At 42.7% G+C, this 72,089-nt stretch overlaps 2 protein-coding genes and 1 long non-coding RNA gene across 3 annotated transcripts; 2 read left to right on the top strand and 1 right to left on the bottom strand.

Annotated features, from left to right (window-relative positions):
* Positions 1–20,081: 20,081 nt before the first annotated feature.
* On the bottom strand, positions 20,082–21,001 carry LOC123646917. Its single transcript, XR_006738102.1, has 2 exons — positions 20,812–21,001; positions 20,082–20,370 (listed from the first exon to the last, which is right to left on the bottom strand). It is a non-coding gene; the product is annotated as an uncharacterized LOC123646917 (long non-coding RNA).
* A 120-nt stretch (positions 21,002–21,121) lies between these two features.
* Positions 21,122–29,681, top strand: PURB (purine rich element binding protein B). The gene has a single exon (XM_045564097.1). It carries the CDS (start codon positions 21,135–21,137, stop codon positions 22,074–22,076), a length of 942 nt encoding a protein of 313 aa, XP_045420053.1. The 5' UTR covers positions 21,122–21,134; the 3' UTR covers positions 22,077–29,681.
* Positions 29,682–46,547: 16,866 nt separating this feature from the next.
* Positions 46,548–57,408, top strand: LOC123647620 (histone H2A.V). The gene is made up of 5 exons (XM_045565223.1): positions 46,548–46,753; positions 50,580–50,657; positions 53,490–53,603; positions 56,214–56,343; positions 57,077–57,408. Exons 1-5 carry the CDS (start codon positions 46,751–46,753, stop codon positions 57,136–57,138), a joined length of 387 nt encoding a protein of 128 aa, XP_045421179.1. The 5' UTR covers positions 46,548–46,750; the 3' UTR covers positions 57,139–57,408.
* Positions 57,409–72,089: the final 14,681 nt, after the last annotated feature.

Below are 72,089 nucleotides of genomic sequence, written 5' to 3'. Positions count from 1 at the left end.
TCTCAGATGTGTAGGGATGAGGCTCCAGTTCTTTCCACCCAACCAAATGCCCCTCCCCAGGGCCTGAGACCCTGGGAACTCCTGAGACCTCCCATCAGGAGGGTCTGTTCTTATTTAGATATTGTTTAGACCCTGCCTCTAACTTAATTCACATGGGTGAGTTAAATTTTTTTCAATGAAGTCTTTAAGATTGTGTTTGTTTACCTATTGCCAGAAACACAAGAAGCACTAAAATTCCTAATAGGAATATAGATGATTAACAAAAAAATTTTATAATTTTTCAAAAAATCTATTACATTAATCATTAAGGTGTTTGCATTGCCTGATTTTTAAAAAGTCAAACGACTCATACAGATATACCCAAATGCATTTTCTGGTAAAAATCCCTATTTGGAACAGTGTGTGGCTGTGGTAGCCACAAGGCAGCACTGAACCTGCAGGGCAGAAATGGGATTAGAGAAGGTACAGACTTCACCATCATGTGAGGCTGCTCTTCTGTGACTCAAAGGAAAAGAACTTGTCTGAACTACATAACCTGCCATAAAAGCCTGGTCTATAGGTTACTTCTCCCAAACCAAGTCACTGTGTCAACACGAGCTACACACATGCACGCATGTGCACACACAGTATGTTTCCTGGGGACCCCCAAATGAGTGCTCGCGTGTCTGGGCTGAAACGTGGGCCAGAAACGACATCAACAGCACCGAGACCACAGGCTGTAGCATTTCTGAAGCAGAAATGTTTTCACTCAGCCTAAATCCATAAGCCTTCAAAACGTGGAGTATTAATTCACTCTGTTATCTTTATCAAATAATTAGAAATGGTACCAGAAAAGATGAGTGGGCAACATGCCGGGCGTTCATATACTATGATTTGAGTGAATTATAATTAGGGATCTAAAACTGAAATTAAAGTAAAAGGAAATTAGAGTTCTGTTTTATTTTCTGTCTTCTAAAGTACCGAAGTCATGCGTGCTCACTAGAAGAAACAATGTATGAAAAGAAAAAAGCTGACAGAGGCCACGAAAGGGCCTCCACTCAGGACAGCCGGAGTGTGTGGGTCGCTAAGGAACATGCCGAGGAGGAAGCGAGTGTGCCCGCTGCAGCCACGTGGCTCTGCCTGGCTCTCCTCTAGTGATGCTCAACCTTGGAACCTGCCCCTGTGGTAGGAAAAAGCCAGGCCCCATGCAGAGGTCCCCAGACGTGTCAGGCTAATAGTCCCGGCTGGGGTCGTACCAACAGCCAGGCATCAGCTGCTCAACTGCCGGTGAGTGAGACGTCAGATGGCTCCACCCCCAGCCTTGAGCCACCTTGGCTGACACCAAGTGGAACCAACGACCAGTCCCCACTGGGCCTTGCCAAATTGCAGATTTGTGAGCAAAATCAATGTGGTATTGCTTTTAGCCACTACATTTCGGGGCAGACCGGGGGTCCTGGAGTACAGGACAGTGACATCGAAGCTGAGTATGAAGGACACCTGAGGAGGAGGGAGGGCAAGGGTTTGGGGAGACCACACCAGGTGCAGGGCCTGGGGCAGGGGCATGACCAGGGAGCAGAGAGAGTTTGGGAAGCAGAGCCAGGTGGGCAGAGTGTGTAGAGGCCCTCAGGGAGCAGGAACCAGGGCCTGGGACAGTTGAAAAGCTTGTCTGTAATGTCACTGTTTGTACCTCAGAATGCACTTGGCCCGAGAAACAAGATTACGAACATGAACTGATTTACCAGCCTGCCCACAGCCCCACGAGGCAGCTGGGTGCAGCAGGCGTGGGATTCCACCAGCTACCTTGCTCTGACCCCCTGTCTACCTCCATCATGTACAGCTGCGGTCCCCAAGCCCTGGGCCACAGACTGGTACTGGTCCCTGTTAGGAAGCAAGCCCCACAGCAGGAAGTGAGCAGGTGAGTGAGTGAAGCTTCATCTGTATTTATAGCCGCTCCCCTACACTGGCATCACCACGTAAGCTCCACCTCCTGTCAGATCAGTGGCGGCATTAGACTCTCACAGGAGCGGGAACCCCACTGTAAACTGCGCATGCGAGGGAGCTAGGTTGCGGCTCCTTATGAGAATCTAATGCCTGATGATCTGAGGTGGAGCTGAGGTGGTGATGGTAGCACTGGGGGGCGGCTGCAAATACAGATTATCATTAGCAGAGAGGTTTGACTGCACAGTAAATGTAATGCACTTGAATCATCCCCACATCATCCCCATACTGTCCCCCAAGTCCATGGAAAAATTGTCTTCCACGAAACCAGTTCCTAGTGCCAAAAGGTTGGGGACCGCTGGTGTACAGGTATTACTGACCCAGAATCCAGCCAACATAGGTGCTCTATGACTGGCTGATTTTTGAGTGGTTCCAAATCTGAGTGTTCCCACGTTGTCTGAGCAGGTAACAGCTTGCGTCTGTGTCCCACAGTGTACCATCGGGAGCAGGCTCTCTAGTGGGCCGCGTGTTGGAAGCAAGGCTGCGTACAGAGAGCCACACGATGAGCGCCGGTGGTGGGCAGGAGTCAGTGACCACACAGGAGGAAAGGGGCCTCAACTGGACAGCTGACCCGAAGGCAGGGCCTGGCCGGGTGGGGGTGGGCAGGAAAGATCCGGGTGGATCCAGGACCTACCCGGCCTCAGCCTCACCATCCTGCCCTTAGAGACATGCCCGTCCTGGGGCCTCCACTGCCCGCCTTCCTGAAAGCAGATTCGTTTCTCCCTCGAGTCTGTGTCCAAGTCCCCAGTGGCTGAGGGGAGGATGCCAGGGTCCTTGTACTTCATGGCACTTCTGTTTGCTGAATCTGGTAAGCACGTGTCAAAGGCCACGTGACAGATGAGGAGTGGAGACTGAGGCTGCTAGAAACGGGATTGCAGTTGCCCTCCCCCAGTATCCCACACCGTCTAGAGCTGAGAAAGTAAAAGAAATGAAATGCTGGGGGTCGAGAAGGCGGCAGGGACAGCGACCTTCGGGGCAACCCTGACTTGTAGGCCTGTACCTTGACAGTGCCAGAAATGGCACAGGCCCTGGCTCGCTTAATTTCGTTTTGTAATTGAGATTTTAGTTTTAAAATTTAAAAAAGTGATGTTCCTATCGCTCTGTTGACAGTGCACTTGGAGAAGAGCCAGCCAGGCCTGAGCAGAGTGCAAAAGCTGCTCCCTGGGGTGGGCCCCAAGCCCTGGCTGTTAGAAGCGCTTGTCCCTCGCACCCGGCCACCCAGGAAGAGTCACGCTGTCTCTGGGTAGCTGAGCTGGCACACCTCCGAGACCAGCAGAGTCATCCCCAAAAAGTTCCCATTATTGGGAAGAAGGCATTTCCCGGTCAGTGGGGAGACTGCGGGGCCGGGTCACAAGTCAGGACAGGAAGGCATGCGCCGCAGTGGGGACGGGGTCCCTCCCTGGCAAGGACCCATCCAGCACAGTCCCTGCCAGTCCTCATCCGGCCCTGCCGCCCACAGGCCCAGGACCACCAGCCAGGAGCCATGAGAGCTTGTGGCAACACACAGACAGCTGTGACAGTCATCCCAGACTGAGGTGCCCCACGGGCCTGGGCCTCTGCCCCACTCTGCCCCCTTGGAGAGGCCACCTGGCCCCTGGCCTCGTGGCTTCCCTGTGGGACTGAGCCCAGCACTGAGCCCTGGTTGTATGAGCTGCAGTCTGGCTCCCCTTCCACCCTGACCCCTGACCCTTGACCCCTGACCCTCCCTGTGCTCCTGCCAGTGTCTTTCTCCCAAGGGTCAGGGCTGACATCTGGCAGTCAAGCTGCACAGATTTCTAGGATCTAAAAATTTGGACAACGAAACTGCTACCATCTAAATGACTCCCCAGGGCCTCCCGCAATACATTTTTTAACTTTTTAGTTGGAGTATAACAGATACAGTGACTTACGCAAAGCGAGCACACCATTGGGTTTGTCTCCTCACACACTGTAGACCATTTTTGTATGTCTTCTTCAGAGAAGTACCTATTCAGGTCTTTGCCATTTGTAAATTTTTTTATTGTGGAGTTTCACTAATAGCTTTTTATATAGTCTGGATATTAATCCATTATCAGATATGATTTGCAAATATTTTGTCCCATTCTGTCAGCTGTCTTTTCACTCCTGTTAGTATCCTTTGGTGGATAACAGTTTTTAATTTTGATGAAAGTCCAATTTATCTGTTTCCTGTAGTTGCGGGTCTCGAGTCTGACCCTGTTGGTCTGCTCTGCTTGCCCCACGCCCGGGACAGAGCCTGAGGCCCAGCTTGCTCTCTCAGCGGCCACACGCTGGGGCCGTGGACATCGGCCCTTCCAAGCCTCCTTCTCTAGAGCTGTTGTCAAGACGGTTTCTCCGATCTTGTCCTTTGTGAAGGATTTCTTTATTAGTAGTATTTACACAGGAGTTGTATTGGAAAACATTTATGAGAATTTTAAATAAAAGGAAAACGTCACCCACAATTCTACCACACCTGCAAAAAAATTATTCACTTTCAGTGCTGCCTTCGAGCCCTTGTCTACGTCCATAGGTGAACGTTGACAAGCATTGGGGGGGTGTAGCTGAACCACAGAGGGGCTCTGCCCCCCACACAGGTCTTTGCCAGAGTCTCTTGTGGTTCATTCGAATCCTGATTTATTTTTTCTCTTACTAGCTGTTACTGCTGGTTTTAGTTCATCTGCACATTTTATAATAGCGTCTTATTCAAGTCTTGACTAGAGACGCTAAGTGGGGCTAAAGAGGTGGCAGGAGTGCGGACATGGGCCTGCACCCTGCTGCCGGCCACCACGGGGTGGCTCGGGTGGACCGTGGGGCCCAGATCACGCAAGAGGAGGTTCAAGCTCTATCTGGGGGGATGAGATGAGTCTCGGGGGAGGCGGGCGGGCAGGGAAGGATGCTCCCCTGGCACAGCATGTGCAGGGACGGGGCCCTCAGGAGCCCACACAGCCTGAACATCCCTAATTCAAAATCTGAAATCTGAAATGCTCCAAAATCTGAAACTTTCTGAGCATCGACATGACACTATCGATTGTCCACACGGGTGTCTGACGATAGTGACACTTCTGCTTTCTGATGTTTCAATGTACACAAACTTTGTTTCACGTGCAAAATTATTAAAAATATTGTATAAAATTATCTTCAGTCCTTCAAAAATGGAGAAATAAACAATTATCTTCAGGCTATGTGTATAAGGTATATAAGAAACATAAATGAATTTTGTGTTTAAACTTAAGTCTCATTCCCAAGATATCTCATTATGTATATGCAAATATTCCAAAATCTGAAAAAATCCAAAATCCAAAACACTTCTGGTCCCAGGCATTTTGAATAAGGGATATTCAGCCTATAGTACATATTCTTTATCCTGCATGCATTTCAATTTTCTCCCCAAGTCTTCCCAAAAAGCTATTAGTTGCTGATCTCTTAAAATCCATGTTTAGAGAGAAATGACTCAACTACAGTGTGGGGAAACGGAGTCAGAGGTCAACAAAGCTCGGGACCAGATGTGGGGGAACCTGTGGAAGGTGGGCCTCCCAATGCACCTCTGACCGAGTGGTCAGCCCTGCAGACCAACTGCTCATGTGTGTGTTGCTTACAACAAACAAGAACCTGGAAACAACCTGAATTTCCAACCGCAGAGTGTGTAAATCTATCCTATCAGCTCGTTTAGATTGGTAACAGCTAAGACAACATTAAACATGGCAACCTGTTTGTGCAATGATGTAAAGTAGGAGAGAAATGAGAAAACTATTTTTTCATTATCCAATATATAACTACAGATAATTACAATATGGAAACAGACGTACTCGTTAGTGGAAAATAGAAGGGAACCAGAGAAACCGAAAATGGGGAAAACAGGTGCACTAGGGCAATAGGATTAGGTGTGAAAATTTTTTTATTTTAAATTTCCTTTAATATTTTAGTAAGTCTTTTTTTTTTTTTTTTTTTGAGACAGAGTCTCACTTTGTTGCCTGGGCTAGAGTGAGTGCTGTGGCATCTGCCTAGCTCACAGCAACCTCAAACTCCTGGACTTAAGCAATCCTCCTGCCTCAGCCTCCCTAGTAGCTGGGACTACAGGCATGTGCCACCATGCCCGGCTAATTTTTTCTATATATATTTTTAGTTGTCCAGATAATATATTTCTATTTTTAGTAGAGACAGGGTCTCACTCAGGCTGGTCTCGAACTCCTGACCTCGAGCGATCCACCTGCCTCGGCCTCCCAGAGGGCTAGGATTACAGGCGTGAGCCACCATGCCCGGCCTTAGTAAGTCTTTAATAAAATTGTGCTTAAGAATATTTCCACCTCCTGAACAAAAACTTGAGTTAAACAAAGAAGCAATTCAACCAGAGGAAGACAAAGAGGGTGACAGATCTCATTGCTTATCTGACCCAGCAGGCCCGGAAATACTACTCTGCTAATTTATCAAAAAGAGAGAAAGTATAATCCCTGCCCAAGAGGAGTTTCCCATTTTGTACTCTGAAGACAGAGGAGCAGACATGCTCTGGAAATAAGAGGGATATTCAAGGCTTCGGTCAATGGGCTTTACCCCTTGGTGTCGGGCTCCGTTTCTGATCAGCCACGGCCCTGGGCTTGGGAGCAGATGGCATGGCCAGGCCCCCGACGGTGAGGACAGCCGAGGGCCCGGCAGGACTCCAGGAGACTGGTCTCAGCCACATGGATTCTGAGACGGAGGCAGGATGCCCAGCTAGACCTGCTCTGCACCACAAAGCCAGTGGAGGAATCCAATAGCCACAGAAAGACGAGGGCCGGTGATATGGAAATGGCCCCATTGAAAAAGCTGTTACAGTTCACAGAGAGCCCATCAAGTGCTCAAGGGCAAGCATGAAGGGGCCAGAAGGAAGCCTAAGGGGGTGACGGGACCGAAGCTAGCCATGGGAGGTGATTGGAACAAGTGTACAAGGTGGCACTGGGGTGCAGGTCCAGCTCCACCAGGAACCAAAGTGGTGAAAACCAGGTCCTTGTCAGCCGGGAAGGACCTCACTGTCAAGGTGGTACCTCCCGGGAGGGGCAGGAGTGTGGAGGGTGAGGTGGGCATCCCGGACGGGCAGAGGAGTGACTTCCACTGCGCTCTGCATGCTCCTGCTCTTCTAGGTCTTTCCCACTGAGAAAGTATTCACATACGGCTCGTTTAACTGAGATGACAATCACACCTCAGGGTCCGCAAGATGAACAGGAGACACACCGAGGGACGAGGGACGCACAAGGGACCTTTGCTGAGCAGCAGGTGGGAGCTGCTAGGCTGTAAACTACACCGAAGTGCTGCCAGGCCTCCAGGCCCACCTTCCTGCTCCATCCTTCGGGTGAGTGGTTCTCAGCTTCATGTAGTTGGTTCAGATGCTGGAAGTTTCCTCATGCCCATTCTTCTCCACTCCGCCTCCCCCTTGCTGGAACGGCCTGAATGCTGTCTTAATAAACAAATGTTTCCTTTATTTCTGATTCAAACTGAGCAGCCTCTCAGCAGCGGGGAGTGGTTCATGGTTCTCCACCCCAGCTGCACATTAGACTCAACTAGGGAGCTTTGCAACATAACAATGGCCAGGCCTCATCCCAGACTAATTAGATTAGGATGCCACAGGCTCGTTGGGTGATTCTGACATGAGAACACCGCACACTGTGGTGTACTGGCAAATAAACATAACTTGCTGTCATTAAGAATCCCCTGAAGAGTCTCACACAACTTCTATGGAAACAATCGGGAGGTTCCTCAAGAAACTAAGAGTAGAGCTAGCATATGATCCGGCAATCCCACTGCTGGTATTTATCCAAAAGAATTGAAATCGGAATCTTGAAGAGAGAAATGCACTCTGTGTCCATAGCAGTGCTATTCACAACAGCCAAGCTATGGAAACAACCTAAATGCCCACTGACGGATGAATGGATAAAGGAAATGTGATATGTACCTTCAATGAAATATTACTCAGTCTTAAAAAGAAAGAAAATTCTGCAATATGCAACAACATGGATGAACCTTGAGCACATTATACTAAGCAAAATAAACCTGTCTTAGAAGGACAAACACTGCTTGATACCACTCACATGAGGAACTAAAATAGTCAAACTCATACAAACAGTAGAATGGTGGTTGCCGGGGCTAAGGGGAAGGGGACTTGCTAATCAATGGGTATAAAGTCTCAGTTATGCAAGCTAAGTCCTAGAGATCTGCTGTACAACATTGTCCCTCTAGTTAACAATACAGTGTTATGCACTTTAAAATCTAAGAGGGTAGATATGTTAAATGTTCTTACCACAATTAAATAAAAATTGTTTTAGATTTTTGTAAATATCCTGGCTGGGCACGGCAGCTCAAGCCTATAATCCTAGCACTCTGGGAGGCTGAGGCAGGAGGATTGCTGGAGGTCAGGAGTTTGAGACCAGCCTGAGCAAGAGCGAGACCCCATCTCTACTAAAAAATAGAAAGAAATTATCTGGACAGCTAAAAATATATATAGAAAAAAGTTAGCTGGGCATAGTGGCGCATGCCTGTAATTCCAGCTACTCGGGAGGCTGAGGCAGAAGGATTGCTTAAGTCCAGGAGTTTGAGGTTGCTGTGAGCTAGGCTGATGCCACGGCACTCTAGCCCGGGCAATAGAGTGAGACACTGCCTCAAAAAAAAAAAAATTTTTTTTTGTAAATATCCTAAAGAAAGTAAAAGACAAGCTACAAATGGAAGAAGACATAGTCAACAAATGACTGCATTATGAACAGGTACAGACCTTCTAGCCTAATAGAAAAATGAGCAAAAGACATGAAAAGGCATTTCACCAAAGAGGAGACACATAGCAGTCATGAACACTTGAAGAGATGCTTGGCTTTCTCGGCAATCACGGAAATGTAAACCGAGGCACAAGAGATAGTACTTTTCATCTATGCCAAAATTAAGAATTGGACAATACCAAGAGCTGAAGAGGTTATGGATCAAGTGAAATAGGTATAATGACTTGGGAGAACCACTGGGCATTTCTGTATAAACTCAGACAGTCACATGCCTGACAACTCAGGAAACCACTCCCAGGTGCACACCTAAGACAAGTGCCACACATCTGCCCCAGGAGGCGAGTTCCAGTGAGTGAGAGCATCCACAACCCTGATGCTCATGGGCAGAAGATGAATATATGTTGGTGGTATTTGCCCATGATGCAATAGTATACAGTGGTAAACATTAATTACCTCCAGCTAAACACAAAACCTGGGTAAATCTATATACCATAATGTGGAGTGAACAAAAGCCCAGGAGACTTCTTATGTGATGGTTAATTTTATGCATCAACTTGGCTGGGCCATGGTACTCAGTTTTGGGTCAAATACCAGTCTTGTTGCTGTGAAGATATTTTTTAGATGAGATTAACGGTAGATTTTGAGTAAAGCAGATGACCCTTCTCCATGTGGGTGGGCCTCATCCAGTAAGCTGAAGGCCTTAAAAGACTGAGGTCCCTCAAGTTGGAATTCTGCCTCCACATGGCCTTCAGACTCGAGCTGCGATGTCAGCTCCGCCCTGCATCTCTAGCCTGTCAGCCTGCCCTGCAGATTTCAAACTTGCAGCCCCCATAATCATGGGAGACAATTCCTTAAATCTCTCACATAGATAGATAGATAGATAGATAGATAGATAGATAGATAGATGATAGATAGATACCCTATTGGCTCCATTGCTCTTGAGAGCCCTGACTAATACAACTTGTGATACCTTTTTTATAAATTTTTTAAAACTAAATAATTTTTTTTATAATTTAGGATTTTGGTCACCTCTGAGAGGCTGGGGTGAGGACAAAATACAGAAGGAACATATATAGCAGATTTAAATTATTGTCAATGTTCTAGTTCTTGGGTTGGCTGGTAGTTCAAGAAGTCTTATTAATATTAAAACATTATTAGTGAATAGATGGGTGAATGAATGCACTAATAATGAGTGCATCTTGAACCAAAGATTCTGGTCAATATAATTTTGTCTGTGCATAAAATGAAAACTTAATGTTACACATCAGTATGCATAGTAGGATCTTAGTTTTGTAATACAAATATATGTATATACACACATAAGTGCAAATTTGCATTTAAAATTTTGCATAAGAAAAACTCTGAAGGATAAGCACTAACATTTCATTTTCTTATTTTTTCTTTTCTGAAGTTTCCAAATTTTCTACAATAAAAGCATAGTTTTAAAAAAAGAACACATTTTTATAGGAGGAAAAACATAGTGACATCATCAGAATGCCCAGTTATAACTCAGTTGCAATTATCTAATATGTGCTCTGTTTTCATGCTTAATGAATGGAAAGTTGAAAATTCATACTTTTCAATTTAGTTTCCTTAAATATTTACTGAGTGTTTACTATAAAGGAGACACAAAGACTAGACATATTTCCTACCCTTAAGAAGTTTGCAGGTGTGTAGGAAAATAAGACTTCATAAATAGCAGCACCCCAGGGTAGAACATGGTAAGTGCTTAAGAGTATCCCAAAGGCCTGTGTCTCTGCCCAGGGAGAACTCACAGCTGCTCAGAGGTACTCAGAAAATCTTAACAGAGAGTCTACATGGGCAAGGGACCAGTTACAAGGATTACATGCTAAACTAGAGAGTGAAAATGAAAAGGATATAGTGGAACAAAGAGAATTAACAAAATTTATTTTGAACTGTCTTTAAAGCATCTCACCAAATTGAAGATTTTTTTTTTTACTTTTTATTTTGATGTAATTTCACACTTAGAGAAAAGCTGCAAGAACAGTAAAAAGAACACCTTTACACCTTTGTTAAAAGAAAAACTTTAGAAGCAATAAACGTAATAAAGTTTATTTGAGCAAAGAACAGTTCATGAATCAGGTAGCACGCAGGATCAGAAGAAGTTTAGGGAGCTTCACCCACCAATGTGGACAATGAGCTTTTATAGGCCGAACATGAAAACAGAGTAGAGAAATCACCTGATTAGCTAGAGCCAGGCATCTGCCTCATTTGGGCATGATGTGAGGAGTTAGCTACCTGTGATTGGCTGAAACTAGACTGTTTGTAATTGGCTGAAATCTGGCTATTTGTTCAAAAAAAAAAAAAAATTCCTAAATTAAGTTTCAGTTTTGTTATGTACTAAGTTAGACTGCATTCTGTTATGTAGGAATTCAAAGAATGGAGACAGCCTAAGGCTAATGGCCTCCTGCTTATTTAATTTAACATCCTCCACCCATTCTCCAGTTGTTAATATTTTTCCACATTTGCTTTGTCATTCTCCACGTATGTATGTCTTTCTCTGAATCGTGTGAGTGTAGATTTCAGCCATGACACCTTTTCTACTTCCAAATACTTCAGTGTGTATTTCTTAAAAACAAGAATATTCTTTTACATAACCAAAGTACAATGATCAAAATCAGAAAATTAATGTTAACACCGTGTTATTCTCTGATCTACAGACCTTATTTAGACTTCACCAATAATGTTCTTTATGGCAAAGAAAAGCCCAAAACACACACTGCCATTATGTCTCTTAATTCTCCTTTAATCTGAAACAGTTCTTCAGTTTTTGTCTTTCATGACATTGACATTTTTGTAGAGTTATTTCATAGCCTGTAGTTTTGTAGAATTTCCCTCAGTGTGAGTTTGTCTGCTGTTTCCTCATGATTAAACGCAGGTTTTGCACTTTGGGTAGCGATAACCACGCAAACGATGCTGTGTCCTTCTTGGTGATCAGTCCTGCTGCTGTCAACCCTGATCACTGGATTAAGGCAGTGACTTCCAGGTTTACCACTGTAGAGTTGCTATTTTTCCCTTTGTAATTAATAAGTACTTATAGGGAGATACTTGAAGACTATGTAATATCCACTTAGCAAACTTTCACGCACTGGTGCTGTATTTACCACTTGGCTTCTACTCTAAGGAAGAGTCTTTCTTGCTGTCATTCACTTCTGCATATCAACATGTAGACATGGATTCTTATTCTATTCAGCAGCTGATAATATGTTGCCATCATTATTTATCTGATGCTTAAATTGTCCCACATTTAGCCAGCAAGAGTGCCTCTTTGACATGACCATGACCCCTCATTTTTTGAGCACTTTTTTTTTCTTTTTCTCTCTCTTTTTTTTTTCTTTTTTCCTCTCCTCAAATTTTCACTTACTTTCTGACACAAGATATTCCCGGCTCAACTTAAGCTTTCTGTCCTCTTCCCTGGAAGCAGCCATTTCTCCAAGGAGCTCTGGTTCCTTTTCATAGAGAATGGTATTAATAAAGCAAGATCTGGGTGCTAGGTGTGCTCATCCCTCCCAGACATCATTGCTTCTAGGAAAAATATGTATATGAATACATATGGTCATGCCTGTGTGTCCATGTGTGTATTTCTGTATCTACCCACATATGTGTATGTATATGTATGTATAGTCCTATATCTGTGTGCACGTGTGTGAATATGTATATGTGTGTATTTTTATATCTGTATGTGGATGTATAAATGTGCGTATTTCCGTATCTTTCTGCATGTGTGTGAATATGCAAATGTGTGTGTTTCTATATCTGTGTGTGAATATGTATACATGTATTTCTTTATCTGTGCATGTATGTGTGTGTAATAAAACCATGAGCTCATACCAATATCTCTCATTCTAATCCAGTCCCACAGGGTTTGTTCTAATCTCCCCCCTTCAGTATTTGTAACTTCCTTAAGTTAAAGATTTTTTAAAGGCAGTGGACACAGTGCAGGCCGCCGTCATTAAAGACAGCATCGGAACCCTCCGCCTTCTGTCACGTGGCCTTGCTTTGTGCTCAGTCTATACTTGGGCTTCATCCAGCCTGCGTGAGACCCTTGCTCTAATCAGGCAGAAGGACAGACGGAGTAACCAGGCAGGAACCTGGTTCTGAGCCAGAAGGCCCTTCTGGAAGGTTCAGGGGAGGCAGAAATACAATCCCCAGGAAGTGAGGGATACTGGTGGGGCATGGGGGGACCGTGATTTTCAGGGTGAGACGAGAAGCCAGAACAGATGGGCTGTTGGACGGCTCCCTGGAAAGACCACAAGTGACCTATGGGGCACTTAGAAAGGTCAAACCTGTTCCCCACAGCAGCTGGGACAAGGGCCCCTGACTGGAGGCTTTGTTGGCACAACAGCTGGCTCTGGCCAGGGCTCCGGGCAGCTGGGAGTCTGGGAGGAGGCGCCTCATACTCAGCTGTCGGCTCAGAGAGCCCCCACGAGGGGCAGAGGCCGCCCCATAGGAGGCCATGTGTGTGTGTCCTTCCCCTGCTGTTTCAGGACTTAAATGAGTGGGTTCAAACACTAGTCACCCTGGTTATGACCTCCGCAGATCTGTTTATTCATCACCAGCTGATGCACTTTCCAGCCACGCTGTTACTAGGAGTCCTGTTCCCTTAAAGATTATTGCATTTGGGGTTTAAACTCTCTCATCCAGCACATACACATCTTCCCAAAGAATGACAAAAGTACATCTGGGTTTTGTTTGTATCTTCTCCCAACACAACGTTGGCTGAAACCAGTAAAGTCTTTACAGAACACAGAGCCAGCCAGGGGAGTTACGGAGGAAGCTCAGCCCCATTCCTGAATAGCAACAACAGCAGCACGGTTTCTCAGCCAGGATGTGCCAGACATGTCCCCCAAGTGGCCTGCACTCGCAGCCCCTCCCGGCTCAGGCCAGCTCTGTGAGGTACACGTGGCCGTCTGCATTTTACAGATGGGAAGCGGGTATGACCCACAGAAGTGAAGTAACTCGCCCCAAGAATGCTGGGCAACAGAGGTCTAGAATGTCCCAAGGCACCAGTTCTTGAACATATAAATCTTCCAGAGGCTTCTGAGGCCCCTAGGGGGCACGGGGTGCATGCAGGCTCAACAGGGCCTGGCAGCTGTGGGTAAAGCTGCCTCCTGGCCTCTGTAATTGCCCAGAGAGGGACCACAAATCACAGAGCATGGCTGAGCTGACTGATAAGCCCCAAGGCTGAGAAACTGTGCTCCCTGGAACCCAACATTAACTCAGGGAACTGACTTCTACCTTGCAGAAGACAAAAATCCCCAGAATCAAAAGCAGGTGTGGGCTTTCTGCCCAGAGCCAGGGTGAGGCAATCTCTTTAGATTGTGCAAGACACACACACTTGCTTTCAGCCATACGAATCCAAGAAGATGTGGTTAGAGGCTTCAAAGCAAGCCAGCGGGGTACTCGGCCCGAGTGTCAGGCTGCAACGCATTTGCAGCACGAGGTGCCTGGCCTGGAAATCTTGGTGCCAGCACCCACTGGGGTGGCATGCCCATGGCAACAGTGTCTCCTAACCTTCCTCTTGCCTTGCTCCCTCCAGTCTGGTTTCCTCAGATGGGAAAGGGGCGGGAAAGGCAGGGAAGACTGCAGCTCCCCAGCAGCTCAAAGCAGGAGGCTGTGGGAGCTCAAGTGCAAGTTTCCACGATGGATTTCGAGGCAGCCCCTTTTGACTGCACCCCAGGCTCCCGCCAGCCCCGTCTCGCTGACCCTGGGACCTTCAACCATCTCGTTCTCCTCCTCCTCCCGGCTCCACACACAGGGAGTGTCCTGCTCCCTGTTGGGGAGAGGTTTTCAGATTGTGATCAAGAAGCACCTCCAAACCCAAAGTGGGGACAGTCTACAAAATAACTGGCCTTCACTCTTAAAAAAGGTCACTGATGTGAAAGACAAAGAGAGATCCAGGGATGGCTCCAGATTAAAGAGAGAGGGGCACATGGCAGCTGAATACTACGAGACACGAGACTCTCCTTTGCTGTGGAGGATGCGCTTGGTTCTTCTACAATGTTTTCTTTAAAAAAAAAAAAGGGATGTATTCGGGACACTTGGCAAAATCTGAACAAAGCCCTCAGATTAGATAACAGTGTCGTGTCTGTGCCAGTTTCTTGATTTTGATCCCCGTGCTCTAGTTAGGCCAGAGGGTGTCCTTGTTTTGGGAAATAGATGCTGAAGTGTTTAAAGGTAAATGGGCATCATATTTGCAGTTTAATCTCGAATTGTTCAGGAGAAAAAAATATATAAATACTATATATATATCTGTAGAGAGAGACAGACAGAGACAGAGAGAGAAGTGTAGAGAGATAGAGACAGAGACAGAGTGTGATGGACCAAATGTTAGCATTTGGGGATCTGTATAAAGAGTACCATTTTTGCAACTGTTCTGTAGGTTTAAGTTTTTGTTTTGTTTTTTGTTTTGTTTTGTTTTGTTTTGAGACAGAGTCTCACTCTGTTGCCCAGGGCTAGAGTGCCGTGGCGTCAGCCTAGCTCACAGCAACCTCAAACTCTTGGGCTCAAGTGATCCTCCTGCCTCAGCCTCCCGAGTAGCTGGGATTACAGGCATGTGCCACCATGCCCAGCTAATTTTTTCTATATATTTTTAGTTGTCGGTTAATTTCTTTCTATTTTTTAGTAGAGACGGGGTCTTGTTCTTGCTCAGGCTGGTCTCGAACTCCTGACCTTGAGCCATCCTCCCGCCTCAGCCTCCCAGAGTTCTAGGATTACAGGTGTGAGCCACCTCACCCAACCTGTAAGTTTTGTTTTAAGTTAAAAAAAAAAAAATGGGAAAACAAAGGCATGCCCTTCCTGCAATGGAGAATTCCTCATTCTCCTGGCCTGGTACCCTTGAGTGCCCAGCTTGGCCCTGCCCAGGGCTGGCCATCTGAGCCTACTGTCCCCAGGACTCGGCACCCCCCACCCCAACCATCCCCCAGGCCTGGCAAGGCGGGCTTCCATCTGCTGCCTCCAGCCCGGCCTCCCAGCTGCCAGAAGGTGTGGATCTAGCCCACCCTGCTTCTGCCCCAGCCTTGGCGGGGGCCCTAGGGCTGCTCAGCCAGCTTCTAGTCCAGCCAGGCCTCACAAGGCTTTGCAGCCTCCTCCTTAGTGTGGCCTCACTCTTGGGCCCTTTCGACAGGAGCTGCTTCAACTTCCCTCCTCTCCACCGGAAGCTCCCGTGTCTCCTCTCCCTCATCTCAGAAGAAAAAGGATACCTTTTCACTTTCCACTGAGGGGCTTCTGCCATGATCCCTTGTCAACCTTTCTCCTCTCAGCCTCGGAGACAGCTCAGGTATCTCTGGGGCAAAACAGCCTCCACCCTGTCCCCCTTTGCCAGTTCCTGTATTTTGTCACCCTCTGCCATGTGGGGAAGCTCCATACTTCGTGCCCACACGTTCACTTGTGAGCACTTTGACATCTGGCTTCCATCCTCCTAGCCCCCAAAGTGGCCCAGTGTCAAAGACACAGGATTTAGAATCAGAAGACTTGAGTTCCAGGCTCTGCTCCATGTCCTAAGAGCTGTGTGATTCAGGGTGTGTTTCCAAGACCTGCAGGAAGCCCATGTGAAGCTCAGTGTGAACTGTCACCTGTGACCTCCCAGTCTTCTGACCCCTCGGCCTTTCTCTCTCCTTATCCTCTTTGTCCCTGATTTCCCCACACAACCCCCTCTGAACCTGACATCTGATCCACCTGTCTCCTGGGGACCCCCAAACCTGCACCTCGGTTACTTGTCCCTCTTCTGGACTCCACTTCTCTGGGTCCCACAGCCACCTGGACATCTCCTCTCGGGCACTCAGCCAGCTCACCAAATTGAACATGCCAACAGTTAGATCCATTCTCATTCATGCTCAATTTGCAAAAAAGCAGTCAAAGCAGGGGCTTAAGGCCACCAAGAAGTAATAAACTTCTGGGGAAAGAATTTGGCATTCCAAAAATGCATCCAAGCAGCTCGTCCTGTTGTGTGCTGTGTATTGTGAATTACACAGGGGAGGAGTACCTAGCATCTGCAGCAGTCTCGGTCCAGTGCTGGATACCTTCTTCATCCAAAGAGTAAAGGGTTCATCCCCCTGAGCAGCCTCATTCTACTAAGGTCAGCCCTGGTCTCTGGCCCAACATCTAGCCACATTAGTTTTGGTTTTTGATTTTGGGGATTTTTTGAGATAGGGCATGATCATAGCTCACTGTAACTTCAAACTCCTGGGTTCAAGCAGTCCTTCTGCCTCAGCCTCTTAAGTAGCTGAGACTACACGTGCATACCACCACACCCTGCTTATGTTTTTTAGGAATGGGGTCTTTCTATGTTGCCCAAGATGGTCTCGAACTCCTTGCCTCAAGCGACCCTCGTGCCTTAGCCTCCCAAAGTGCTGGGATTATAGCACTATGTCCTGCCCACACGTTCAGTTTTTAAATCCTGACCCAAAGTCCCCACATGCTCCTTCCTCTCCCACCAGCACTGCCACTAGCTACACCCAGTCCTTGCTGGCTCCAGTTTGCAACTCGGTCATTGCTTCCAGGATGAGGGCCTATCCTGGATCCCACCCCAATCCACCCATTCTGTCCTCTACCATGAGTCACTTCCTTAAGCACAGAGCTGGGGCATCACACTTCTGTTCACAGGGTCTGGTGGCTCCCCCTCAACGTTTAAATCTAGCTCAAGCTCCCTGCTTACAAGTCAAAGTCCTCCTTAATGGGACCCAGGCTAGCTACCTCACAGATCCATTGTTCACCACCCACTCCTCACACAGAATCTGGGCTCTAGCAAAACTGGACTTCTTGCCATCTGGGGACATATGATCCCTCTGCCCAAAATAACCTGCCCCTATCCCCACCTGTTAAGATCCATCCTTAAAGGATTATTCAATAAATAGTACTGGAACAATTGGTTCATCATTTGAAGGATATTTTAAATTCTTCATTTCATACTCTGTACCAAAATATATTCAAGATAAGCTATAGTTAAATATAAATATAAACATATAATCACACACATAAAAAAATCAAATCAAAAATGTGATTACTAAATATATGAAATGGGAAAAGATCCTAAGCTTAAAAGCAAAGAATGAAATGTCAAATGAAATAAGTAATAGATCCAATTCATTAAATAGAACTTGACTCATTGAAATCAAACTGATAAGAAATGAACAGAGGGATAAAGAGTCCTTTGCATGAACTGAATGTTGGAGTCCCCTGTGCAAGGAAGCTGCACAGAGGAGAAATCAGAAAGTTGTTTAGTTAGCAAGAAATTAGAGGATGAGTTGGGTGGACATTTTTTATGAAAGTCAGTTGATGCCTGAGATCGCATTCCTTCCCTAGGGATTTGAAATTCCACATCCTCTCCAAGGATGGAAATGTTCAAGGCCCACAATTTAGTGTCTTCCCCTGAACTGTCCTTCTCCTGGGAGCCTGATGTCAAATCCACCTTATCTGCTGGCAACTCCCAAACCTGATCTCCACTATTCACCCCTCTCTGGACTCAGGCAGAGTCCACATTTATTGAGCGCTCACTGTAATTTGGCATTATGGTAAACATTTTTAAGGATTATCGCCCAACAATCCTACAAGATATTTTTTTTTTAGTGCAGATGTCCCCAACATCCTCGTTAATTCCTGTCTTTTCAAAAAAAGCCTATTTTATTGAGGTATAATTTTCCTACAATAAATACATTTGAACAGGCTTTGGCAAATCTGTGAAACCACTACCACAAAGAAGATACAGAATATTTTCATCATCCCTAAAAGCTTCCTTGTGCTGCCCTTTCCAATCTATTCCTCCCTCTATGTCTGGGCCCAGGCAACTACTGGCTTGCTTTCTGACATATATACATATTTCCTTTTCTAGACTTTTGTGTAAATGGAGTGATACATTATATTCTGTATGTACATACTTTCACTTCCCTTGGGTAAATACCTAGAAATGGAACAGTTGGGCCTTATGATAGGTATGTGTTTATAAGAAACTGCAAAACTGTTTTCCAAAATGTTTACACCATTTTACCTTCCCATCAGCAATGTATGAGAGTTCCAGTTTCTCCACATCCTTCTCAGTCACCCAGGCTGGAGTGCAGTGGCACAGTCATAATTCACTGCAACCTCCAACTCTTGGGCTCAAGTGATCCTACTGCCTCAGCCTCCAGAGTGGCTGGGACTACAGGTACATGCCATCACACTCAGTTATATATATATTTTTTTACAGATGGGGTCTAGCTATGTTGCCCAGGTTGGTCTCCAACTCCTAGCCTCAAGCAATCCTCCTGCCTCAGCCTTCTATGCGTTGAAATTACAGGCATGAGCCACCACGCCCAGCTGATGTTAGTGTTTTTAATTTTAGCCATTCTAGTTGGTGTTTAGTGATATTTCATTGTGACTTTAGTTTACATTACCCTAATGAGGAATAATGCTGAGCATTGTTTCATGTGCTTATTGGCTATTGCATATCTTTCTCAGTAGAAATGTCTATTAAAATCTTTTGCTCGTTTTTTATATTGGGTTGTCTTATTGAGGTTTAAGTGTTCTTTATATATTCGGGATCAGAAGTCCTTTGTCAGATTAATTATCTATTAATAGCTACACTTAAGGATAAGGAAACTTTGGCTTGGGAAAATTAAATTAACTGATCAAAGTCACACAGATCCAAACCTGGACAGTGTGACAGCAGAGCCTGCTTTTTAACACTTTTCTGATACTGCTTCTTATTACACCTTGGCGCTCACAACAAAAAGGCCCCATGGGAATTATTCACATTTTATTGATAAGAAACTAGAGCTTGGCAGGGTCAATTTATTTAACCACTTTAATATAGCTGGGAATCGTGGGGACAGCAAGAGATTGGGATCTTCAGATCCGAATCTCACCTCATTCTAAACCATCTTCTACATTGTCCTCACAGTGATCTAAAATGTGAATCTGATCACATATGAGGCTCCAAACTCTGGGGCACTAATTCCCTGCATTACAGATGGCCTTCTTTGATCTATAGATAGATCCTATCCTATCCTACAGTGTCATCTAGGACCACTCCTCAAGCACACACACACTCAGCTTCTCTGAGCTCCCAGGATCAGGCCCTGGGAGTCTCTGCACTGCCTTCCCCTGTGCTGGAAACACTCTTCTCCAGTCACGGGGCCAACTGCAACCTGTCATTCAGACTCAATTCATGCCTCCTTCTGCTAGCCCCACAGGCCCATCAGAACGCGCTTCTGGAGGCTCTCTAGAATCCCTCTCACCTCAGTCACCTAGAGTGTATAGACTGGGGTTATGTCCCCAGCACACAGCCAAGGCAGATGGCGGGGTCCCAAGTGTGCTGAGCTAACACTGTTACAGCCCAACCAGGTTCGTTGCCCACTGCTCAAGAGGAAGCCAATACACTGAGACAGCAGGAGCTACAGCAGAGAAAGAGTTTAATATCGCAGGCACCATGCAAAGAGATTGGAAGACTTTCTCAAATCCATCTCCCTGAGAATTTGGAAGAAATGGTTTTTAAAGATAGTTTGACAGGCACAGGGCTAGGGAATTGGGTCTGCTGATTGGCTGGGGATGAACTCATAGGATCCTGAAGCAGAAATTGTCTTCTTGCACCAAGTCAGTTCCCAGGTAGCAAGACCAGTTGAGTTGGTTCCTTGGTATGGGCCACTGGTCTGGTTGGGTCAGTTGGTCCACTGGAATGCAGGCTCTGGAAGATATGCCAAAGACCAGCCTTAGGTTTCACAAGGGTTCTGTCATCTATGAGGGCAATGAAGAAAGCTAAGAAACTTTAAGACCATCATCTATGTGACTCTTGAGTAGTAAGCAATTATAGGGAAGCAAGCTAAGGGCACAATGGCTGGAGATACACACACACACACACACACACACACACACACATATATTTTTAACCATGCCTGTACCTTTGCGGAGTTCAGGCCCCTACCAATGTTCCCACCTTACAGCCTTTTATTAACTTTATAAAGTGCGGTTTCAATGCCCCAGAAACGGTGCAGAGGGATTGGAAGACACTGGAGTCTAAAATAAAACTGTCATGGAGAGGGACATGTAGACAGAGGTAGTGAAGACGTGAGTCACTCTAAGAATGGCAAGTCCCCAAGCCCGCCGCCTAGCAAAAGAACGACCTCACCCTCTCAAGCAGCCAGGCAGCACGGCCCCTGACGTCACCCCTCTGCGCCCTGCCGCTGAGGCGCTTCCGGCTGCGGGACCGTGATGGGCGGGGCGGAATGGCGTCACGGGAAGCCGCGCGCCGGAAGTGCCGTCCCGGGCTGCGCGGAAGATGCGGGGGCGGGGCGTGGAGGCGATGGGGGGCGGCGGCGGCCGGCGATGAGCGGCGGGAGCGCGTGAGCTAGCCGGGCGGGCGAGGCTGGGGGGCCCCGGAGCGCGAGCCGCAGGGCGGAGGGCGGGGGCGCGAGCGCGGCGGGCGGTGGCGGCGAGGCGGCAGCCGAGAAGATGGCGGACGGCGACAGCGGCAGTGAGCGCGGCGGCGGCGGGCCCGGCGGCTTCCAGCCCGCGTCCCGCGGCGGTGGCGAGCAGGAGACGCAGGAGCTGGCCTCGAAGCGGCTAGACATCCAGAACAAGCGCTTCTACCTGGACGTGAAGCAGAACGCCAAGGGCCGCTTCCTCAAGATCGCCGAGGTGGGCGCCGGCGGTTCCAAGAGCCGCCTCACGCTGTCCATGGCCGTGGCCGCCGAGTTCCGCGACTCGCTGGGCGACTTCATCGAGCACTACGCGCAGCTGGGCCCCAGCAGCCCCGAGCAGCTGGCGGCGGGCGCAGAGGAGGGCGGCGGGCCGCGGCGCGCGCTTAAAAGCGAGTTCCTGGTGCGCGAGAACCGCAAGTACTACCTGGACCTTAAGGAAAACCAGCGCGGCCGCTTCCTCCGCATCCGCCAGACGGTCAACCGCGGCGGCGGCGGCGGCGGCTTTGGCGCGGGTCCCGGGCCCGGCGGCCTGCAGAGCGGCCAGACCATAGCGTTACCCGCACAGGGCCTCATCGAGTTCCGTGACGCTCTGGCCAAGCTCATCGACGACTATGGAGGCGAGGACGACGAGCTGGCCGGCGGCCCGGGAGGCGGCGCCGGGGGCCCTGGGGGCGGCCTGTACGGGGAACTCCCGGAGGGCACCTCTATCACGGTAGACTCCAAGCGCTTCTTCTTCGACGTGGGCTGCAACAAATACGGGGTGTTCCTGCGAGTGAGCGAGGTGAAGCCGTCCTATCGCAATGCCATCACCGTGCCCTTCAAAGCCTGGGGCAAGTTCGGAGGCGCCTTTTGCCGGTATGCGGATGAGATGAAAGAAATCCAGGAGCGACAGAGGGATAAGCTTTATGAGCGTCGTGGTGGGGGCAGCGGCGGCGGCGAAGAGTCCGAGGGTGAAGAGGTGGACGAGGATTGAAATGGGCAGCTTCCCCCACAGGCCTCCCCCACCCCGTCATCAACCATACCCTTGGCTAGAGAGTTCCCCTTCCTGCTCATCCCCAGTGAGCTAGTGGAGAGGGAGCAAGGGAGGCCCCGAGGGAGAAAACAAACAAAAGATAATATAGTTAAGAGAAATAACCATAAGAGAACAGTCACGGACAATTAGAGAAAAGCAGTAAAGTTCTAAGGAACTGACAGCAACCTGCAAAGAGAGGACAACAGCATCTCCTCACCTGAGCAAAATAGTCTCGGCTTCTGTTGTTTCCCAACTGAGTTTCCAAATCCCATCAGGATAACCCTGGAGGGGATAGATCCTCTGCACATCTGGGCCAGGAAACACGTCTGAGTTACCCAGATCCATTGATAACTGTTGGATTTGTGTTTTACTTGGGTAATCTGGTCTAAAAGATCTCTCCAGGCCTCACTGTTGCAGTCTCTATCCCTTCACCTCCACTGAAATCCATATTTTGAGTCTAGGTCTTCATGGAATCCTTGAGAAGACAGAGGCCTTTGCAGTTACCGAGTTCTGAGGGTACAGGTTCATGGAAAGGAATACATTAACTTTAAATAATCATGGACGGGGCAAAAATAAAAATTCAAGAGGCCATTGGAGAATACAGAAACAAATTGGATCCGTTTTTTTTAAAAATGGTTTTGCTTGGAACCTGGACCAAGGCCCATATCTTTTATTTGCAGAATTGTTTTCCAGGATGCAAATGGATTCAGGTATCAATGCTTGAACTAGAATTCATTACTAAAATAGTTTTAAAGTTGGCAAACATTTTTCAAAAAAAAAGCAGTTTTATACTGGGGATTGCTGAGGTAGGCACAAGACAAAGTTGGGCATAAAGCACAAGGCAAACTGTTTGAGTGGATTGGTTGCTGCTCACTAAAGTTCTTCCCCTGATCTCTAAATAGGAGATCATTACCAAGAAATGGCTTAGGTATGAATAAGAGCCAAATCTCCACTGTGTGAGCCAGTGAATTATGGCTAATTCGGCTGTTACGGCCACTGGTTGGCTGGATTTTAAACCATAAAACTTGAAGATTACCTGCAAAAGGAACAGTGTGGCTACAAGCCTGAGCTTTAATGGAATATACGTCCTCACGGAAAAGTTGGAAATAACCAAAACTGAAGTCTTAATTTACCTTCAGTTAATCTGTGGATTTGTTAAAATACTAAAGATCCTCAGGTCCAGAATTCCAGCATCATTTATTCTTTTAAAATAAATTTTTAAGAACTTGATCCATTGTATCAGTACCTCACAATCAAAGTTGGCAAATGATGGATGAATGATTCAAGCAGTGCACCCGGTGGAAGCTGAAATCCATCTGTGAATGGAACTGAAGTAAACGTGAATATGCTGACTATATCCTGGAAGCGTTTTTATACCATCTTGAAATTTCAACAAACTGGCTTTTGCCAGTTTATCCAGCTGTCTTTCAAGAATAAAAGTTGGGGTTTTCAAGGATCGCCTCTTCTATATTTTAAATGGATTTTGAGTAGAAATGATTTTTACTAATCGAGTTAATCCCACCCCCATCAAAAGGTATTCCTAGAAATGTCATAGACCTAGGTAACTTTGAATTGAATGGGAGCTAACCTTCTTTCCAAAGTTTTCAGGTATTGTTTGTGTGACACCTTCTCAACCAGGAGGCAAGTAACCCCACCTCCACAATCTTAGCATTTTTTTTAACTGCATGCCTGCCCTTTATTTGAGCTGCCTTTTTAATTTATTGCATATCCTTTTTATTATCTTATTTTGGTATTCAATCTATACAATCTTTTTGTATTTATTGGGAAATGAGTAATATACAAAAAGGTTTTCATGTATTTGTGGCTGAGAGGGTGGGAAATAATTGTGTATATAAAATTAGGCTTTTTTTAAAAAATAGACTATGATGCAGAATATTGTTGATCTTAGATTTAAAAAAAAAACCGTGGAAGAGCCACAAACATTGGTGCCCTTTTCAGACTATTTCTCTACTCTCATCATCCACAGTAGAATTTTTAAACAGATTTTTTTAAGGCTTTTCTTTTAAATTTTTCTCCGTTGCAAAGAATGTTTCCTAAATTGTATGGGAGCAATAGTATTTTTGATGTTTTAATGACATCCGTATACTTGTACTGTATTTTGTACTACAAGGCAGCTGTTTTCAATAATGTCCTGCTGTATTTACCTATGTGTTTTGAGTGTTTATTTCTTTGCTGCGGAGAACAAATTCCTAAATAGTTTTAGTAAAGGAGCTGAAAAGCTAGCATTAGGTTTGCAGAAACTGTTTAAGTTTCAAACTCTGAGGCAGCAATGAAAATTAAGGTTGCAGCTATTAGTTGATTGCTGTAACTTTTTCATTTTCAAACCATGTACAATTCCTGTATAGACCAACTTGTTTTCTTGCTTCAGTGGTGGTTCTGTTGCTCAGCTGCAGTGAGCCAGTTAAATTTTGCAAAGGTGCAGTACCTCTCCTTTTCAAGGAGTTGGTTTATTCTTTTTTCTTTTGGTTTGGCTGAATTGCAGTAACTAGCCTTGCCTTTCTATTCTGTAGAAATGACAGGGTCTTCACAATCCTTCACCAGTGGCTACCAAGCTATAATTAGCTGAATAGAAAGAATGTGGAAGTGGTCTGAGGCATATAGAGTATATGCCAAGAACACTACCATATATGGCATCAGCTTTGGTTACCAGAGAAATTTTCTTAGTCATTAGACCATATAACAGTAATATATCATATGTAAATCTTTAGATGTCAATTTGAGAATCCTCCAAAAAAAGGAGCAAAGAATGCATAAGCTATGTGTTGGCAAAAGTAATTTATATTAAAATTTTGACCTGCCTATGTAAGATTAAGTGGTAAATGTCATAGTGGTGGGTTTTTAAGTCTTAACCAATCTCTAAGGTTTGTTCCTCCTGCAAGGGTGGTTCATGGCCTCTCTTCCCACTGCAGGAAGATGCAGAAGGATGTGGATTAATTGTAGCATTTCATTGATCCTCATTCCAATCACTAGGGACAATAGAAATCTGCAAAGCACAGAGATTCATTCATAAGTATTAGCTTGTTAAAGGAAGTGGTCTTTGTTAATTCCAGTCAGATAATAGAATTGTACAGACTATGGGAAACAACCAATTTTTTGTTTTGTTTCTCAGCTCCTTCTATGAACGATTTAGAGCTTTTTTTTAAGTTTGGCAAACATCCCAGCTAATCAAAATAGTCGTATTTCTGAGAAGTAGGGAACTAAAACTCCTTTTCAAATAATTGGTGGAAGGTTTGTTTCCCAAACTACCATAGTTACAGAGATGAGAAGTCAAATTTTAGGAAGAGAATGAAAAGAAAAAAAATTCTGTGAAGAGATCCTACTACTCTTTCTGGTTTCTATTGTCCCTATCTATCATTTCAGCAAGTGGAATGGTAGTTTCTATTGTCCCTATCTATCATTTCAGCAAGTGGAATGGTAGTTTCTATTGTCCCTATCTATCATTTCAGCAAGTGGAATGGTAGTTCTAGTCAGCAAATTTTTCAGTGCATATGCTGCACAAAACAATATGTAAATTTTTATGGCACCAAAAATCAAAGTGAAAACCAAACCAAAAACCCAGACACCCTATGTAACTATTGGAGGCATGTAGGTGGTATAAATGACAGTAGCTGTGACACACACGGCTACTTGTCACGTCACTTTCCATAATTATTTACTGCGAAATGATTGAGAGGCTTTTGGTGCAGGCAGCCATTAACCTCCTGCTTCCTTTGTTACCTCTGGATCACTTTGCAGTAAATTGCAGGTCTTTTAAGAGATTCAAGCTTCAGTTTTCTCAAAACAAAACAATTATCCTGTCTTATCTGAAAATAGCAGGGTTGTGGGCAAAAGAGGCTGGTTATAATAATGCCCTCATATTGAGTGGTCTATAAACGGCTGCACACTTCAGGCACTGTAGTTACTGAAGATGCTTTGTTAAATGTGACCTTCACTGGCTTTACAGGGGTGTAGAATGTAATCTACACAAGGTGACTTTGTTTGCATCTATCTTGCTCTTGAGGTGGATGAAATTAAGGAGAAGCTGGAGTGTGTAAGCCATGCACATAAGTATTCTTCACTGTAAATTTTGTTTTCATTTTTAACCCAGTTATGGTACTTTGTCCAATGCACAACTGATCTCTCAGTAGATATTCATTTGAAAATAGTGTGGCCTTGATCAGTGAGAAGGGAAAGGAGAGAAGTGACTTTTTTGCTTATGTAAAAATGACTCGTTTGCTGAGAGTTGTCATTCTGCAGTACTCCTAGTATAATGTTTGTGATCAGTGTCCTTTTTGATTTGGGAAAGTTAATGTTTTTGACCCTGAAGTTAATTCAATTGAGTTATGTTCTATTTTTAGGAAGTATCAGAATTACTCTGATGAATAACAAAGTTGACTGCTTTGATGTTCAATCTCAGGTTTTAGAATATAGTGGTGTAAATCCCACTATTATTAATTCTTAAAATAATTTTAATTTAGTACATCCTAAAAGTCACGTGCAAAAGGCCTGTTCAGAGAGCAGGGCCTCCATCTTTTTGCTCCTTTTCCACTTTGTACTTCACTTGAAAAAGTGTCAAGTGATTTTACATTGTATATTTCCATTTTAACCCGACCTATTTCTCAAAGATAAAGCACTTTTTGATCATGAAATACATAGAATCGTTGTGTGATGTGGATCATGGTTTCTCAGGCTCCCTTAGATAATCTGCTTATGAATATTGTTCTAACTCTGTAAGAAGAGTAGAAATCTTTGCTAATGTTAGAAAGTTTGTATTATTGATCCAGAATGCATTTTGCTAGTTTCCAATGGATGGGAGAGTAAACAATGCTGCATTCACAATTTAATATGTTACTTTCCCTTGAGCCTTAAGGTAACTTTCTTTTCTGTCAACAACAGCACTGAAGTTATAGTAAATGAATGAGATTATCAGTTTTCAGGGTTGGTTTTAGAGTACTGTAAATCAATTAGCTGTCTTCCTAAAGAGTTACAACTCCAATTCAATATACTGGATTAATGGGTATGTGGGTGGGGCTGGGGGGGTTGGAGATAGTTTGTAGAAAATAAAAAAGAAAAAAAGAACCATTTACCTTAAGAAAATATAGACAAAAAAAGAAAAAAAAGTGCATGTCATATGCCCCGTTTGAAATTCCAGATGTAAGGTGGAAGCGGCAAATTACAACTTCATTTTTTCCCTGTTTTTAACTTAGAAAAACAAAGTCATTAATTTTCAAATATTAGCCCCCAGAAGTTTCAAGAGATAGTTGGACTCTTGAATAGTGAGTTCTATTGATATATCTGACTTTGCTATTTAAAGTCATCTTTCCCAGCCCTCAGCCTTAGAACCTAGTTTCATTACTGATAGATTTAACAGACTGTTACTTGAACAAATGTGGTCCAATTGTCAGTACTGAAAGTTAGATTTGGAAAATGAAAAGATAATAAAATTGCATCATGAAGACTTATTACCATAGTAATTCCCAATTAATATCTGTACCCCTGATCCAAGTAAGGCCTTTATGAATGTATTTTATATTTCCTAAAGAAATAGGGAATATGTCATCAATGTAATCACCTCTATTCACAGTCTTTTACTTTCATTTGGAAATCTAACTCAAGCCTCTTAAATTAGACATTCCAGTTGGGATAGGTAGAGCCATGTTAAAACAGCAGCTACCATATTGGTAGTTTCACTGCTCAGTAGGACTTCTAATAGAGAACAGAGCTTTATTAGAAGCTAAAACTTTTATCATTTTTCTCCATAGATGATTCTAACAAACAGTTTGACAAGAGTATAAATGTACTTTTAAGTAACATGAGATTCTGAGTCTAGGAGCAAATTTTATTTCCCTTATATCTAATGTCCGTTGACATGGATAAAAGAGGACTAATTATACCTTTTTAGTATGATGAAATGTGGGCCCAGAATATTGGAGAGAAAGTGATAGACCTATTCAGTGTCCACTAGCATATTGCAGAAGGCACGAGTTTGTCTTTTTTTCCCTGTCAATAACTTTTCAATAGTTAACTCAAAATCAATTTAGACCATCTCTTATTTTTTAAAGGCAAAATATTTCATCCCCATTCTTAACCCTGTGTCGTAAGATTAAACTGGTTAGAAAAAAAATCTTTATATTTGGAAGTAGAATGGCAAGTGGTTTATTTCTTCGCTTTTGAAATTCCTTTTTTAGAGACATAACTGCAGGGACAGTCCCAAGAAAATTGAAGAACTGGATTATATCAGTAAACACATTTGTGTTGTAGGAATTTGGGAGTTTCATTTTGAACTGATAAACTAGGCATTAAGCCCTTTTCTCTCAGCCCACATATCACCCTATATATAAAAGCTCTCTGGATTCTTAAAAGTCAATAGATTGGGCAAACTGACTTTAAATCAGTATGGGACATACTTAAAAGAGTCCATGGTTTTGCACATTTTGGTAGCAGGCAAGTATATTTGACTTACATTCAATGAATTATCAATATTTGAACAGTAACTAAGATTGTCATTGTAATTGGACTTCTTTTTCTGAAGTTCTAGAATGATTATATTAGTAGGGATTTATTCTTCCTTTTGGGCCTTTGTGCAGATGCGTTTCCAAGATCATTTTTAAAAATCCATCTGTCTTCTGATAAATTTCCAGATAATACATTTTCCAGTCTATAGGAATCTTCACTGCCAATCATATCTACCAGTGGCTTCCTTAGACTAGATTCTTCACTCCAAAGCTGGGACGGATGTCCTGTCAGTAGAGAATCTACAGAAATAATTTGAATGAATGAAAACCAAATCTTGATAGCAGGAGACAGCTTCCTGATGTAGATGTACAATTAGAGTTTAGGTTAGAAATTACTTTAAAAAGAGTTTCTTGGGATGTCTTCAATCTCTGTAAATACCCACATGCTTATGCATTGTAAACCAAGTGTGTCAATGTATGAATTTGTAGAACTGATTCCTGCTTCAAGAGAAGCTGCACCTTTAATTTTATAAGGTCCCCCCTACCTGTAACCCTATAAATGTTTGTAAATAGAACACTAAAGTTTGTAGTGATAGGATCAATTTGGGAATATCTGCTGAGAGACCAAAAAGTTCATTTTTTTAAGTACCTTGGTTAAAGAGTAAAGATTATTCCTCTTGCTTATTTTTTAAAAGAAGAATGCACTTTAACAAACATAGAGCTGCATGGGCAATTCAAACAAATCCGTAAAGTGCAGTACCCATTCAGAAATCACACTTCCTGAAAACCGTTACAAAAGCAGAGTCCAGACGGGCTGTTGATCTCACTGCCTGTAGGTTGAAGCTCAGATTCTGATCAATTTTGAGACGAGCAGGGCTGCTTCAAAAGAGCAATGTGAATACAGCCAGAAGCTTCAGACAGGTCTGTAAAATGGCGGGTCCGGTATTTACCACTAACTAGCAAAACTGACAGAAAAACTCATAGAGAAAAAAGTTAAGAATCCTTCCTGCTGGTGTGCACTCCTTACAAATAGACTTTTGCAAATGGAGTTTTACAGTCTATATTTAAAAAATTGTATGTTTGTAACAAATAAAGTATGCGGAAAAGTGAATGACAATCTTGTGCTGGTGTCTCTGATTTAAGGAATTATATGGCAGTGGGGGAGGGAAATACCATCTGCTGGGGCTCACAAATGGCTATGGGATTGGAAGCAATGAATTGAAAATCATGGCACATTTCATCTGAACTATAGACAATTCTAGAACTTTTGGGTTCCCATAATCCTTTTCTGGTCAGCCATCTGTGGAGTAAATCAAAATTGCAGTTAGTTTTATGCTTTGATCCGTGACCCAGACAGACTACTTGTTTCCCCTAATTTTTTCCATCATTTATAATCGTTTGAAAGAAACTGCTGTCCCCCAGTGTTCCTTCATCATTTATCAGCATCATAACTGCTTAGGCCAATCTTCTCTTGCCCTAATTTTAAATGAAAAATAAAATTATTGTATCCATTGATCCTGTCCAGAGGTTTCCAAATTTTTGGCCTCAAGAACCCCTTCCCTTGTCTACAGCCGTACCACCCTGAACACACCTAATCTCGGAAGCTAAGCAGGGTCGGGCTTGGTTAGTACTTGGATGGGAGAACCCCTTTCCACTTAAACTTACTGATTACACTTGAATTTTTATCTTTCTGGGCTATATCTAAAGGTACCTATTATATTAGAAATTGGAGCATTTTCAAGACAATGCACACATTCCGTCTGCTATCAAAGCAATGACATCATCACATCATTTGACCTCTGGAAAACTCCACTGTAAACTTAGGATGAAAGTGAAAAAGGCAAATAATGATGTTTAAGAAAGCAGTTTTGACCTCTTGGACTTTCTGAAAGAGTCTCCGGAAGCCCTGGGGAATTTTGGATCACCCTCTGAGAACCACTCAATTAAACTGATACATAAATTACACCTTTCTGAAAATGAGGGGTGGGTTTATATATAGCTTAATCTTTTCACATTTTGTTTATATTACAAGCTCTTGCTATGAAATACTTTCCGCCTACACACACATACCTGAGATTATCCAATTCTACGGTCTCTGTCAGTGGCTCTCAGTGCTGGCTGCATAACTACCTGGAGAGCTTTGAATACTGACACCCAGACACCACAACCCCAGAGCAACTGTATCAGAAACTGTGACACAGAGGGGTTTTTTTGGTGGTGTTTTGCCCCCAGGTGATTGTAGTGTACAGTCAAGGATGAGAACCAGTGGCCTGTGGGATCTTAAGGTATAAAAAAAAGGGGAAAGGAATGAAGGCTTGAGAATCTCTGCCAGAGGAAAACAAAGTTCAATATAACAGAACATTCCTTGAATGTATGTACGGCTTTCACCTTGTAACCACTGTGCCTAAATTACCTGCACTACCACATAAACTTCTAAGATACTATAACTAATCTTAAGAAAAATATTGCCGGGCATGGTGGCTCACGCCTGTAATCCTAGCACTCTGGGAGGACAAGGCAAGAGGATTATTTGAGCTCAAGAGTTCAAGACCAGCCTGAGCAAGCGTGAGACCCCCATCTCTACTAAAATAAAAAAATCAGCCAGCATTGTGGCAGGCACCTGCAGTCCCAGCTACTCGGGAGGCTGAGGCAGAGGATTGCTTGAGCCCAGGAGTTTGAGGTTGCTGTGAGCTATGATGACACCACTGCACTCTACCCAGGGCGACAGAGCAAGACTATCTAAAAAAAAAAAAAAAAAAAAAAAGTTTGCTTATGAAATCCTTGAACATTGTGTTAGTAGTCCCCTCACTGAGAACATCTTGAGGTTTACTAGCAGAGGATCCCTTAACATGGATCAGAGTTACCCTGGAGGACTTGTTAAAACACGGATTACTGAGTTTCTGATTAGCAGGTCTGGGGGCAGGGGAAGGAGGATGGGTGCTGAGAAGTTGCATTTCTAACAAGTTCCCAGGTAACGCTGATCCTACTGGTTTGAGGACACTACTTTGAGACTCACTGCAGAAATCACAAAAGTTCTGGGGAAAATTAGCCTAGTTGTTGCCAACTGACAGAGGTCTCGGGAAGTATTTGCCCTGATGAATTGGTGCTTCCATCCCCTGCCATGGCTGGGTCTGGTTCCCTAGAAAGGCTACAAGTGGTTTGAATTTTTTAGATTCATGTGAAGTTTGTTACTACACAAGATTAAGAATAGATGCAGCCAGGCTATAGCCTAAAGAGCTATATTAGAGCCAATGCCTCAAGGAATAGGAATATCACTTTATAATTTTAGTATTTTTTAATTTTATTTTAAATTTTAGCTACTTTATTATTTTTTTGAGTTGGGGGCCTCACTATGTTGCCCAGGCTGGCCTTCAACTCCTGGGCTCAAGCAATCCTCCCACCTCAGGCTCCTGAGTAGCTGGGACTACAGGCTTGAGCCCCAACGCCAGGCTGGTTTTGGCATTTTTTAATGTTGTGAGCTAGGTTCTATCCTTGACTCTGTCCTAAACTAAGAGGCAATTCTGGGCAAGCATCTTTCAAACATAGAATTCTTTAAGGTCCTTAAAAGAGTGTCCTTGAGGAGAAACCACTGGGACTTGGAAAATGAGAGCCACCTGGTGGCCAGTACCAATTTTTTTTTTTTTTTTTAGGGACAGGGTCTCTCTCAGCCTGTCACCCAAGCTGGAGTGCAATGGCGCAATCGTAGTTCACTGCAGACTCAAACTCTTGAGCTCAAGTGATCCGCCTCAGCCTCCCGAGTAGCTGAGAATACAGATGTGCACCACCACACCGCTAAATTTTTAATTTTTTGTAGAGACAGGTCTCACTATATTGCTCAGGCTGGTCTTGAACTCCTGGCCTCAAGTGATCCTCCTGCCTCAGCCTCCCAAAGTGCTAGGATTACAGGTGTGAGCCACTATGCTTGGCCAGAAAATTTTTTATATAGTATCTTTTTAAATCTCAACAGTGTTCAGTGGCCATCATATTTATATATGTATTGATACATATTGAAAAAATGTATCAGCTCAATAGGCCAAATGATAAAGAATTTACGTCAGGCAAGTTGATGGCTAGTTCCGGAGGTATTTTCTGATATGCGTGTCTTATTAAGGTGTGCCACAGGGCCTATAATTCTTATGTAAATTAAATTGAAAAGTAATTTAATTAATTTAATTCTTCCTTCTTTTAGGGCCCATTCAATCAGGCACAGGTAAATACATCTTCTCTAGTGGTAAAATGAAAACTCTTGGGCCTCTGGAGTTTAGAGGAAAACGTCTTCATTTCCTGACCTACCATAAATGGAGCACTGGCCAGAGCGTTCCATAGATCTGTTCTGCTCTATAAAGGTGTGTATTTCCCTTTCAGGTAAACAACTTCCATTAAGAAATTAACAAGTCAGTAAATGAAGTGATTCTCTGCTAATAATTCATTGAGTGAAGGAGTAATGGGATCTAGTTGGCCTTAGCTTTTGTGTTATGAGACTACTGCTAAGTGTAGGATAAGAAAAATATTTGGCTTTATTGGTTTGTTATATGATCTTCAGTGAGTTGTTTCTCCTGTATAAAAAAGTTCCTGCCCCTACCTCCATCTAGCTGATTCTGACCTTGAAGCTTCGGTTTGGAATTCAGAAAGAGCCTTTATATTCCTTTATTTTTATTGTATCCTCTATAATGCATAGTTCAGAACATAAAGGCAGTTTCCTCACCTTCTGGTATAAATAATATAAAAAAAGAAAGCATGTTAGTTAGGTGCTCTGGCAGAATGGCAGAAAACAGACTTCTGGCGGAAGAAGAGCTATTGTCAGTGATGTGGAATGTTCTAGTCCAGCAGCTGCTGATTTTCTGGCAGTGAAAACCCAGCTGGTGACATCACTCAGGGAAGTGACTCATCAGGGCAGTGTGATCTCATTCATCTGCTCCTCATCTGACGCTACATCTTTTCTGGTGGGGATTGCAAGCTCTCTTTTGGATGCAACTGCTCAACTCTCTCAAACCTTTGTCAGCTCCAGGTTATCTCTTCTGTGGGCAAGACTTAGGATAGAAACAAGTGTGAGGGAATTCCTGGGGTTTTCATTGCAGTGTTTCTGTACTATACCTACCATTTAGCCTTCAAAGGCCACACTTTAAGGGAGGCAGCAAGCTGCGCTCATCACCTTCTAAGGGCCAGGCCTGACGTTATTGCTGGGCTGTGTTCTAGAGCAAAGCTGGAGGTAGCAGTCATTGTTCCGGTCATTAAGCCCAGCAGTGGGCAAGTACAGCCTTAGGATTAACACTATCCTTCCCAAGCTCCCACTGAGCCCAAACCTGGTCTTCTCAGGATTCAGTAGCCAGGAAATGCAATGTTCTGGTAATAACTTTTAAATAAGGAGCACATTTAACCTATGCTCATAACAAATCATTTGGTGCCCAGAAGGAGATACTCTTCCTTTGGTAAATCAATAAATATTAATATATTGCTGAGGAAGGCAATGTTCCAATTGCAACTCTCCAGGTGAATCTAGAAGAGCTGAACTGCTCTCCACTACTGGCAATATTTCAGTGCCCTATGCTAGAACCATTTGTGTCATTATAGACTTACTTATGGCTAAAAAGCAACAATAGTTAAGAATATGAATATTGTGCCATGGCAGTTTCTGGATCCTTTATTTAGATCCTGGGGATTCTGAATACACAAAGGTAAAAGCAAATCATAAAAGCATAAGAAATATATACATACAACTCACAGAAAAAGAGATACAAAAGGTCCGTAATTATATAGAAACATGTTCAGTCTCACTCGTCCTAAGATAAATACAAATGAAAACTACACTAAGATACTATTTCTCATTTATCAGATGAGGGAAAGAAAAAAGCCCTGCATAGCCCAACAAACTCCATTGGTGATTCGGTGGGGAAATACGCACTTTCATGTATTGCTGTGGGAATTCACACTCCCCTGTGAAGGAATTTGGCAATCTCTAGCAAAATGATCTAAGAAGTTACCCTTTGATCCAGCAATCCCACTTCCAGGACTCCATCCGAAAGATATACTGGCAAAAATGTGTAAAGAACACGGCAGCTGGGCCCTTGATTATCTTGTTCCCTGTAGTGAAGGCCTAAAAAGTGAATTATTTTGGCCAGACACTTATTTTTATTATGTGTTGAACTACTGAACATCTGTGTTAAACTATTATAAATACAGCAGGTCCTCAAACAATGTTGTTTTGTTCAAAGTCATTTTGTTACAACATTGATGAGAAAAAAATCGGTTGCTGCCAGGGGCCACTATCTGTGTGGAGTTTGCATGTTCTCTCCATGTCTGTGTGGGTTTTCTCTGGGTACTTGGTTCTCCTCCCATGTCCCAAAGATGAGCATGTTAGGTTCATTGGTGTGTCTACATGGTCCCAGTCTGAGTGAGTGTGTGGGGGGGGTGTGCCCTGTGATGGGATGGTGTCCTGTCCAGGGTTGACTCCGTGAGCTGTCAGGATAGGCTCTGGCCACCTGCAACCCTAAACTGGAATAAATGGGTTGGAAAATGAATGAATGAATGAATGAATACAATTACTGTAAATTAAAAATTAGTAAAGAATATGATAATTATGCAAACAGATGACAATAAACGATGAGGTTCAAAATAGCTCAGCAAGTCTGCCATATTTGTGATTGTTTTTGAACTTCATGGTGGTTGTTTTCTGATCTCTTCACTGACTACAAGTCAAACTTAAAGAGGATCAGCATATTGTTTATTTATTTAGAGACAGAGCCTCACTCTGTTACTCAGGCTAGAGTGCCATGACGTCAGCCTAGCTCACAGCAACCTCAAACTCCTGGGCTCAAGCGATTCTCCTGCCTCAGCCTCCTGAGTAGCTGGGACTACAGGCGTACACCACCATGCCCAGCTAATTTTTTTTTTTCTGTTTTTAGTTGTCCGGCTCATTTCTTTCTATTTTTAGTAGAGATGGGGGTCTCTCTTGCTCAGGCTAGTCTCAAACTCCTGCCCTCAAGTGATCCTCCCACCTCAGCCTCCCAGAGTGCTAGGATTGCAGGACTGAGCCACCATGCCCAGCCCAGAAGATTGTTTAAAAGGAGGAAATTATAGGCAGGTGGGTCTTTTTTTTTTTTTTTTTTTTAAGACAGGGTCTCACTCTGTTGCCCAGGCTGGAGTACAATGACCATCATAGCGCACTGCAGCTTCCAGCTCCTGGGCTCAAGAGATCCTCCTGCCTCAACCTCCTGAGTAGGTGGGACTATAAGCATTCACCACCATGTCCGGCTAATTTTTGTGGAGATGAGATCTTGCTATTGCCCGGGCTGGTCTTTAACTCCTGGGCTCAAGCAATCCTCCCTCTTCAGACTCCCAAACTGCTAGGATTACAGGTGAGAGCCACCACACCCAGCCTTTTTTTTTTTTTTTAAATAAAGAGATGCCCACAGATGTTGGCATTTTATACACAGTTCTACAACTTTTTTTTAGTCTAACTTTTAAAATAAATAACATATTTATGTTATTCCAAATTGAAATAATATAAAAAGGAGATTGAGAAGTTTTGATCCTGTCTGTATCCACCCCCTTCCTTACCATCAGTAGCATTTGCTTTGGACAGTTCCATTTCATCTGTTGTCCCAGTGTTCCATCCAGTTTAGCATTTGTCCCAGATTTTTCACTTTTTACAGGGTAAAATGATTTTTACTTTTATTAAAAAGCAGGAGGCTGGGCACGGTGGTTCACACCTGTAATCCCAGCACTTTGGGAGGCTGAGGTGGGAGGACTGCTTGAGGTCAGGAGTTCGAGACCAGCCTGAACAAGAGAAAGACCCCTGTCTCTACAAAAAATAGAAAAATTAGCTAGGAATGGTGGTGAGTGCCTGTAGTCCCAGCTACTCGGGAGGCCAAGCCAGGAGGATTGCTTAAGCCCAGGAGTTTGATGTTGCTGTGAGCTATGATGACACCACTGCACTCTAGCCCGGGCAATAGAGCAAGACTCTGTCTCAAAAAAATAAAAATAAAAATAAGCAGGGACTAGTTTACTAGACCTCCACTTTGTACTCCCAGCTTGTCATGGTCTAGTATTGTGTTCAATGAACAGAGTTCTCACTTGAACACCTGGTTAAATTTGAAAAAAGAAAAAAAAATTGAAAAACAACTAGCAATAACATCTCTGTGCTTGACCCTTTCCAAATTCAATATAAGACTTCCCTCTCAATTCAGCATGGAGTACACTTCCTGATAAAACAAGTGCACTTGGAATGGCTGGGAACAGCTTACTCCTTCTGTAGCAGTGGTGGTTGGAGAAGTACTTGAGGCTGCTGTCCAGGATCAGTAATAAGTCACAGGCTAGGGACATGTGAACCATGTACACAGAGAACTCTAAATGTTTCTGCTACAGTGATTGTATCACTTATTGTATGGTGGAAATCTATAACTATTTGTTATTTGATAATGCTTTTTTATTTTGCAATAAACCTATTCAGCAACAATAAACTGAAAAGTATATATCCAATAAAAACTGACTGAGTACTAAATTTCCATTTCTATGTGTAACTTGAACAAAATTTTTGTTGACATTTACGATCAGTGTCATATTGAGATCAACAACCACAGGAAAACCAGTAGACACAAATTTGTTATAGAAGTATCTGCATCTACTTCAAAAGTTAGTTATTACTTTAAATATAATTTGCCCAGAGACAATGATTTAATTCATACAGAAGGTGCATTTACAAATCACTCTGTGAAGCAAGACTTTTCACTTACATCAATTGACTATTTTTAATTAATGTCACTGTCACTCACTTTCAATTTCAAGTTTTCTTATGCCCATACAAAAAGTGATGCCTATTAATATGTAGACTAATAAAAGAATTTCCAGTTATGTGATGCCAGTGCCATCAGCTGATTCAAGTTGAAAAATCCACTTCATTACTTCTAGTAAGGTTCAAATTTCTTACTCAATTCTTTTAATGAATGTTGAAGGTGAAACAATCTGATATTTGAACTTACTGTGAAATTAGTCCAACAATTAAAATTTTTTTTGTGATAATACAAATTCAAACTTTGGTGGAGCATAGTATTGTAGTGTAAATATGTACTTAATAAATTAAGAAATATATACAAGATAAATGTGCCTGAGATTGGATGTAATACACACATAATTCATAATGGTGTCTAAGCAAGCTGTGATATTCTATCAACTGAAATAGAAGGTGTAGCTGTCAAATTTTAACAGGTTTTACAGTAACTAAACTACAAAACTGTTGTGATAAGGTAGATGTTGAATCTAAAAAGCACTTTAGCATGATAGGTTTTCTCTCTTTGCTGCCATCATCTTATTTGAGAAGTATTTGAACCTTTGGAAATCAACCTATCTGTATTGAAATTTTTTTCAATGAGGCCTCAAATTTTGGTAGCATTTTATTCAAAATCAGTTAGGAACCTTTCATCTGAGTAGTCAACAAATAGAATGATGAGAAACTTCAGCTTTTGAAGCTCTTAGTGAGTTACAAAGTGTTGAAAGCAATCCTTGCAAACAAGAAGACACTGGACTTGATCCCCACAAACAAAGGGAAAGACTAAACAAATTAAATAATACGATATTACTCTGAAATACCTTAGTTTGTGGAAAGAATCTTTTAATGGAACTTCTCTTTTTATTTTTATTTTATTTTTATTTTATTTTATTTTTTTTTTTTTGAGACAGAGTCTCACTCTGTTGCCTGAGCTAGAGTGCCATGGTGTCAGCCTAGCTCACAGAAACCTCAAACTCCTGGGCTCAAGTGATCCTCCCGCCTCAGCCTCCGAGTAGGTGGGACTACAGGAACACACCACCACACCCAGCTAATTTTTTAGAACTTCTCTTTTTAATTTGATAAATTTATTTTCTGTGCTGGAGTGCAATAAAATTGAGAGGGCTTACCATTTTGTAGCATCTAAATTTGGTGAAACAGTCAAATAATGACAAGTTATTTGACATTCTGTCTTATAAACATATTTGTCAAAGGCAAGTACTCTGAACTGAAAGCCATAAGATAGTGACTATGAAAAGATTTGGGCTGAAATGTTTATATACTTCAATTTGAAAAGAATCAGAATTGAGATTTGAGAATATTCTTCATGTAGCAGAACTTTCTCTATTAAGATGCAGCGCTGTAGAAAGAATATTTTCTCAATCAAGATTATAATCTTCAGAAGTAAGAGCATTTTTACAATAAAAAAGAAAGCAAAAATATTATAATCTGCAGAGAAGAGTCAATCAAAAGTGTTAACAATTGCATATGTGTTAATCACAGAATATAACTTTGAAGACTGTGGGCATTTCTATGAGAAACAATAAAAATAACAAGGCCACAAAAAGTTACATTTCTACAGAAAAAGTTTCATTTTCAGTCTGTTCATTGCTCAAGTAGATAGAATAGGTAATGCATACCCATTGTACAAATTCAAGACAACCCAGGGTTTTTTTGTTCGTTTGTTTTTTTGAGACAGAGTCTCGCTTTGTTGCCCGGGCTAGAGTGAGTGCCGTGGCATCAGCCTAGCTCACAGCAACCTCAAACTCCTGGGCTTAAGCGATCCTACTGCCTCAGCCTCCCGAGTAGCTGGGACTACAGGCATGAGCCACCATGCCTGGCTAATTTTTTCTATATATATTTTAGTTGGCCAGATAATTTCTTTCTATTTTTAGTAGAGACAGGGTCTCACTCTTGCTCAGGCTGCTCTCGAACTCTTGACCTCGAGCGATCCACCCGCCTCGGCCTCCCAGAGTGCCAGGATTACAGGCGTGAGCCACCGCGCCCAGCCAACCCAGGGTTTTTTAAGGAAACAATTTTCCTGTGAAAACATCTGTTGCCAATTCACTTTGAATTTACTTCAACATACTCAGTTGGGGTGAGGCAAAAATATGAATGTGAATATAAAATAAAGCAAAAGTGGTCATGACTTGATGATTATTGTAGCTGTGTGATAGGTACATCAGGTTCATTACATTATTTTACTTTCACATATGCTTAAAATTTTTCATAGCAAAAAGTTAAAAAAATCATATGCTGTGTCAGTCAAGTTTCATTCAGCTTCCAAAAAACACACCAGTTATTTGAACAGAGAGAGAGAACTAATATATAGTATTGTTAACTGGATATAAAGTTTTTAATTACTGAAGTGTAAAAAGAGAACTCCAAGGTGTCATGGAGGTAGCAACTAGCAGCTACCTTGAAAAAACAGAGGGAAAACCTTAGAAACCTAGAGGAGTGGCCTTCTAGAGCTGGAACTCAGACCTCTGAGGAGAGTGCAGTTTGCTGTTCATGAGGCATTGGAGACAATGAGGTTGTTTTTGCCAGTGTTGGAAAAACTTGAGTCAGCTGCTGCTACAGAGGGAACTGCTACTGCCAGAGTGAAGTACTGCTTGGGTGACACCCTGAGAAATAGAAAGCAGCCAGGAAAGAACAAGTCTCCTTCAATCTTGCTGTTTCCCTCTAGTGCCCCTTATTGGCAAAGCCTAGCAGGGAAGCAGAAGGCAAAGCAGAAATGTGGTTTGCAGAGTCCCAGCCCCAGCATCACAAAGCTAAGTACAGAAGGGTGGGTGGTGGGTCCTGCATCCTGATTGACCTCACTTAGGACCAGGCAAGTTCTGGTCAGGTAAGTAGCTGCCTTGCCACTGCCATGTGCCCTAACCCTCTCCAGCGACATCCACAAAATCATAATAATGCAATCATGCACCACATAACGATGATTTGGTCAACAATGACCCCACATGCACAACCACAGTCCCATGATATTATAATGGAACCCAAAAGTCCTATCACCTAATGACATCATAGCCATCCTAGCCATCTGGTAATATCGTAGTGCAATGCATTACTCACGTTTGTGGTGATGCTGGTATAAACAAACCTACTGCATATAAAAGTATAGCACATACAATGATGTACAGTATGTACATAATACTTGACATGATAAACGACTATGTTACTGGCTTACGTATTTATTATACTATACTTTTTATCCTTATTTCAGAGTATACTCCTACTTACAAAAAAGAACAGTTAGCTGTAAAACAGCCTCAGGAAAGTCCTTCAGGAGGTATTCCAGAGAAGGCATTGTTATGGGCGATGACAGCTCCGTGCATATGATTGCCCCTAAAGACCTTCCAGTGGGACAAGACATGGAGGTGGAAGACAGTGATATTGATGATTCTGACACTGTGTAAGCCCAGGCTCATGTGTGTGTTTGTGTCTTAGTTTTTAACATAGAAGTTTAAAAAGTAAAAAAAAAAAACTAAAAATAGAAAAAAGTTTATAGAATAAGGATATAAGAAAGAAAATATGTCTGTGTTTTAAGCTGTGTAGAGTAAAAAAAGTTTTAAAAAATTAAAAAGTTTATGAAGTACAAAAGTTATAGTAAGATCAGGCTAATTTATTAAAGAAAAAGTTTTAATACATTTTGTTAGCTTAAGTGTACAGTGTTCACAAAGTCTACAGTAGTGTTCAGTAACATCTTAGGCCTTCACATTCACTCACCACTCACTCACTGTCTCACCCAGAGCAACTCCCAGTCTTGCAAGCTCCATTCATGGTAAGTGCCCTACACAGGTATACCATTTTTAAGTCTTTTTTTTTTTTTTTTTTTTTGAGACAGAGTCTCACTTTGTTGCCTGGGCTAGAGTGAGTGCCGTGGCGTCAGCCTTGCTCACAGCAACCTCAAACTCCTGGGCTTAAGCGATCCTACTGCCTCAGCCTCCCGAGTAGCTGGGACTGCAGGCATGCGCCACCATGCCCGGCTAATTTTTTCTATATATATTTTTAGTTGGCCAGATAATTTCCTTCTATTTTTAGTAGAGACAGGGTCTCACTCAGGCTGGTCTCGAACTCCTGACCTCGAGCGATCCACCCGCCTCGGCCTCCCAGAGGGCTAGGATTATAGGCATGAGCCACCGCGCCCGGCCTTAAGTCTTTTATATTGTATTTTTACTGTATCTTTTCTATGTTTAGATACACAAATACTTACAATTGTATTACAACTGTCTACAGTATTCAGTATAATATCCTGCTGCAGAGGTTTGTACCCTAGGAGCAATAGAGTACACTATATATTCTAGATGTATAGTACGCTATACCATCTAGATTTGTGTAATACACTCTATGATGTCCATACAATGATGAAATTGCCTAATGACGTATTTCCCAGAACATATACCTGTCATTAAGCAACATGGCTAATTTAAAAAAGGAGAGTTTGGCTATTCTTTACAATGTAGAGTGGCCAAAAGAAATTTTCTGTCTCTTAAAGGCTTTATATTTTGAAGAGCACTGCAGCACTGAAATGGAGTTTAAAATTGAGCACAGAGATTAAAAACTCCTGGTATCTATGTATAGTAATCATTAGTGCTGACCTCTCAAAAGCTAAAACACTTTACTAATTGGCAACACTGGTTGCCTCTACAGAGGTAAAATGGACGGCTAGGGACAGGGATGGGAGGAGTCTTTTCACTCCTCTGTACCTTTGCACTTTGTACCTTTTAAAATTTTGTACATGTGATTTTGCCCACTCAAAAATTGACTAAAGTTTTGCAGAGAAAAGCCATTGTCTTAGTCAGGTTTCCTAGGAAACAATGGGGATTTGCTTTCAAGAGGTATACCCTGAAATGCTCTTAGGGATGTTATTATGAGAAAATGAAGGAAGCAGGATTAAGTAGAGGGAGAAGTTGAACTGCAATGCAGTTAGAGCAAATTGGTATTAATCACACAAGAAACTCTGGAGTTGGACTGGCCTTTCAGAGTTGTCCCAAATGAAGGCAAAAGAGCTGGGAACTGTATCCCACATTATCCACCAGACATTGGAAGTAGGCCGACAAGGGGTGTAACCTTGGGCAATACAGCTCCCTTTGGCCAAGTCTAATTCCTGCGGTGAGACTCATGGGTAATGGTCTATCAATACTCTCAGGAGCTAAAGGAGTAAGTGCCTCAGTCTTGATGCTCTGGACTGTGATCACAGTATATACTATACCAATCGTTCTCAAATTTCAGTGTGCACCAGATTTCCCTGCAGGCCTTGGCCCCACACCCAGTTTCTGATTCTGTAGGTCTGGGATGGGGGGTAAAAATGTGCATTTCTAACAAGTTCCAAGTAATGTTGATGACCACACTTTGAGAACCATTATACTACATATTACTGCTAAGTCCAGCAAAATTGAATAATCTGTCAATGTTTGATAGTTTATAATTTACAAATGCTAATACCTAAAATTCTCTAGTTAGACTAGTGTTCTTCATGAGCTCATTATATTGCCTTCTTTGTAACCCCAGTTCACTAGAAACCAGACTTTACTCACTAACACACTTGCTTTATAAAACTGTTAGTAAGTAGGCCAGGCACAGTGGCTCACACCTGTAATCTCAGCACTCTGGAAGGCCGAGGCAGGAGGATCACTTGAGCCCAGGAGTTCAAGATCAGCCTGAGCAACATAGCAAGACCTGTCTCTATAAAGAATAGAAAAATTAGCTGGGCATAGTGGCACATACCTGTAGTCCCAGCTACTTGGGAGGCTGAGGCAGGAGGATCACTTGAGCTCAGAAGTCTGAGGTTGCAGTGAGCTATGATGAGGCCACTGCACTCCAGCTTGGGCAACAGAGTGAGACCTTGTCTCAAAAAAAAAAATTGTTAATAGGCAGAGTTTCTCTGTTCACAGATGCCAGAAATCTTCCATCCATTTTTCTCTACTCTGTGTGCTTCAATACAGTTCTCTCATCTCTAAACCGAGTATACAAATCAGTAAAGGGATTACTATCGTCTGTGATGAGAACCAGTTTTTTTCAACCTAACTCCATTTCCATCAAAATCTGAATGAAAGGCTTAGGGGTAGAGAGTGCTAGGTGAGGAAATGATTTTCCTGTTAAGGAAAGAGGTTAATATTTATTGGATATTTCTTATGTGGTAGGTACTTTCTCATACATTATTGAATTAACCCTCACTCAAAGCCTATGAAATATGTACTGCTTATTTTCAATGTTACAAATGACAAAACAGCTTGGTAACATTAAATACCTTGCTCAGATCATACAACTAATAAGGAATGTGGATTCAAACTCAGGTCTTTTCACAGACCATTCTGCCTATCTAAGTGGCTTAAAAAATGTGTTAGTATTTTTTTCATTTACCAACTGACATTTCAGGGTACTAGGTACCATATACCAAGAACAGAATAATGACCTGAAAAAGAGTTCTGTACGCTGAGGGAGAACACTACAATACAGCACAATTTTGATGATAGCAGTACATATACACTGGGTGCTGTATGTATAGAGAGGGCACTTAATCCAAATCAGGATGTCAAGGGAAGGTGTTCTGAAAAGTGTGATGTCTATTTTGGCTCTTGAAGGACAATTAAAAGTTGTTTAGGGAGAAGTTGAGAAGGAAGATTGTTTCAAACAACCAAAAGCAAGATGGAGTTTAGGGTATAGTAGAGGGGAAGTGACAAAACATGAAATAAGCAAGGGCAAAAAAAATTGCAGGGCTTTCTATGCCATGCTAAAGATTTCAATTTTGTCCTAAATTTGATAAAGTTCAAGGAAAATAAGATTTTTATTTTAAGAAAGAGCAGAAGGTGGAATGAAAGAAGAATGGACAGGACATTAGTTAACTGGCTTTTGCAGTAATCCAGAAGAGAAATGACAAGCTCTAAACTGAAGTAAGGCAATGGACATGGACAAAAAAGCCAGATTTAAGATATTCAGGAAGTAGATGTGGTAAGAAGGATCTGGTCAAATACTAGCTTTCTTTCAGTCCCTTCATAGCGACAAGTCTTTGTCACGTCAGAGACCTACATACATGCTCTTTCTTATGTAACACCACCCACCTCATCTAAACTACTATTCTGAGGTGAGCAAGTATATGCAAACCTGCCCCCAAAGGCTAAGAAGAGAGGCCTAAGAAAGAGGCTGACAAATGCAATTTATCAGAAAGAAATGTTTAATAGGGACTTACAAAGAGAAGCAATATCTCAGGCACCAGCGAGATAGAGGATCCCCGCTCCCACCCTCCAGAAAGTATCCTTTATATAGCAAGCTTTTAGGGTAAAGATGGGTAAGCTGGTCACGCCTCAGACTTTCTTGCCAACTTGTGACCACTGGGGAGGTTAGATAAGCATCTCTATGAGGGGTTATCTATGCTACAGTCATTGTTTAAAGACCTTGCTGCAGAACACCTTGGTATGCAGGAGTCAAACATTGGTCATCACTCTTTTGTTCACATGTAGGTGTAAAAGAAAAAAAGAAAAAAAAAGGCATCACTCTTGCCATGCAACATGCTGTTTTCCTACAAACTATTTAATACATTCCCACTGTCTCTCTCAAAGCACCCTTTTCTTTTCCTTCAGCACACTTGCGCTTCTTAATTATTCACATACAGTGTTTCACATACAGTATTTGTATGTTTACTTCTTTAACATCTGATTCCTGCTGTAGAGGACCCTGAAGGCAGGGAACATGTCTGTCTTGCTAACCATCAAATCCCCAGTACCTAGCACAGTGCCTGTAAACACTAGGCACTCAACTCATTTGTTGAAGGAGTATCTCACAAGCTCATGCCTTGGTAGACTGGTAATGTCATTCCCTAAGGCCAGAAACACAGAAGAGGAGCAGGAAATTAACAATGGCTATTACTTACTCAACCAAGTCCAAACTCTTCTACCTAGCTTTCAGGAGTCCAAAAACCTGGGCACATTGTTCCATTCGTTCCAATTTCACTGGACCCTCCTTCCTTACACTAGTCTATGTCTTCATTCATATTTTTCCAAACTCTTATTTAGAAACCCACCCTCTTCCTCTTCTCATATTCAAGTTACCTTTCTTTAAAGACTCACTTCCACCAAGTTACTTCCTCTGATGGGGGCTGACTCTGAAGTTACAGTGCATGTCAGAAGAAAGATCAAACTTTGGGACAGGTATTGCCTACCTGGTGACAAATTTCTGAAATGCCGGCCTGGGAAAAATCCCACCACAAGAACGAAATCGCTACTAAAGCAGGAACTTGTCTTGTTCACTATTGACTCTCCAACACCTAGAACACTGCCTAGCATAGGCAGTGCATCACATTGCGAAAGGAAGAATTTAAAGCTGGAGTGAGGACAAACATGGGCCTGTATCCTGGTTATCTATCAGCTCTCTGATTTCTGGCAAACGACTACGTTTGCCTAAGCCCATTTCTGCAGCTGTGAAATGGAGCTGGTTCTCCCAGAGGGCTCATATTGTCCAGGATGAAATAGAGATGATGAAGATATGGCGATAGGCCTTTTTAAATCGTGGAAACATCGTGGACAGAAGAAAAACTATCGCTGGAGAGCCTACTATGTGCCAGATGCGTTCACATACATTCTTTAATTTTCACAACAGCTTCTGGGGGCAGGCAATTCCACTTTCGGGCTTTTTCTTCCTTTCTAGTTAGGAGTTACTCCAAAACTTTTTCCTAATGACGTAAGGAAAACAAGCCAACTAAGGAGGCCAACCCGGACCTTGCCCGCGTATGCGGTGAGGGGACGTCAGGGAAGTCAGTCCGCCAGGGGAGCGGCTGAACATGAGGACCGTCCAATCTTGAAACCCAGCGCCCGCGCGATGCGAAGTCCTGGCCAAGACGAAGAAATCTTAAGAGTCTTTGTCAAAATCCGCCAGGAGAACAATGTCCAACAGCCTTTTCATTCCCAAACAAGTCTCGAAACTGGGAGATCCAACACCGAGAATGGGCGGGAAAGCCACAGCCGCCTAAATCGCTCCACTTCATTGGTCAATGCTACTGTCCTTCCCGACAGCCCGCCTCCCTTGCTCGCGGGCAATGTTCTCATTGGCTCCCTTCCACCAGGCATCCGCTCTTACTGGTCCATAGTTCTGTTTGTCAGGCTCGGGAGCGTGAAGAGAGGCGGAGAGAGCTTTAGTGCTGGGGCTGAAGGCCCCGCCTCCGCGTGCCGTGTGCAAAAACAAACAGCCGTTAGGGAGGAGGTGCCGGAGGGGCGGGGTCTTTGTTAGAAGGAGGCGCGCGATTGGGCAGCTTCTGGGGTTCAAACCAGCAAGGCGAGCGGACATTAGCCGCGGCGGCGCGAGGCGGGCCTGGGGTATTGTCCGGCTCCGGCGGCGGCGGTCGGTGCTGCTAGAGCGGCAGCGGCGGCGCGGGGCGGCAGTGGGAGGGCGGGCGGCCGAGCGGAGGCTGAGTCGGCGCCGAGACCATGGTGAGGGCGGTCGGTCGGGCCGGGGGCGTGGGCCTTGGGGCAGGGCCTGGGGAGCCGCGCGCGGAGGCCCCGGCGTCTGCGCCGCTACCTGTGGAGTCGGGAGTTTGCGGGCGTCGGGGCCGCGTACGGCCGAGCCCCAGCTGCCCGCCGGGGGGCGCCAGGTCCGGGGCCGCGGAGCCGGCTATGGGCGTCCGGGTGAGAGCTGGGCCCGGCCGCGTCGGGCGCGAACTGTGTCCGGAGCAGGACAGGTCTGTCCCGACCCAACGCTAGAGACACCGCACTATCGGTCCGAGAGGAGGAGGACGCCAGGATCCAGCGGCCGGGTCTGGCTTGGAAATCTAGAAACAAGTGCTGGTTCTTATCGTGATCGCGATCGCTCTTTGGCACGAATGAGGTCAAACAGGATGCCGCTGTACAAGTTAGAAGTCTTTGGCGATGTTTGGTTACGTAATCTCCGTGGTAGTAAATTTGAGATTTTCTGCGAAAGGGGGCTTGTATTCGTGGTCTTTTGAGCTAGGAAGAATGGTTTTATAGACCAGAACCGCACAGTTTGCTCTAGGTGATTGCATAGGTTTGAAATAAACTCCCGTTATCTTTTGACTCCTTTGCAGTTTGCGTTTTTCGTTACACAACAGTACCTTCCTTTGCCCCTGCTATGGATTTTCAGTCTTACGTTATCCATCTTTTTATTCTAAATTTCACATTTAGGGAAGAAACATACGGCTTTTAAAGAATAGAACTTAAGCCCCATTAAAAGTTGAGGGAAAGGAGAAGGTGCTAAACTGTATATTGCATCAAAGATTGTAAAGATAGTAATACTTTTATTATGGAATAACATAATATTATGTCAGTATTTATTTCTACTTTAAGCATCCTGTCGAAAGACAGGTAACTTCAACCAGATCTGTCTGCTTAAAACCTAACCCCAGGTTGTCATTCCTCATAGGGCGGATAGTGTTAGATGATTTGTCTTGTATTTGATATGACAAGTATGGGATTGAATAGACATAACACCTAACAGTAAATAGATTGGCCAATCGAGAGGACAGAAAGTTTGGTTATTGTAAAATTCTCAAATCTTAGAACTGTAGTAGACCTTATGGATAATTGCATTCAAGCTCTAATTTATAGTTTATTATTATTGTACAGTGCTTTATAGTAAAGTACTTTAACAAACCGAATTACAGATTACATCTTAATCTGTAAATTGATTCGCCCAGGATGATGATTTTCATGTGATTTTTGCTAGTTTTTAAGATGTTTCTCAATCTCTAGTTATATATATTTGTGTGCACTTAACCAGTACCTAAAAATACATAAGCATTAACATAAGCTAAAAACATAGGAGGCATTGAGTTGTCACTATTGATAGATTTTAAACTTGAGGGAAAGTGAGCCTGTGTCTATTAAAGTAATATGAAAGTACCTTGGTATCTAGTTTCCAAGCTTTTCCAAGTGAAGTGTACTCTAGCTTCCTCTCCCTACCCTCTTCTTTTTCTCTCTCTCTCTCTATATATGTATGTATGTATGTATATAGTTTTTTAAACCAAGAGACTTAACCCAGGTTAATACTATTTCAATTCATAGAATAAAAATCTTAATATTGCTTATATTTTGTTTCTAAAAGTTTTTGTTAAGTATAAGAAATACATTTTATCTGGAGTCTCCAAATTTAGGAAATAGTCATTTAATGTAGTGAGGTTTTTAAAATCTGGTTATATGTCTACTTCCTTAAAAAGCAAATAGATAAAACAGCAAATGTGCCAGATTTGAAACAATAAGGATAAAATTGCTTAAGCTGAGTAGTTACTGTATAAATTGGGAAGCCTGGGGAATTTTGCATTTGGTGGCTTTTAGTTAATACTAGTTCTTATTTACTAATCCAGTCATAGGGAGATAGACATTAAACTCGTGTACCAGTTGAGAGGTGTTTAAATGTTTTATACCAGAACAAATAGAGATGAAGAAGTTTTCTTATTTGAGGAATAAGTGAGAGTATCTTGTTAATGGAGCTGACCTCAGAAATCCAAAAATTATATCTATCTTTATCTTGTGTAACAACATAGTCAGAAATTACTATATTTCTATAACATAGAAATTATATTTCTTAGTAGAGAAACTATATTTCTGACTGTGTTGTTATACATATGAAGGCATCCTGGTAGAAATCTAGAGAGTCTCATTCCTCCCTGGTAGACTGTCAGTCTGTCTTGCTGAATTATTTAACGTAAGGAAGAATATTAATTAATTCTTAGATTTTTCTTTCCTGCTTCTATACCTGCCAAAGCTTTACTGGTTTTTTTTTTTTTCCCATATGACTTTGCGAGATAAGCATTTAGTCCACTGAGACATGCAGTTAGGGGGACTATACAAATTTGATTTTAGTTTTCAGCATTTTTTAAGGAAAGCATTACAGGGGGAGTTGCCATTTCAAAGCTTTACCCTCTACTTTGAAAGTATAGACCCTCAAACAGCTAGCCAATCCTGTAAACTGATTTTTTTTAACAGCAAAGAAATAATAGGTTTAAATGGTAAAATCAAATGATACAAAAGAGAAAATTAGTTTTCTTAAGTCAGATCCTTAGTATTCCCTCTCTAGAGGCAAATAATTTCTCTAACTTGTCTCACCTCCTAGAAATATATGTGTACACAAATACTCTGTAAAACCCAATTTTTACTTAAAAGCTCATTGTACTTTCACATAGCTTGCCTTTTTTAGGTAGAAATAGGTTTTGTAGGTTCTATATCAGTACATATATGTACCTCATTTGTTGCAATGGCTGTGTAATACTCCATTTCATTTACATACTATGATTTATTTAACCATTCTATTAGCAGACATTAAGATTATTTAAGAAATAGTTATTTTCCTGCAGTTCAAAGTATTTGTTTAACTCCTTAAGAAGTTTGAAGGCCTTTTTTGTGTTTGGTAAAATATATATAACATAAAATTTACCATTTTAACAATTTTTAAGTGTACAGTTCAATGGCATTAAGTACATTCATATTGTACAACCATCACTGCTATCTGTCTCTAGAACTTTCATCTTCCCAAACTGAAATTCTAGTATTAAACAGTAACTCTCCATTTTCCTCTTCCCCAGCCCCTAGCAACCGCAATTCTGCTTTCTATCTATGAATTTTAACTATTCTAGGGACCTCATATAAGTGGTGTCATACAGTATCTGTCTTTTTATGACTGGCTTATTTCACTGTGTCAGAATTTCCTTTTTAAAACTGAATACTATGCCATCATGTGTATATACCTCATTTGTTTATCCATTTATCCATCAGTGGATACTTGAGTTGTTTTCGCCTTTTGGCTATTATGAGTAATGCCACTATAACATGGGTGTACAAATATCTGCTTAAGTCAGTTCAGTTTGGGGGTATATACCTAGAAGTGGAATTGCTGGATCATATGGCAATTCTGTTTAATTTTTTGAGGACTTTTTTTTTTGTAAAATGCTTTCTAAGAGGTAAGTTCTAAACGTTTCTGTGGAAGGCAATATATGTTATGTTGACATTTTTCAAAATTAATTTTGAAATATTTCAGGCATGCATAAAAGTTATATTGACTTACAAGATTCTTTAATCTGAACATTGAGAAATATGTTCAAATTTTCAGAAATCTCATTTTAAATAGGTATTTAAATTTTGACCTCTTTTTATGTAAATTATAAAAGGTGATATATCCCATGTATATTAACAAATGAGGAAGGAGATCACCTAGATATTTTTAACTATTTAAACTACAAGAAATTTTGTTTCTAAATATTTTTCAAGTAGCAGTTCAACTCTTCATTCAAAACTTTTTTTCATCTAGGCTGGAGGCAAAGCTGGAAAGGACAGTGGGAAGGCCAAGGCTAAGGCAGTGTCTCGCTCACAGAGAGCTGGGCTACAGGTAAATGAATCCATGCCGTCCTAGTTCATTGTTTTCTTTACTATTACAATTCATGACCTATAAATGTTTCATCAGTTACAAAAATGTATTACTAAGACCTTTAATGAAATTAATTTGGTCAAGGCTTAAATCTTAGTGATCTAAATGTGTATTCTCTTCCTCTAAACAAGAACAAGTTATAGAAAGGTCTTGGGCCAGGCACAGTAGCTCACACCTGTAATCCCAGTGCTTTGGGAGGATCACTTAAGGCCGAGAGTTTGAGACCAGCCTGGGCAATGACCGAGATTGTATCTCTACAAAAAAATTTTAAAAATTAGCCAGGCGTGTGGTGGTGTAGCCCTGTAGTCCTAACTTCTGGGAAGTGGGGAGATTACTTGAGCCAGTAGTTCAAGGTTACAGTGAGCTGTGATCATACTGCTGCACTCAGCCTGGGTGACAGAGTAAGATCCTGTCTCAAAAAAAGGAGTCTTAATGAACTTGGTAATTTTGTTCTGTTAAAATCTATTATTTTAAGATTATAGGCTGGGCGCGGTGGCTCACGCCTGTAATTCTAGCACTCTGGGAGGCCGAGGCGGGAGGATTGTTTGAGCTCAGGAGTTCGAGACCAGCCTGAGCAAGAGTGAGACTCTGTCTCTACTAAAAATAGGAAGAAATTATATGGACAGCTAAAAATATATATAGAAAAACTAGCCTGGCATGGTGGCGCATGCCTGTAGTCCCAGCTACTTGGGAGGCTGAGGCAGGAGGATCGCTTGAGCCCAGGAGTTTGAAGTTGCTGTGAGCTGGGCTGACGCCACAGCACTCTAGCCCAGGCAACAGAGTGAGGCTCTGTCTCAAAAAAAAAAAAAAAAAAAAAAGATTATAATTATGTTCCCAGTTCTTTAATAAATTGTATCATATTGAGGTGAGTATGTGATCGTTTTTCTTTTGAAGGTGTTTATAGTAATACATTAACTGTCAGAATGAGATAGAATTTGGGGGGACAGTACTGAACTATCCATTCATCCTCTGAATATTTCCCTAATAGCCTCAGTTTTAGACTGAACAATATACTCAAAACCACTAAAATATTTTCAAACTTCATATATTTGAACTGCTGCAATTTTAATCCACAAACTCAAAATTTTCTGGATAAGAATTATTCCCTACCTATAAGAAACATTTAAGCAAGAAATTTGGAAGGCCAAACTGTAAGGTTTGGGTTTTATCATCTTGGTGCAGTGGTGAACCATTGGGAGTTTGAGTAAGAGAATGACATGATCCAGATGATACTGAAGGAGGTGTGGGATATTATACTTGATGCACATATTGTCTTCTAGTGTGTCGTGTAAATTCTCAGAGTTTATTTGAAGCATGCTTAATTTGAAGTGGGAAATGGAAGGCAGATGGGGGTTATTGAAGTGGTGTAGGAATAAGGTAACATACTTAGAGTGGGATGGGAAGGATTAGAAAACACGTGTGTACAGAAAATGGGTGAAGAGGTAATAGGGTTGAGAGGAAGTCAAAAGTTTTCTCTAAGGCTTAGAACCTGAGGAACAGAGGAGTTTGTAGTAGGGGCAAGTTAAGAGATAAATTTAAGTAGAATCATTTTGAAGTTCACTAAAACATACATGTGAAAATGTCCAGAAGTTGGAAACATGAGTTCACATTTCTAAGGTGATAGAATTAGAAATTTTAGATCATTTATGTAAAAGTGATAGTTCATGCTATGGACCAGTTTCCTAACCTAAGAGAATGAGAAAGGAACACAAGGACATTGGTGGACCCGTCAGAAACACATGGTTTTTGAAAGAGAGAAAGAGGGGAGGGAGGGAGGTTAGGAGGGAGGAGTCAAAGATAGTATGAGAACTCTGTGTAGTCTCTGAAGCCTAAGAAGAAACGTTTTTGAGGTCCTACTGTGTGCCAGACAACATACTAGTCACTAAGGATTCAAAGGGAAGTAAGGCATGGATTCTGCTTTTGAGAAGCTCATAGTCACTTAAAGAATAATTGTAAATGCAAAAAAATAAATAAAAGACTCTTTCTCCTTAAGGATGAGATCTAGAAGGCTAATAGATTTAATAATTAAAATGTCACTACTAGCCTTCAAAGATAGTTGTTTAACAGGAAGGGAAATTTGAGTTGGGAGAAATGGGTGACAAGAAAGTAGGGATTTCAGGATTTGGTTGAAATTTTGCCTTTGGAAAGGTTATATCTAGGCTGTAACTGGAAGCAGTTATCATAGATGGGTGGAGACGTTTTCAGTGAAGTCTGCAGAAGGAAAGTCAGTGGAAAGGAAGTAGTCAGAGCTATTGAAATAATGGGGCAGTGAAGGGGTGAGGAAGGTCTATAAGAAAGTTGATTGGGACAGTTAAGGGCACATATAAGTGGGATTAGAATACTTTAGAAATGAGAAAGTACCCTCTTTCTCAGAAAGTAGAAAGTCACAATGAGAGAATGGTACTGATTTTTCTTAGCTGTCGGGTCACCTTTTGAAACTGAGGAAAGAACAGAGGTTGGGTCCAACGAAGGTAGTGGAGGTTCCAAGTCTCATGTGGCTGTTATGTAAAGGAATAAACTAGGTACGAATCCTGTCACTGGGCCATGTTGAATGTGCAGTTGATGACAGCACAGCATAGTTTCTCTTCATCTTATGATGAAACTCTCCATATTATGCAAAAGGTAAAGATTTGGGGCTGATTACCAGAACATATACACAGGTACTAGGAACTATTAATTGCCAAATAGGTTTGACTTCTAAAATGTGCTTTACCCATATTGTCCAGCCTTTGATTACACTCCGTGCAGTGGTGAGACTCTACATTGCTTTCCACTAAAACATCTCTCTTTCAGTTTCCCGTGGGCCGCATCCACAGACACTTGAAGACTCGCACCACGAGCCATGGAAGGGTGGGCGCCACTGCTGCCGTGTACAGCGCCGCGATTCTGGAGTACCTCACTGCTGAGGTTTGTGGGGTGCCTGGCGTATGTGGGAATCCAAAACCTTCCCTAGTCTAAGTGACTGGAACTCATGGAATGTATTTCAAAAAGACATACATGCTCGTTGGTTTCTTTAGTAGCAGTTTTAGTTGCATCTTGTCAGCCTATTTACCAGTGCCAATGTCAAAAGGAACTTTGGTATACTTGTTTTTAAAGTTAAGCAAGGGCCAACAATCCTTTTTTTTTTTCTTTGAGACAGTCTCACTCTCTTACCTGGGCTAGAGTGCCGTGGCGTCAGCCTAGCTCACAGCAACCTCAAACTCCTGGGCTCAGGTGATCCTTCTGCCTCAGCCTCCCGAGTAGCTGGGACTACAGGCATGCGCCACCATGCCTGGCTAATTTTTTGTATATATTTTAGTTGTTTTGGCTAATTTCGTTCTATTTTTAGTAGAGACAGGTTCTCGCTCTTCCTCAGGCAGGTCTCCAACTCCTGAGCTCAAACGATCCTCCTGCCTCGGCCTCCCAGAGTGCTAGGATTACAGGCATGAGCCACTGCGCCCAGCCAAACAATCTATATTTTTAAGTGACATGACAAAGGAGTATAAAGTACTGTATTACTAATTAAGTGAACACTGGTGTGTATAATCAATAGGCAATATTTGTGAAGTTACAGCATAACCTGTTAGTTTATGAAGATTTGGGGCTAGGCATAGTGGCTCATGCCTGTAATCCCAGCACTTTGGGAGGCTGAGGCAGGAGGATGACTTGAGCCTAGGAGTTCAAGACCAGCCTGGGCAACATAACAAGACCTTATCTCTAAAAAAAAAAAAAAAAAAAAAAAAACAATTAAAAATTAGCTGGGTGCAGTGCTGCCTATAGTCCCAGCTACTAGGGAGGCTGAGGCAAGAGGATCACTTTGAGCCCAGGAATTCGAGGCTTCAGTGAGCTGTGATCACACTGCTACACTCCAGCTTGGGTAACAGAGCGAAGCACTGTCTCAAAAAAAAAAAGACTTGGGGTGAGGTAAAGTTTTGCCAGTGTGATGATGTATAAAAATGACATATATTGTGATATCAGAGGTGAAAAACCTAATCCTGGTTCTCTGCAGGGTTGTACGTATGAAATGCTGTATCTTACTCAGTTTGACATTTCAGGAAGATAAGTTAATGAGGCAAGAGTTCTTAATTCTTGGGTCATGGACTGCCACTTTTTCTATCCCCACCCCCCTTGTAAAGAAAATTCATTGGAAATTATAGAACCCCTTCAACTATGTTCAAGGCTGGGGAAATAATTTGAATAGCAAGCAAGTCAGATGGTGGAGACAGCTAATCTGGTAGAAACAGAAGGAAGGTTCTTACTTGGGGAAGATGTGGTTGGGAGCTAGGCGGAGGAATTTAGGTTTAACCTGTGTGATGGCTATCATTGCTGTCATTTCATTAAGTTCACTGAGTCATCTGTTTCCCATTGGAGATTTAACACTGAATTCCAGGGTAGTTTCAGCTTTGCTGTGTCATGAGCAAGGGGTTTTGTGTGGGTACTGTGATACTAGTTGAGAACCTCATTCTCAGTCTTAACATCAGTTTTTACTTGTTTACCTGTAGACTCTTTAAGAAAGGTGTGCATTTTGTTCACTAATGTTGAAGCATGGTATTCTGGTTCATAATGTTCAAGTCCCATATAAGCTCCCATTTTCTTTATCCTTAGGAACTTTGGATTTTAGGTTAAGATTAGACAACATATGTATAAGCAGTCAATCTATTTTCCAAATATTTAAATTTGGAGTTTTAGTCATTTGGTAGAGGTAAAATACTGAAATCTAATCTAAGAGTTTAGGTGAGGGGTGATCACTTTTCAACCTTGGCTTTGCACTGAAATCACTGGGTGCAGGACCTCATCCCAGACCAGAGTACCTGAGGAGAATGGAGTAGAGTACAGGTGGTTTTAAAAGTTCAACAGTTGATTCTGACGTACACCCAGGCTTACCACTGCTCTATTTTAAATGAGGAGCCTCTGTGGAGTTTTTTTAAATTAATTCCATCAAAGATTTAATAATGCCAGTATAGTTTATGGAGGCAAAAACAAGCCAAAAAGAAAATGCAGTTTTATGGCTAGCCAGGACTTTGAAATTCCTCTAGTTGAAAATCCCGTTATAGAATAAAAGGCTTCTACCTTACTACCTGTATATTATAGGGCCCACTGATGTTAAAAACTGTGAATAAGAAATTATATTAAATTACATTTTAAATGTTTTCTACAAGCGTTAAGAAATAAATTCCAGCCATTAAGGGCTGTGCAAAAAATAGACTACATGGATATATTAAAATATATGACTTTCTGAATGTGTTCATATTTAGAATCTTGGCTAAGGGGTAATATTCCTTGTCTTTATTTTTAATTTCTTTTTATGTAGAAGCAGGTTTTTGCTCAAGTTTCTGTGTTGCAGAAAATGAAAATAAAAGGGGTCATATGAAGTAATGAGAGTTTATGAAAGTGTAGAAATACAAGAAAGAAAAATATATTTTGTGTGTTGTATGTACAGATGCTAGAGTGATCTTTTTAGCTATAAGTGGGAGTCTACCCTGAATCCTTAAACATTTTGTTCTTCATTTGATGTGTTATCTCATGGATGCTTTATAGGTGCTGGAGCTGGCAGGTAATGCTTCCAAGGATCTCAAAGTAAAGCGTATCACTCCACGTCACTTGCAGCTTGCAATCCGTGGTGATGAAGAATTGGATTCTCTTATCAAGGCTACCATAGCTGGGGGTGGTATGTATTATTACTAAAGCCTAGATTGTTATTGGTCTTTCTAACTAATATATCAATCCTTCAGATCAGTGATCCAGTGCATTTGGTTTTTGGTTTTTAGGTTTTTTTGCTCCTCCCTCCTCCTCCTCCATTTTCAATCCAGTGCATTTGAATGGCTCAGCAGAAAGCATATAAACTTTAATTTTATAGGTGTCAAGTCTACTATAATTCTAGGCTTCTTTTCATAATGATCTGAATAAATATTTCTTCTCCTTGTGGCCATACATATCCTATTTTTTTACCTTAGCCAATTCTTTGAATTTCATGTGACACTTATAAAGCCTGATGTTTAAAATATTTCCTATGCCTTTTAAACTGTTTGAAGAATGACCTTGTGAAATTGCTTAACATAATGCCCTTGAAAGGGCTGCAATAATCAAAATGGATCAGGATCAGTGAAGGTGAGAGGTAAGTTGGTGATTCTTAATCTTTTTTGGATCACCTTTGGAGAACCTCATGAAAGCTGTGGTTACTATTCTTTAAAAATGCACATAAACTCACACAAATTCACATACAGTTTTAGAGGGGTTCATAGACCCCTGGGGGTACCCTGTGGTATAATACTTCAGGATCAGAATGTGAAAAGAGACTTAAGTAAATTCCATTTGTATAATTGCTCTTTTTGCTTGAGGCACTAAAATGTTATGTAGCCAGCTGATGTTTTTAATAATAACTTTTTTTGATTTTATTCTAGGTGTGATCCCTCACATCCACAAATCTCTGATTGGAAAGAAGGGACAGCAGAAAACTGCTTAGGGGGTTGCTTTTACCAAGCCTCTTCCTCCCCGTCATTGTACTGTAACTGGGACAGAAGAAATAATGGGGATATGTGGAATTTTTAAAAACAGTTAAATGGAAAAGCATAGACAATTACTGTAGACATAAAAGAAACATTTGTATGTTCTTAGACTCGAAGTTTGATAAAAGTACCTTTTCATGTGGTAACAGTTGTGTGTTGATTGGCTAGGTTTCTCCCATGTGTTTTATACAAAAACGGAATTGATAAACCATTTTTTATAAAATTAATTGTCTCAAAACTGTTCTGTTCATATGTATTGGAAATATTTTGCTCAGACTTTGAAATTTTTTTAATTTCAAATTGGTTATTCTGAGTAATCTTAAAACAGAAATTGGGGATATAGCTTTACAATGATTTATGTCATGTTATATTGAATCTTAAATGCTGTTGATCTGTAGCACCATTTTTTACATACCACAAAGAAAAACTGCCAGTTAAACAATGACACAAATCAGTTATGAGACACATCCCAATTTCAGAGATGTTAGAATGTGGAAAAGTATGTTTATGACTGAAATGGGATAGTGGAATTATTTGAATTCTATACTGAGCAACTTTCCATGTGCCAGGCTCTGTACTAAGTCTTCACTGATCAAGAAATTTTATTATCCCCATTTTATAGCTGTGGAGCCTAAGACTCAAAGATATGTAATGATTTGCCAAAAAACATTCAGCTAACAGAAAATGGCAGAGCTAGAATTCAAACCTAGATCTGGCTGACTCCAGAGCTCAGTCTTACCTGGAATTGATACTAAATTTATCAAAGTTTTCTGCATTTGGCTTAAAATCCCAACTTTAATGGTCTTTTATTGATACAGTAACATTCAGTACTTTGTGCAATGTCTTAAAAGTTATTTTTCTTTGTCAATTTCTAAGTAACTGTTGGAAGATGTATTAGAAGATATAAGTTAATTCACTAGTTATTGGTCCATTAGAAAATTCTATTTTTCTGCCTGGAAGTCTTCATTAAAGAAGGAAATTTTTAAATGTTTTATAGTATAACACTATAAAAACTCATTTTTAAAAATGTTTTATTATAGACATTCTCACAAATACACAAAAATAAAAAGACTAGTATAATGAAGCCCCATGTACCCATCCTGCAGTTTGAATACCTGTCCTGTGGTCAGTCTTCTTTACCTGTGTCCCCACCTTCCCCCCACCCCCAGTGGATCAGTTTGAATCGCATTACAGGCATAGCATTTTTATGTCTGTATGACCTAAGACACATACTCAAATATGTCTCTAAAGATAGGGCACTTTCTGTAACAACCATAGCACCATTGCCTAAGACAGTTAAAACATTTTTGAATATCAAATGACCAATCAGTGTTCAAATTTCCCTGATTGTCTCATAATTTTTTTTACAGTTGGTTCATTTGAATGAGACAAAATATATCTTGCATTTAAATATCTCTTACACTTCTTTTTAATCTATAAATTTCCCTTCCCTCTTTATTTTTCTTGCAATTTTTTAAGAAACTGAGTTCTTTGTCCTACAGACTTGTCCCTCAGTGTGGATTTTACTCAATGCATCCTAATGGTGTCATTTAAAATTTTTCTGTCTTCTATGTTTCCTATAAACTGACAGCAAGATCTTAAGGGCTTTTTTGTTCTGTTTTGCTTTTTCACAAAAATAATTCATAGGTGATACTATGTACTTGTATCACATCAGAAGGCACATAATGCCTATCTCTCATCTTATAATGTTAAGACTGATGGTGGGTTTGGATGCTGCCAGCCCATGCCATCCATTAATTATAAAGTTCTCTATCAGCTTTTCCCCTAAAAGTTTTAGCCACCATTCATGATACTTCTCCAGTTCTGGAATTCCGTTAGGGGTTGCCAACCAGTGATATCCTGTCATTCCTCCTGCATCTATTTGCTGGAATTCTAGAAAGAACTTTTGCCCATCAATTCACAGGGCAGGATAAAATAGAAATACTGAATTCTTTGGGCACATATTTTGAAGTTTCTATATTGAGAGGCCCACAGATTGTCCCTCTGTGAGGTTTTAATAGTTTTCAGAAACAAAAGTAGCAATAGAAAAGAAGGCAAAATAATATTCTTTTGACTGAATCACTTGAATAAGGACAATTTTACTAAAGTTTTCTAGATAATTGCTTCAAATATCTAATTCATTTTGGTAGTATAGTTACTTGACTATATACTGTGTTCCCAGGATTGTACTTTTGTTTTCTAAAAGAAAACTTAAGTAGAACAACTGTACTCTGCCTAGCTCCCACTGTTAAGGATCAGTCTCGTTTCATTTGTACCCAACCCCTTCCTCCCACTGAGTTATTTTAAAGCATGTCCCAGCCATGTCATTTCATCTATAATATCTTAATATGTATCTTTAAGAGACAGCATTTCTTTTAAAAATTTTTATAATTAGAAAAAACAGTCAACTACTATAACACCTAAAAAAGGCTTAAAATCATTCCACACCTATACTTTAGATAGTACTGCACAGATAAGTGCAGTAGCACTCAGCAGATGTCTTTTTTTTTTTTTTTTTTTCAATATTAGGTAGAATTTGGACTGCTAGAATGGGTTGTATTTGGGCAGAGTCCAGTAGGGAAACGACAAGAATAAGGTCTTGGGAAGGAAGAACGGCATTTATGTGAGAAGTTATGACCAAGGGCCTGAAGAGTATCTGACTCTTCTTTTTTTTCCTTAAAGACAGCCAAGATCTAAAGGAGTGCAAAATGTGACACTGGCTTTGGTGCCTGTCTGTGGTTGAATTTATTGTGATGGTTTTTTTCTGACATTTTTTATGAAAAATTTCAAATATGCAAAAAAGTTAAAATAGTTATACAGTAAATAATTCTTATTCCCATTACCTAGATTCTACAATTAACATTTTACTTATATTTTATCACAAAAGTCATTTATGGGATGGCCCTTATTTGCCTGCTGTTTTTATCCTCTATTTGTCCTGTTATGTCTTGTTAGATCAGCTGATGTCATTGTATGTAAGTGACTTCGAGGTTTTGGTGATCTAATGAAACAAGATTCTGGGATGTGTGCTGAGCTGAACCAAGGGACCAAGGAACAGGCTGAATGTGCTGAACAAGGACATTTCCTTTTATATGTGTGAATCTGATTTTAAGTACGATTCTTGATCTGCTGAGGAGGAGATTTGGTTTAAAGTAATTTCAGAGCACATTTTTGTGCATACTATCATTCTGACTGCGTAAAAGTGTCCTATTTATGCTTGTCCTTTTGGATAAACCATGTTGCTATAGTGTCTGCCATCCTGAGTGAAGACTTAGCAAGTCTGGGGACCTCCAAGCACTGGAAAGGGTGAGAACATGGGGGTTGAAGGGGTATAATTAGTGTCTGTTTCTCAGTTTTTATTTCATAAGGGAATCCTGAATGGGGTAACCTGAAATGTGTAAAAGTGGAAGACTACCCCCCTCCCATCCCTGGTAAAAATAAGCTTTTCCACAATCTACCAGTTAACTAGCATTTGTTAAAGTACAAATACATGGTGTTAAATTTGGACACTTGGCAGCAGGCAGAGTACTGCAAAACATTTCTAAAGGGAGAGAGCATTTTGCCTTGGGGGCTGTAGATGTACAAGAGAGATTCCAGGAGGAGATGATAGGCAGGATTTTGGTCCCCATGACCTTCCCTCCCCTGGTGTTACACTTGTGAATGTGTTACACTATGAGGTAAAAGGGACTTTGCAGATGTAACCAAAGTTTCTAAAATAGGGATATTATCCTGGATTTTCTGGGAGCATGCCCAGTGTAATCACGTGAACCTTTAAAAATGGAAGAAGCAGCAGGAGTCAAATTGGAAGGACTAAAGATGCCATCACTGGCTTGAAGATAGAGGGGCCCCAGGGAAAGCAGGAGAAAGAAATGAGTCCTGCCAACAACCAGTGAGCTTGGAAGAGGACACTGAGCAGATACCTTGGTTTTAGCCAGTGGGATCCTGAGTGTAAAATCAGCCATGGTGTGTCAGACTTCTGACCTACAGAAACTGTGTTTAAAGCCACTAAGTTTTGGTAATCTGTTATAGCAGCAATAGAAAACAGAGGAATATGTACAGGTTTGCAAGCTTCAGGCCCCCAAGGAATAGAGATTTGTGACTTGGTACAAGTAGAGAGCAGGAGAGCTGGGTTTTGTAATTCCTTTAAAGGTGTTAGATAGTTCTGGAGTGTAGCCCACCTGAGTTCAAATCTTTCTTGGCCGTCCATGGCTGTGTGGCTTCACCACTTCAAGCTTCTGTCTTCATCCCAAAAGTAGAGATAATAGCACCTACCTCACATACCCTGATCTCTGAATGAGAACGCGTGCAAGACACTTAGCACAGTGCCGGCTACCCAGAAAGTCCCAAGACCCCCTGAAAGCACTTTGTTTTTCAGTCAGCATTTCTAAGCAGAGACTTTATTACCAGAGGCACAACAGGAATGTGGGCAGAATAAACTCAAAATACAAAATGTGAAAACTGAGACTCCCAAGCCAGTCACTCAGAAGACTACTGCAGAAAGTACCAAGGTCAGTGTTAAGAATCAGGGCTGATAAAGTAATGTGTGAATCCATTACAATGTTGAGAGGTAGACCCATGCATGAAATTTTGAAGAGTATATGAGGATATCTTCTGTATCCCCAAATTGGAAAGCCACAGTGCACAGTTTCATGATACTTTCAAAAAGTTACTGGTAATGTGTGAACTAATAGAGAAAAAATAGCTATGTTAAAATAGGAGTGCCTGGCAATTAGCTTTGTTCATCTTGTCTCCTAGCCACAAGCACCCAAGATTCAAATGATACACCTAGAAAACTCAATTACTGTGTGTGTTGTGGAGCTTTGAAGTGGGTTCATGAAAATTAGTGAAGCTAAGACTATGATCTTTTCGCCTGCCAAAAATCTACTGTACTTTCTATGTGATACAAGAGAGAGCAAAGGGGTCAGCTCCCTAAACAGTAGCTGAGACATTCCTCCCTGGTGGCATGGCCTGGCTTCCTGTTAAGGTGACAGGTGGAGAGTCAAATTTTGCAAGAATTTGTGAATCTCACCTCCGGTTAATGATTACACAAAAGCTTCCTTTAAATTTTTTTTAAATCATTTTAATTCTGTAAGTAAACTCTGAAATTATGCAGCCGCTATACAGCTAAAATCTCAACAGTGGAGGTGAGGCTAGTTTCTTGCCGTTTGGCTCAGAGTCTTCAGGGAAGCCCAGTTCAGACAGGTCCTTACGCGGTGCTCGCTTCAGAGAAGATACAGGCCTGCCCGCTCGTCTCCACCTGCTCTCTATTAAGAGTCCTTTGTTCCTGGATGTTTCCTGTTTTGGGGGCTTTTAGGAACTAGCCTCTGCAAATGCTGACAGTTTGTAGAGTTAGGAATGTTGTATAACATGTTAATATAGATTACAAAGATTAGTTCTTTGGCAATAGTCTAGTCTGGGCTTAATGTGTACTTTTGAGAATAAGACTGCTTCTTTTTAAATTCTTTCTGTAATTAGGACCTTTTGCTATATGAGTTGTATTCCTTTGTAGCTTCAGCTGTCTGCATTTGTGTATAATAGAAATAATTCACTTTATGGACAGGTGAAATTAGGGTTGGTCATTGATGGTGGTTCTCACACTTTTTTCACAGATGTTTCATTACCTGGATGAATGTATTACATGATAAAATCGAATAACGGTAGTCTTCTTCTAAATGACAGAAAAAAACAAACTAGTTGATTGTCTTGCCAATCTTAAGTTTTAAAATCAAAGAATAGCATACTAACAGTAATGGAAATTCTGAGTATATTTATTTAATTGGCATGATTTTTCCATGTGTATGTGTGCTTGATCTTTTATTGTATGTAGCTTGTGTTCACATTTTCTGTTGGTAAAGTTGTTCCTAGTTTATATGATGGAATTAAATATATTCTGTGTAAAAAGAGGTGGGCTGGACTAAATACTATCCAGACAATCGCTTTTAGCTTTAAAGAAACTGAGAAAGTGAGGCTCCCGTCACTGAACGCATTCGAGAGGGCTGACCCAACCAGCCCCGGCAGCGCCCAGGCCACAGTCGGTGCTGGGTGCTTTGTAGAGCCTCAGGCTCCTCTCAATCTTCCATCTCTGCAGCAGAAAGGCAATAATTAGCTTCATTTTATAGACTAAGAAATTCAGGCAGAGGAATACGATTGAATATCCCAGGGTCACATATCTAAAATGGGAAAGAGCTGAGAATCTGGTCTGTTTAACTCCAAGACTTTGAGTTTGTTTGTTTTCCCTATAGGTAGAGAAGATTGCTAAACATTTCTTTGAAAACCTACCAACATGCCTTATGTGGATTTATCTCGTTTAATAACCTGAATAAATCTGGGAAATAAATACCAGCCTCATTTTACAGGCAAAGAAATTCAGATTCAGAGATGTTAGATAGCCCAAGCCCAAGGCCACACAGTTCCACTTGGTGGCAAGGCTGGAATCTGAACCCAGATCATTCTGATCCCAAGTCCAGGTCAGTGCAAAGAGCTTCATGATATACAAGGGGGTCTGCTGCCAGCCTGCAGATGTGCAGCGGCACTTACAGCATTGTTCTGGTTTGCTTGAAGCTGCATATAGAAAATAACTATAAAGCCCTCACGCTAGTGTCTCACATGTAGAGCCAGGAGACCTTTTGAGCTTAGTTTTTTTGTCCCTATTTTCTGGGCTTTTGCAAAGAATCCATATAATAGAAACATAAGAGATGTACACGTATCTCCTGGATGGACAGAAGCCGTGGCTCCCTATTTAGTATGGAGCTGGGAAAGCCTGGCACTTGGTGTTCAGTTGACTGTGCTCTAAGGAAAGTGACATCAGTTGGTACTACCTGCGCACAGGCATGCTCAGATAGGCTCCAGCCCAGCCCTACAAGCCCCTCGTGTTCCCAGAATGACTGGCCAGTGGGGCGCTAACATGCTGGGAATTGCCCGTAAGCCTATGGACTCCTAGGTTTCCTGCAAGAGTGGGTGTGGGTGTGGAGGTAGCAGCTGAGGAACGCTGCCCCTCGGCTTGGCTTGGTGGAGTGCAGCAGCATAACCCTATGCTACAGTCTGTGTCCTGGCAAAGGCTTGTTCCCACCTCCCACACATGCCCTGACATCAGGGACATAATTTCTCAACCCATTCCACTTTTGCTCCCTCTATCCACTTTCCTCCTATCTTCTTCCCCAACTGCTAGTACAGCCACATACTATCGGAAATTTTCATGAGAGTCCAGTTTCAAATACTCTTCCTGGAGCACGAACTATATTCACACATTGCAGAGCGCACGTTTTGACCCTCAGTTCTGACCATTCTTCCTCTAGGTTCACACAAATCCTTTCCTTTTTCACTCGCTCTCTATGCTCTTGTGGTCACCTCCTAACCAGTGTCCAGCTTTAACCTATTCTACTGCACACCACTGCCAGACTGTCCCTAAAATGTGTCCCTTTGGGTTTGTCAAAGCCTGCTCCAGTACTTCCAGCACATCCCAGTGCCTGTCTCACCCAGGAATGTAAGGCCCTGTGCCTGCGGCTGAGGACACATGTTGAAGCTGCTTTCTCTGCTCGGTCCTCTGTCACCAAGTTTGATTTTCGCCCATGAGTGAAAGTGATTTCCTTTCCATCTCTTCCTCTGGTCCTGATGCGTTAAAGTCTGCCACATGCCATTGCAAGAGGGTTATTAGTGATACAACTGGCTGCCACCCTCAAGAAGATTACGCCCTAAGTGGAGGGAGGAGAAATGGGAGTGTAGAAGGTTTCCAAGCACAAGGCTGCATATTGTATATGACAAGGCGCCAGATTAGTGGTACTGGTCCCTTCCCACTGTCCACAGATTGTTCCAGTAACATCTATCAAGATTTCTTTTTAAAGTTGGATGTGGTGGTGCATTGTCCCAGCTACTCAGGAGGCTGAGGCAGGGAGATGCCTTGAGCCCAGGAGTTCCAGGCCAGCCTGAGCAACACAGGCCCCATATCTAAAAAAAAAAATTTTTTTTAAAGGTAAAAAGAAAAAGAATGGGCCAGGCTTGGTGGCTCACACCTGTAATCCCAGCATTTTAGGAGGCTGAGGCGGGAGGATTGCTTAAGGTCTGGAGTTTGAGACCAGCCTGGGCAATGTAGCAAGACCCAGTTTCTACAAAAAATTAAAAAATCAGGCTGGCTGGGCGTGGTGGCTCACGCCTGTAATCCTAGCACTGTGGGAGGCCGAGGCGGGAGGAGTTCGAGACCAGCCTGAGCAAGAGCGAGACCCCACCTGTACTAAAAATAGAAAGAAATTATATGGACAGCTAAAAATATATATAGAAAAAATGAGTCGGGCATGGTAGGACATGCCTGTAGTCCCAGCTACTTGGGAGGCTGAAGCAGTAGGATAGCTTGAGCCCAGGAGTTTGAGGTTGCTGTGAGCTAGGCTGATGCCATGGCACTCTAGCCCAGGCAACAGAATGAGACTCTGTCTCAAAAAAAAAAAAAAAAAATTAGTCAGGCGTGGTAGCGTGTACCTGTAGTCCCAGCTGCTGGGGAGCCTGAGGCAGGAGGATCACTTGAACCCAGGAGCTGGAGATTGCAGTGAGCTACGATTGCACCACTGCACTCCAGCCTGGATGACCTGAGTTCAGAGCAGATTTCCACTGAGGGGCTGGGGATGTTCTGGGAGTGAGAAAGAGAACGCCTTGGAGAAAGGGGGACCGAGCTAAGGGAAAGGATGGAAGGAGAGAGGGGAGGGAGGGAGGAGGGGGAGGGAGGGCAGACAGGCAGGTGTTCCAGAAGAAGAAAATGAGAACTGAGGCATCTTAAGGGGTCAGGTGGAAAATTTTCTCCTCAGAGTAGTAGGCAGAAAAGACAGACTGAAAGGCAATGCCAGGCTACAGGGGCTAAGTTTTGCAGGGCAGTGCTTAACCCCTGCCTCCACGCTGTTCACGTGTCCACACCTACTGATGAATGCTCCTCACACACAGTGACCCTTAAATGGGAGTGTGCTCTGGGATCTGGCGCAGTGGAGGATGAGTCTGGAGAGGAAGAAATTTAGGATAGACAATCTGAAAGTGAAGAGAGTTGGATCTTGATTAGACGGGGTCGAGTCTGGATTGACACACCTTATTCTACTCCAGAGATATGTGGCAGCCCTGCACCAGCAGAGCTGAAGAGAAAGGGTACCACAGAAAAAGAATCTCTTGAAAGCAACAGCATTAGAACCATTTTCACAAACCAGGGAGAGTGGTGCACGCCTGTAGTCCCAGCTACTTGGGAGGCTGTGGCAGAAGGATCTCTTGAGCCCAAGAGTTTGAGGTGCTGTGAGCTAGGCTGACGCCACAGCACTCTAGCATGGGGGACAGAGTGAGACTCTGGCTCAAAACAAAACAAAACAAAACAAAACATGGAGAGTTGCAACCAGAGGGGTCAAGACTTTGAGACTACCCTGGGACCTGAGGCCTCAGCCCAGGAGGAGGCCCCCAGAGTTGAGGCATAGCCTAAAATGCTGCTGCCAGAGGGCAATGGGGAGCCTTTAAAATTCACAAACAAGTCGTTCTTGAGATAACCCCAGTCAATTCCTGTCTTCTGATACCTTCATCCTTCCTTTGGCATAAAGAGAAGAAAATGAAACTTCCTGTTTTGCCAGCCTGGTCCAGAAACGGGCAGTGACATTTACCCACTTTTCTACAAGGTTGTTGAGCCATCCTCCAGGTCATTGATTTAGTGTTGTGAGGTCATTGATTCATCCTTCTGCAAGGTCACTAATCCTTCTACGACATGGCTTACTAGGCAAGAATACCTGGTGCTCAGTCTTCTTCCCCGTTGGTGCTGGAGATGGTGCTGCTATGGGAAGGCCCTACTCCAAGCATATAGACATGCCAGATAAAAAGATCACGAAATTATTGCCAGAGTAAGAAAAGAGAAGCCTCAGTGGTGAGTGGTCCAAAGGCACCACAGCCAGCGGCGGCGCAGTGGGAGCCGACAGGACGGCTCACTGGGGAACGAGCGTGTGGCACTGACAAGGGCCTGAGGCCCATTGTGGAAAGGGGCTGGCTGGGCTCAGGACTGGCCATGGAACTAGAAAAGACTTCGTGTCTTTGAAATTGGCCTGGATAAATGACACGAACACCCTAATGGAAAATCAGAGAAGTTTCCACCTGCCTAGCATCACATTCAGCCCTCATAGAAAAGAGCCTCCATCCTGAGCCCACACTGGCCTGTGGCATGAGGACCGCTGTCCCTCCCCAGCAGCTCCGTGGAGATGAAAAGTGGGCGGGAAGCAGAAGATCTGCAGGAAGTGAACTAGGCAGACTGAAAACCATGCTGTAGAGGTGTTTCCATGTCCCAGGACAAATGGGACTTTAATGGAAAGCACCTAAAAAAAAATCACAAACCACACAAGAAAGCAAACCAGTAACAAAAAAGCAGCTGGATTTGAAAAAGAATTAGAAATTCCAGAAATCAAACATACATGGCCAGGTGCGGTGGCTCACACCTGTAATCTCAGCACTTTGGGAGGCCAGGAATTCAAGACCAGCCGGAGCAATATAGCATGATTCCCATCTCTACAAAACATGTAAAACTTTAGCCGGGCATGGTGGCATGCATCTGTAGTCCCTACTAGTCAGGAGGCTGAGACAGGAGGATCCCTTGAGCCCAGAAGTTCGAGGCTGCAGTGAGCCATGATCACACCACTGCACTCCAGCCTGGACAACAGAGCTATACTTTGTCTATAAAAAAATAAAGAAGATACAGATATTGAAATTAAATCTCCATGGAGCAGGTTAGTAGTAGGGAGGACAAATAAACTGGGAGGCAAACTGAGCCGCCCAGGAAGCAGCGAGCACAAGGACCCACCAAGGGGCCTTCTTCAGCTCCTGACTCAGTGAATGCGAGGTGCCCTAGACTCTGCGTTTCTGTTCAAGAACAAAATTTCAACATATTCAACATTGTTTAAAGATATAATTGGTTTTTATTATGATTCATGAATTGGGCAGCGTCTCAGTCTATAAAATAGAAAAAGAACCCTGCCGGACATGGCAGAACAGTTGGTTTTCATAAGGTAGCCAGGAAACAGAATGATATCCCAAAAAAGTGGGTTGGTTAACTTCGAATTACTTTCCTTATAAAGGTTAAAACAGAGAAGACACCCTTATGACACCAGCTCAGGTGATAGGCTGTGAATCTCTTGTTTTTAGGAAAAACTGGTCTGTTTGCAGCTCCTCCTGCTTCCTTGAAGCTTCAGTCTGATTGCACGGCACTTAGCAGGACTCCGCTTTGCTTTGGTCTGCTAGGGCCCAGTGCAGGAGCTCAGTCTAAAACAACGGTCTCGGCCGGGCGCAGTGGCTCAGGCCTGTAATCCTAGCTCTGGGAGGCCGAGGCGGGTGGATCGCTCGAGATCAGGAGGTCGAGACCAGCCTGAGCGAGACCTCGTCTCTACTAAAAATAGAAATAAATTATCTGGACAACTAAAAACATATATATAAAAAATTAGCTGGGCATGGTGGCGCATGCCTGTAGTCCCAGCTACTCGGGAGGCTGAGGCAGTAGGATCGCTGAAGCCCAAGAGTTTGAGGTTGCTGTGAGCTAGGCTGACGCCACGGCACTCACTCTAGCCCGGGCAACAAAGTGAGACTCTGTCTCAAAAAAACAAACAAACAAAAAAAAACAATGGTCTCCTCTACATTTTATTTGACATAACAAGCTCTCTAGAAGCCCTGGCCCAGTTCTAGCGACCATGCTTTGAGGATTGAGGTTCCAGAACAGGTCATGCACAGCTGCAGGTCGGCAAGCCTGGGAGAAAAGCAGTGAAGAGGAAGGAACCACTACCCAGAGCCTTGTGTTTGAGTCCATAGATGCAGCAGTGGAAAGAGTTCAACCAACAATCTTGCCCTTGGACTTCAACAATCACCTGAGGGCTGGTCAAAATACAGGCCTGACCCCTTTCCTCCCCAACACACAGACATGTGCTTGCTAAGTCCGGGATTCCAGGTGTAGGACCTGGGAATCTGCGCTTTAAACAAGCATCCCAGGTGATCCTAAATAGACTATTGGTTGAGAACCCCTGAAAAAAACATAGGCTTTCCACCTTGTTCTCTCACAGGAATAGTAAGCAGATGATTCCTTCTCAGGGTGAAAGGTTCTACCATACAAATTCAACTTCCAAGAGGGCTTTAGGGTAGCTGCCTTAATTTCTTGATCCAGAGTGCAAACTTTGGATAAGAGAGGTTAGCTTGCATTCCCACTCGTTTTTTTTAATTAAAATTTTTTTTTCAATTAAAAACAAATCATGTAGGTGAGCAAGTTTTAAAGGGTCCTGCACTTCTCGGGAGGCTGAGGTAGGAGGATCTATTGAGCCCAGGAGCTCAAGACCAGCCTGAGCAACATAGCAAGACCCCATCTCAAGAAAAAATCAAAGAAAGAAAGAAATAAGTAAATAAAAGGCCCCACACCTGAGCTCCCAGCCAGCCCCCTCAGTCCTCCTCCCTCTGCTCTGTGGGCAGAGCAGAGGTCCCCAGTGAATCCACCTTTGCCCTTCTCCCACAGCATCACTGACCTGCGGGCCCATCCTGGGCACACCCTGGGCCCCAAGCTGGAAATAGCCCACCAGGAAGGCCCAATAAGCCATAGCCCTGCCACAGGATCTGGCACAAGGATGGTCATGTGTGGGTGGAGGCCAAGCCAGCAGCAAAGGCACAGTAAGAACAGGCTCTGCGTCCCCCACATCCCAGAGTTTTGAATCTCTGAATGAGGTTGGGACTTGTGCTTGGATAGGGGGATGACACAGCACAAGGGGATATGCAGCAGGGTCCAGGGGAATGAGGAAAAGGGATTCAGAAAGGACCCTGGGAAGATTGTTCTGGCTCCTAATGAATTCTGCCCCCACCCGCATGCCTCACATCCCTAAACGACTAGATCAGGCTGAGAACATGGCTGACCTCAAGAGGAAAACAATGTCTTATTTGGTATAATTTGCACAGTGCTGGTACGGTTTCTCAACTCCTCGATATTATCTTACAGCCAGGTTAGTGACCTCTCCAGCTCTCCAAAGAGACGATAGGTGGACATAGCTGAGAGTCTGGACTTGAGTCGCCCTCGAATCCCACGTGCTTCCACCGTGCCACTGCTCCACCTGGCTACTGTGTGACTGGAGGGACCCAGCTGGAAAACCTCACAGCCCAAATGACCATCTAAAATGTCTCATTAACCAGCCTGAGCAACATAGCGACACCCTCATAGCTACCAAAAAAATAGAAAAATTAGCCGGGTGCAGTGGCTCACGCCTGTAGTCCCAGTTACTGAGGTGGACGCTGAGGCGGAGGATCACTTGAGCCCAGGAGCTTGAGGCTGCTGTGAGCTGTGATGATGCCACTGCACTCTAGCCACGGCGACAGAGCGAGACTCTGTCTCAAAAATAAATAAATTTAAAATAAAAAAATAAATAAAATGTCTCACTAGAGGGAAATTATTATGCCCTGGAGCACTTTGCATGTCAGGAGCAGGAATTTAGATCTTACCTTGTGAGCAACAGCCCAGTAGTGGGAGAGAGAATGAAGTTCTCCTTGATTTTTCCTTTCCTCTTTCACATCACGATGCACCATCTTCCCCAGCATTTTGTTTCCCTGTTGCTGCATACAGAGGGTCCTCAATTTATCTCAGTTCAACTTTATGATGGGATTAGAATGTAACCCCATTGGAAAGTCCAGGGAGCATCTGTACATATTCTCCACCAAGTCCCTCCTCCCTCCCTCCCTCCTACCGTCCTTCCTTCCCTCCTTCTGTGGAAAACATATTAGGGTCCACCAAGTACCAGGCACTCTGGTAGCCACTGGGGATGTACTGTATAAAGATAAAGTAGCATTCCTGGCATCCCTGGCCTCCTGTAAACAAGTAACTATGAAAACAGCAGGTTAAGGCCGGGTTCACGCCTGTAATCCTAGCACTCTGGGAGGCCAAGGCGGGAGGATCGCTTGAGGTCAGAACTTAGAGACCAGCCTGAGCAAGAGTGAGACCCTGTCTCTACTAAAAATAGAAAAAAATTGGCCAGGCAACTAAAAATAGAAGCAAAAAGTTGGCCAGGTGCAGTGGCTCACGCCTGTAATCCTAGCACTCAGAGGCCAAGGCGGGTGGATCTCTCAAGGTCAGCAGTTCGAGACCAGCCTGAGCAAGAGCGAGACCCCATCTCTACTAAAAATAGAAAGAAATGATCTGGCCAACTAAAAAAATATATATAGAAAAAATTAGCCGGGCATGGTGGCGCATGCCTGTAGTCCCAGCTACTCGGGAGCTACTCAGGAAGGCTGAGGCAGGAAGATCACCTGAGCCTGGGAGTTGGAGGCTGCAGTGAGCTGTGATCATGCCACTGCACTCCAGCCCAGGCAACAGAGCGAGACCTTGTCTCTAAATAAAAATTAAATAGATAAAGCACACTTGTAGATTTAACAATCTATTGTCTCCCTTTCCATATAAGGGCAAATGTTTTTCTTCCCTCCCCTCAGTTTTTTACTTTAGGTATTAAGATACCTAACATAAAAGGTATTAATAGAGGTATTAAGCAATCTGACTCTCAGCAAAGTAGTCTTCATGTTCAGGGAAGGCCTTTCTTGACTTTCTTGATGAGGGTAAAGGGAACTGCTCCCTCATAGCACTTTTACAAGATGTGATATTCAAGCCTCTAAATTGCTATTTTCTTTTCTTTCTTTTTTTTTTTTTTTGAAACAATCTTGCTTTGTCCCCTGGGCTAGAGTGCCATGACATCAACCTAACTCACACAACCTCAAACTCCTGGGCTCAAGGAATCCTCCTGCTTCAGCCTCCCGAGTAGCTGGGACTACAGGCACATGCCACCACCCCCGGCTAATTTTTTTGCCTCTGTTTTTTTTTTTAAGCAGTAGGATCGCTTAAGCGGAGGAGTTTGAGGTTGCTGTGAGCTAGGCTGATGCCACGGCACTCACTCTAGCCTAGGCA

This window comes from Lemur catta, chromosome 11 (genome assembly GCF_020740605.2).
Source record: "Lemur catta isolate mLemCat1 chromosome 11, mLemCat1.pri, whole genome shotgun sequence".
NCBI lineage: Eukaryota > Metazoa > Chordata > Mammalia > Primates > Lemuridae > Lemur > Lemur catta.
This window is presented reverse-complemented; position numbering and strand designations above follow the sequence as displayed.

What these genes read in the sequence shown, in the direction of transcription:
- PURB (XM_045564097.1), top strand. Translation starts at nt 21,135, where the DNA reads ATGGCGGACGGCGACAGCGGCAGTGAGCGCGGCGGCGGCGGGCCCGGC.
- LOC123647620 (XM_045565223.1), top strand. An exon ending in CACAGAGAGCTGGGCTACAG is followed by an intron (nt 50,658 to 53,489) that starts GTAAATGAATCC and finishes TCTCTCTTTCAG; the next exon opens with TTTCCCGTGGGCCGCATCCA. An exon ending in TGGAGTACCTCACTGCTGAG is followed by an intron (nt 53,604 to 56,213) that starts GTTTGTGGGGTG and finishes GATGCTTTATAG; the next exon opens with GTGCTGGAGCTGGCAGGTAA.